The sequence below is a fragment of the Onychostoma macrolepis genome, chromosome 22, assembly GCF_012432095.1.
Source record: "Onychostoma macrolepis isolate SWU-2019 chromosome 22, ASM1243209v1, whole genome shotgun sequence".
Taxonomy (NCBI): domain Eukaryota; kingdom Metazoa; phylum Chordata; class Actinopteri; order Cypriniformes; family Cyprinidae; genus Onychostoma; species Onychostoma macrolepis.
Genome location: NC_081176.1, coordinates 4,693,512 through 4,765,600, shown reverse-complemented (window position 1 = coordinate 4,765,600; position 72,089 = coordinate 4,693,512). Strand labels below are relative to the sequence as shown.

General features: G+C 35.5%; 6 protein-coding genes and 1 pseudogene across 7 annotated transcripts in view; 5 read left to right on the top strand and 2 right to left on the bottom strand.

Moving 5' to 3' along the window:
- Positions 1-3,069, top strand: part of LOC131529852 (natural killer cell receptor 2B4-like) — a 4,309-nt gene extending 1,240 nt beyond the window's left edge. Inside the window, exons 2-5 of the mRNA XM_058759795.1 lie at positions 294-575; positions 711-833; positions 1,570-1,637; positions 2,941-3,069. Coding sequence (XP_058615778.1) covers positions 294-575; positions 711-833; positions 1,570-1,637; positions 2,941-3,057 — 590 coding nt within the window. The 3' untranslated portion in view covers positions 3,058-3,069. The remainder of the gene's footprint in view (positions 1-293; positions 576-710; positions 834-1,569; positions 1,638-2,940) is intronic.
- LOC131529847 (uncharacterized) lies at positions 2,848-13,087 on the bottom strand. Of its 2 annotated transcripts, none has more exons than XM_058759789.1 (6): positions 12,984-13,087; positions 9,111-9,431; positions 8,492-8,836; positions 7,156-7,479; positions 5,942-6,283; positions 2,848-5,681 (listed from the first exon to the last, which is right to left on the bottom strand). In XM_058759789.1, the coding sequence occupies exons 1-6, from the start codon at positions 13,000-13,002 to the stop codon at positions 5,539-5,541; spliced, it is 1,494 nt and encodes a 497-aa protein (XP_058615772.1). In that variant the 5' UTR covers positions 13,003-13,087; the 3' UTR covers positions 2,848-5,538. The 2 variants fall into 2 exon arrangements, with proteins under 2 accessions (XP_058615772.1, XP_058615771.1); XM_058759788.1 differs by lacking the exon at positions 12,984-13,087 and adding an exon at positions 10,098-10,325.
- A 38-nt stretch (positions 13,088-13,125) lies between these two features.
- rnasel2 (ribonuclease like 2) lies at positions 13,126-14,620 on the top strand. Its single transcript, XM_058759811.1, has 2 exons — positions 13,126-13,297; positions 13,505-14,620. Exon 2 carries the CDS (start codon positions 13,508-13,510, stop codon positions 13,952-13,954), a length of 447 nt encoding a protein of 148 aa, XP_058615794.1. The 5' UTR covers positions 13,126-13,297; positions 13,505-13,507; the 3' UTR covers positions 13,955-14,620.
- A 5,153-nt stretch (positions 14,621-19,773) lies between these two features.
- Positions 19,774-22,440, top strand: LOC131529862 (ribonuclease-like 3). The gene is made up of 2 exons (XM_058759809.1): positions 19,774-19,991; positions 20,224-22,440. Exon 2 carries the CDS (start codon positions 20,227-20,229, stop codon positions 20,737-20,739), a length of 513 nt encoding a protein of 170 aa, XP_058615792.1. The 5' UTR covers positions 19,774-19,991; positions 20,224-20,226; the 3' UTR covers positions 20,740-22,440.
- Positions 22,441-45,460: 23,020 nt separating this feature from the next.
- On the top strand, positions 45,461-46,464 carry LOC131529864 (ribonuclease-like 3; annotated as a pseudogene).
- A 418-nt stretch (positions 46,465-46,882) lies between these two features.
- On the bottom strand, positions 46,883-51,931 carry LOC131529853 (uncharacterized). The gene is made up of 5 exons (XM_058759796.1): positions 51,795-51,931; positions 50,940-51,239; positions 49,412-49,741; positions 48,878-49,008; positions 46,883-48,293 (listed from the first exon to the last, which is right to left on the bottom strand). The coding sequence occupies exons 1-5, from the start codon at positions 51,844-51,846 to the stop codon at positions 48,225-48,227; spliced, it is 882 nt and encodes a 293-aa protein (XP_058615779.1). The 5' UTR covers positions 51,847-51,931; the 3' UTR covers positions 46,883-48,224.
- A 1,954-nt stretch (positions 51,932-53,885) lies between these two features.
- LOC131530210 (SLAM family member 9-like) lies at positions 53,886-60,491 on the top strand. Its single transcript, XM_058760365.1, has 6 exons — positions 53,886-53,994; positions 54,452-54,766; positions 56,259-56,549; positions 56,662-56,784; positions 56,897-56,946; positions 60,143-60,491. The coding sequence occupies exons 1-6, from the start codon at positions 53,886-53,888 to the stop codon at positions 60,188-60,190; spliced, it is 936 nt and encodes a 311-aa protein (XP_058616348.1). The 3' UTR covers positions 60,191-60,491.
- Positions 60,492-72,089: the final 11,598 nt, after the last annotated feature.

Here is a 72,089-nt window from a genome sequence, read left to right as displayed (position 1 = left end):
TTTTTACAGTAGGGGTTTTATGTTTCTAAAACTTATCAAAGTGACAAAGTTGTAAAATTATATATAACTTTACACAGAGAAGGTTAGTCAGTGATTTTTCACACTAAAATCATGTTAACATAATGTCTTGTGGCTTTAGTATTAAAACAATGAGTATTTTATGTTTATGGATCTGCCTCATTCACTGCCATTGTAAGCACCTTGCTGTAATCCAGAGTTCTTATGTATTTAATTATGGAAATGAGGAAAAAGTGGACAGCCATTTTTTCTTCTCATTCTCTCATATTTTCCAGCTCATCTACCTGTTCCGAACATTACCAGAGACTGTTTTTCATCATCATCTTCATATTGTTCATTGGTGTGTTCGGTGGTGAATGTGGGTCATGTGACTCTCTCCTGGTACAAAGGACACAGTTTATTGTCCAGCATCAGTGTGTCTGATCTCAGCATCAGTCTCTCTCTACCTCTGGAGGTGGAATATCAGGATAACAACACCTACAGCTGTGTGCTCAACAATCCCATCAGCAACCAGACGAGACACCTCAACATTACACAGCACTGTCAGCCATGTGCAGGTATGCTGATGTTGAAATTAACATTAATTTACTAAGCTGATATCTCACAGTTATGCAGTGATATTGTATGGTAGTGATTTTTGTAGATCAGACGAACAGATTCAGTACAATAACAGCTAATATTGTCCATTACAGATCAGGGCCTACCGTTATCTTATTTAGCGGTGATCTCTATTCCTGTTGCTGTATCTCTGTTGATTGTCACCGCAGTCGTGATCTTCTGGATCTACAAGAAATATAGAAAAACTGATCAAGAAGGCAAGTATTACAAAGAAAACACTACTTTAAAAGTATTCTCTAAATATTTTGATTAATTTATTGCCCTGATTACCATTTAATCACAATTATTGCATAATTCTTGTAGCTAACATCGTCTAGTTACTTTTTATAAAAAGAAATTGAAAAAATAAATAAATAATGTACAGTTATCGGGTTTGGTGATTCCTATGGTTTACACTCATGTCAGAATACATATCTATATCTATATAATGGCACTGGGCAGCTATCTTTACTCGTCTCATTAGCACAAAAACAGATTCTGCATTTCACAAACTGCATCACTGGAAACAGAGGAATGCAAATTTGCATGAATTTAATAATACAACTTTCCCCACACTTTACAAACATAATCTTACCTGTGTAAAGATGCACTGGTGTTCATCTCTATGAATGATGAGCATATTATGTTCCACTAAAAACATTTCATCATGCAAAGAATGCAAATGACTTCACTTGTGTTAAGCATCTGGGTTTGATTTACAAATTATTTGTAAGTAATGTCACTTCACATTTAAGCATAAACATACTTTGCTAGAGATTTGTGAGAGAAAAAAAAGTTAAAATGTCAAATTAAATTTGTAAATATCGTTTTTAAAAACCACAGTGTTAAACATTTAACTAATTGTTTACACTAACACTTCAGCTTTAACAGCCCTAGATCTAGATGAGACTGCGTTTTGTTGTTTTAATCTATCTATTATTGCTGTTGAAACAGTTGAGACTCGTGATGATGAGGTTACTTACACTGAGCCAGTGTTCTACAAAAGAAATGCACATAAATCGGTAAGATCATTTACTCCTGTCGTGTGTCTGTATGATTTCAGCAGTAAATCAGATTTCGATCAGTGTGCGCTTGTGTTCTTGTCTGTAATAATCCATCACTCACACCAGCACAATATCCGATAATTATAAAAGCCTCCTTTTTTATTAGGCCAAATGTTATTTTATAATTTTATAATTAATTAAATATTCCAGTACAATTCAATATATTTGTTGAGTGTTGCCCATAACATTCCTATATCTTGTGAACAAAAAAACATTCAGAGGAAAAATACCAAGTTTCAAGTTTCACTTCCTCTGATGAGTGCTAATCATCCATTTCAACTGACAGATGAAGGCTGTATTACCAATGTCGTCCACTAGGATTAGAAATACTTCTGAGTCTTGTTTTGTATCCGTTTTCACCAAAAAAACTTTACATTTTCAATTCAAAACGGTCATATTTGACAAAAAGGGCATTTCCATCTGCAAGATGAATTATCTGCAATATGTCTCTAAGACGTTTTCTGTCAGATGTTGGCACCGATTTACAAAAGCACACGAAGACTGTTCCCTTTATAATAACTAGTTTTTCATCATTAACATCACTTACTAACATAAAAAAGACAATACAAAATATGCTATTTGAATTTTGTTCGGAGTTTTATAGCCTGTCATTTTATAGAATGGAGTTTCAATTTTGAAACTGAGTGTAAAGAATTGTAAATGAGTGTAAGTAAATGAAGAAGACCTGATAAAAAGTGATCTCTGTTTGCATCACTGAATCGTTATTTACCGTTTTATTAATGTAAAGCTTCTTTGCAACAATCTATATTTTAATATATTGTAAAATGTGATTTATTTCTGATGCAAAGCTGAATTTTCATCAGCCATTTGGTGATTTGCTTCTCAAGAAACGTGTCTTAATGTCATCAATGTTTAAAACAGTTGTGCTGTTTCTTATTTTTTGTGGACAAACTACCATGTAAAAGGACCATGTAACACTGAAGACTGGAATAATTATGCTGAAAATTCAGCTATGATCACAGGAATGTATTACATTTTACAAAATATTCAAGCAGAAAGTTATATTAAATTGTAATAATATGTCACAATATTACAGTTTGGTACTGTTTATCAAATGAATCCAGCATTCAGTATAAGTGACTTCTTTCTAAATAAATACATAAATAAATCTTATTCATATTTTTCACACAAACACACACACTACAAGTGATTTTGAATTTGTCACTTTTTTATTTAAAATATATTGATTTTAAATATGATTTAGATATGATTTTCTTTTTTTTGTTGTTTTGTTTTACAGAATAAGAAAGATACAGAGGAAGAGCATGTGGACTATACACCTGTCACCATGAGAAGAGAGGAAACTCGTACCGAGTCTGAGTCTGTGGATGAGTTTTGGAAGTGGTCGGCTTATTAGAATGACTTCTGAAGGATCATGTGACACTGAAGACCGGCGTAATGCTGATGAAGCTTTTAATTTAATTTTACAATATATTCACATAGAAAACGGTCATTTTAAATTGTAATAATATTTCACAATAATACTGTTTTTACTGTTATTTTTCATCAAATAATCACAGCCTTGATGATCAGAACAGAAATCTTAAAAATAAAAAATAAAAATACTTCAAACATTTGACCAGCAGTGCAAATAATCAGGAAATTCCAGAAAACATATAAAGTAAAAAAGAAAACAAGAAATATAAATGTCTCACACATTGATCATTTACAATATTTAAGCAGCTTACTAAAAAACAAACAAACAACAAAACAAAACGTTTGTAAAATTAAAACATCATTGTCCAGTTAGTTATGATGTAATATTCTAAAATGCTGTATATGTGTAAATGACACTATTTTAGAAACTCACTCTAAAAATTTTAATGAATTTTCTTAAACATTTACATCACAATAATATGCTTTATCATGTACTTATATTGAGGCTATTTACAATGAGTACCAATTTACAATGAGTACATTCAAATTAAACTCAATGAAAATGACAAATGTTGCTTTGGCAGCGAGGTGATTATTTATTTATTAATTTTTTTAGTTAACATTTATTTTATTTCAAATAATGAAGTAATTTTAGTTTTGGTTATATAGTCTACTTTAATAACCCTGGTGCTACCAAAACACTGGACCTGGCAAAGCAGAGTATTCATGCGAAAAACATATTTTCTGGATTTTTAAAATAAAATTTAAGGCTTTTTTAAGACCTGCACAATTAAAATGAATACCGTATGAGCTTATTAAACTGTAAAATGACTGCAACAACAACAACAACAAAAAAATCAGATACAGGTTTTCATAAAGACAAAGAGCTTTCTAAAGTGCTAAACTTTTTAAGAAAAGGGATGAATCAAAAATACCAATTATTATATAAAATTAAAACATAAATATATCTTAAGTGTCTTAATTGTTCAGATTTTTATAATGCATTAGCAGCTTATTGTTGATTCACTGGTTTACATTTACAACTGCGTAAAAGTATGGGTTGATTTTCACACTGTTCTGAACAGAAACAGCAGACGGGCTGATTGAAAATGCAAATTCATTCTCTGACAGCAGGAGGCACTTTTGCAATGGCGGAAATATAGCGACTTCCCTGGGAACGTTACTAAACGATACTAGGCATTATAGATATAAGATAAAATAAAAAGGCTATTAATACTTTTCTGAAGACAATTCAATTCCCCTTGATACATTCACATAAATGCGCTGTGTTTTGACTTTGAATGAATACTGTGCATTTCAAAGAAATCATAGCCTTTTAAAATTTACTCGCATTAAACCATATCACGGTTCCTGTTCCTCAAATTTAGAACCTCTTGAAATCGTAATTAAGATTTTTCTGAAGGTGAAATAAAAAGTGAAAGAGAAAACATTCAATTGAAAACATTCTTGTACCATTTAAGACTTTTTATGCCCTTACAATTTTAAGATCATTGATTTAAGATCAATCATCTCCATCACACAGTGATGATAACGCTTTAACGGTGTACATTTATGTTACACCATGACACTAAAGCGGGGACATAACATCCTGCAGATACAAAAATGAATTCACACCACTGTTAATTTAGACAGAAATTTTACACAGTATATGTTACAATCAGTGTTGGGGAAAGTTACTTTTAAAAGTAATGCATTACAATATTGCGTTACTCCCTAAAAAAGTAACTAATTGCGTTACATTACTTTTGCGTTACTTTATAAATATGAGCAGGGCTTGATTGTTTTTAAAATAAGAATTTCTATTTATAGCAAATATAAAAGCCCTTTCACACCAAAAAGTGTAATGAGGAAAAGTAAATTCACGTCTGTACAGTAGAACGCAGGAGAAGAAGGTTCAACACTCTTCAGCAATAAAAAAAAAACAATGAAGCACAATTGTTAGTTCATCTAAAGTCATTTTTGCTTATTAGTATGGTTAAACTGGATCATCAAAGGTCAGCATCAAAGACATTGGTTAATAAAATGAGATTAGATACATTTGTGTTATTTAACATATTCAATTATTGCAGGTTTGCGTCATATTCTGAGTTTGCATTTCACTGTTTTAATTCATTTTGATGAATACATTTTGAATAAATCTATTTTTTTTTTTTGAGTGGGATGAATTAATGCACATTCACATATAGTCTAGAACTACAGGAACATCATGTTCACACAGTGCACACAACGCCTCTGTACTTCCGATTTCTCCGAACATGGGGACAGGAGACTTGTCAGTCAATAAATGGGAAAACAAAGTGACTGGCGTTACTTTTTTGAAAAAGTAACTCAGATATTTTGGTGTAAATTAAAAAGTAATGCATTACTTTACTAGTTACTTGAAAAAAGTAATCTGATTACGTAACTCGCGTTACTTGTAATGCGTTACCCCCAACACTGGTTACAATACATCATTAACTACATTGTTCTTATGGCCTCTACTGCAGCACCAGCACTTTACACAAACTACAGTTACAACCACCAGCACAACAACAGCAGCAGCAGCACATATTCCTGTTAGAACTCCTAAAGGCAGACTTGAATCTGTAATGATAAAGACAGACAGTCATTATTACAAGAGATCAACTGATAATCAAGGTTACTGTTTTCTTTTTCTAATATTTACATCCCTCTACATAGGTCATCAACTGTATGATATTGATTCAACTGATTAATGGCGCCATCTGGTGTTCTTTTTAAGAACAGCTTCTAAAGCAGCATCACCGCTGAGAGCTCAACATAATGCAGCAGCATTAAGAGGACAACTGACTATTACACGAAACTGAAATGAAAATAACACTCACCAATGACAGTAATGCTGAATCTCTTTATGCGGATGATGCTGATGCTGTGACGACGGCGGATTCTGCGGACGATCTTTAGTTTATAATGTCCAGAGTCTGTGGTTCTGGTGTTTGTGATGGTCAGAGATCCAGTCTGATGATCCAGCTTCAGTCTGTCTCTGAATCTCTCATCACACTGATCATCTGTACAGATCTCACTCTGATCTCCAGTGATTTGAGCGATTCGAAAGTCATTCAAATACCATTTCATTGTGTCCTGTTGGTTAATCTGAACATCAGTGTGTAGAGTGACTGAATCTCCCTCCATCACTGACTCTTCACCTGTATCAACACCAGACACACCTGAAGAAGAAATACACAGTAAATTAAATTTAAAAACAAACATTGATTGTAGCTCTATATTGATGAAAGAAACACCATCATTTCCATGAGAGAACTGTATTTATGCACTTTCTTGGCTTACACTCTGAAAAGCAATATTTCTTCGTTTATTGGTAAATGTTATGAAGAAATTATATGTCTTTATGTTATTTAAAATACAGGAGAATAAGTAATATACATCTAAAGATAATATATTTGAATGTCACTACTAGGGGTATGTGATATGTATCAACAATAATATCGTAATTGTTGTTTAAACTATACGTGATTTGACATTAACAAATATATAACAAAACCAAACAAAAACACCCAGAGAGTGCATGCTTTCATTGTGTAATTTAGTCTATTAAAATACATTTAGAATTCAACCAAAATTCAAGATAAGTGGAAGATAAGTCAAGATCTGATTCAGTTAATATAACACAAAGAGTAACACGCAGTAATTTGCTACCACCTACTGGCGATCTTCAGTTTATATTTAAAATATGTTTTTCCTTAATTTGAATGACTCTTAATAACTCAAGTTATTCCTTAATTTCTAACTTAAAAGTTAAACTCCTTCAAACTAATCACCTCACAGAATATGAAAAATATCAAAAGCTTTGGACAGCTGTCCACGGCAGTCCTAAACCTGCACAATATTTTGCGGAGCGTGCTATTGAACCATCACAATAACACTCTGCAAAATATTGTCTAATTATTGTTATCAACAAAATTCCAGAAAATATTGAGATATCTGTCATTATCGCACACCCCTAGTCACTATATAATAAACAATAATAATGTTGTGATTCAAGCATATTTAACCTGCTATTAAATGTTAAATGACTCACCATAAACAGAAACATGGAATATCTTTTGAATGATTTTTATGCTGCTTATCAGTAGTTTATAATCTCCAGAGTCTGTGGTTCTGGTGTTCATGATGGTCAGAGATCCAGTCTGATGATCCAGCTCCAGTCTGTCTCTGAAAATCTCTTTACACTGAACATCTGTACAGATCTTACTCTGATTTCCAATGATTTGAGCGATTCGAAAGTCATTCAAATACCATTTCATTGTGTACTGTTGGTTAATTTGAACATCAGTGTGTAGAGTGACTGAATCTCCCTCCATCACTGACACTGACACTCCATCTGTCTCAACACCAGACACACCTGAAGAAGAAATACACAGTAAATTAAATTTGAAAACAGACGAAAAGGAACATTCTTGTTCAAAAGCTGAGAGCCTTTCACTCCTGCTTTTTGGCAGTGAAACCATATGCCTTTGGTTTGTATACATTGTACCTGCACTTTATTTATTGAGCATTTTTAGAGGATTTCATACTAACATACTTTTTCATACTTCACCTTTGATTGACCATTGTATTAATAAATCAGCAGAAACACATTGTGATTTTCAATGAAAAAATAAAACAATGCATAAAAATAGATCTTTTGCTGAAAAAAAAATCCTCAGCACTTTGACTTTCACAATGATTTAAAATAATTAAGAAATAAAAGACAAGCACCATCCATGTTCTTAACATTAAATTTATTATAAGCGTGTTTGTTTCATGTATGAAAATTGTATCACTTTGACATACTTGTAAAGGTGATAGATTATCTCAATCTAATTTCAAACTATGTTATATTCTATTATAGTATATCATATATACAACAGTTCTTTCTAGTCCTCGAATCTGATTAGCTGAGGGGTCTTTTCATGCATGAGATATTGACCCAATATCTCCACAGGAACCACTTTTACCATTTGTATCACTCTGCTTCAGTATTTCTCACAGCGAGTGTCAAGGTGGACACCCAAACGCATTGTCATTTTAGAACTACTACTGTCATTGTGTCACCGATTGTAGTTTTAAGAGTTTTTTAGGCGAGAATGTAGCAGTTTGTTAATAAGGATAATGTCTATTTGAAAAATTGTTTTCACAGATGTCTCTAAAGTGAAAGTGAAAGTGAAAGTGACGTAACATACGGCCAAGTATCGTGCTCTGCATTTAACCCATCCAAAGTGCACACACACACACCGTGAACACACACCCGGAGCAGTGGGCCATTTATCGATGGCTTATCAATGGCATAAAACGCAGCCAACAAATGCACTGAGCAGCGCTGTTATCGCAAATCGCCCTCAACAAAGTGCACAGACTGATTAAAGTACACTCACCAGTGACTGTAATGCTGAATCGTCTAATACTGATGATACTGTGATGAGGGTGGATGCGGCTGTTGTTCTGTAGTGTATAAAGTCCAGCGTCTGTGGAGTTGATGTTCATGATGGTCAGAGATCCAGTCTGATTGTCCAGCTTCAGTCTGTCTCTGAATCTCTCATCACACTGAACATCTGTACAGATCTCACTCTGATCTCCAGTGATTTCGGCGATGAGATTGTCATCAAAAAACCATATCATCGAATCGTTTGGATTTTTTTCTAGACCAGGATCTAAAGTGACAGATTTTCCCTCCATCGCTGACTTGGTCTTTGTTTTATCCGTTTTTGCACCAGACACAGCTGAAACAAAAACCAACAGCTGACTGCAGGATCTTTTTTGGAAACTAAACAACTACAGTCCAAAAACAGATGTGTGAATGAGTACACTTGGGACCCTCTTGCCAAGTGATTTACAGTCTCTGATGCCCACACACTTTTAGAGCAAAAAACAATGAACACACACACAAAGTAATTTAGAACAAACTTTTGGTGCTTGGACCCCAAAAAAATAGCAAAGAAACAATGAAAAAATAACAGGCTTATTTAACATGCTTTAAAATGTTACATGACTCACCACGAACACTAACATCGAAGATCTTTTGAATGATTCTTCTGCTGATTGCGTGAAGTTGGAAAACTCCAGCGTCTGTAGTTCTGGTGTTTGTGATGGTCAGATCACCTGTCTGACTGTCCAGCTTCAGTCTGTCTCTGAATCCCTCTTTACACTGATCATCTGTGCAGATCTTACTCTGATTTCCACGGATTTGAGCAATGCGGATGTCATTAAAATACCATGTCATTCTGTCTTGTTGGTTTGTTTTAACATCTGTGTGTAGAGTGACTGAATCTCCCTCCATCAATAACACTTCATATTTATCATCATCATCATCATTACCTGAAAAAGAAATTAACAAATAGCCTAATTATAAATCACTGCTGGAAGAGAGGAATAAGAATATACAAAAGGACAGTGCTGTACTTTTTTTTCTAAATATAATAATGATTATATGTAGAGAAATATGTCTAGACTCATAATGTAATACATGCAAACAAACAAACAGCAGAAGAACACCATAGATTTACACATTCACTCATCAGACAAACATACATGAGCCTCATAGATGATCCCACTAATGACTCATAGGCCTAATATAACACTCGTGAGTCATAACTATAATAACACTAGCTATGTCAGACATCAGTTACTTCAAACAGCAGTGACTAATACATTTATGTCTAGTTAAAGCTGCAGTCATAACTTGTGGCCCTCTAGCGGTTAATAAACATAACTGCATGAGTTTTGCGGAAGAACAGAACCAGAACCAGTCTGAAATAGTCCGAATATAAACACTTATCATAGGTGTACCGTATTGATTCAGAATAAGCCAAAAATACGGTTTGGAAATTAATTCATGATGTAGGCTTACTCACTTATTATGTAACTTTTGTAAGTTATGAACACAAGTTACGGTCTGCGCAGCTTTAATTAGACCTGGCACAAAATGAAACTAAGCCAGTTTAGCTATTATCGTTTACGGAAATATATATTTAAACGACTTACCAGGAACGAATAATATACACAATATGAGCAAACGAAAGACTTTCATTTTCAACACTTTTTAAAAATTAGTGGCGATTTTCTGGATTTTCTGCCCATTTTGGTCCACATATAAGCCAACGCCTCCGAACCAATAATGAAATAGAAAGTTCACGAATTCACACGACGCCAAATATCCGAAGTTTGTGTCAAAAACAAGAAAACACAACTTGGTTGTTTAGCTTTCGATTATTTGATAGGGCGTGGCTTCTCAGTCACCTGCAGTGAAATGAATCTTTTTGAAGCTTCGAATCAATTGAACCAATTGCTTCGCAAAATGATTCACTGTTTCGAAGCGCTCGAAACACCACACGCTACTGACGCCTGCTGGTCGTGTGTAAATGCAACAAAAACTCAGGCTAAAACATGCATAAAAACAGCTTTTAAAACCCCATTGCAAATGTTTCATTGAATAATATATAAATGCAATAAAAATAATAAAATACCTGTATGTAAAATATGGTTAAAAATATTTAAAATGAATTTACAGGGATTGCTTTTTGTTTTACGGACAGCTTGTATATAGAGGCCAGTAGAGACCATTAACTACTTCTCATCCTTTTAATTACACAAATGTCTCTTTTTGAATGTCTACAAACTGATGAAACTGATCCGAGATCAGGTAAAATCTATATAGACGCTGGTTTAATGGTTCGCTGCTGGGGGGCGATCTCAATGAACTCGCATGAGTCACGGGTTCACAGAGATCGCCCCCCAGCGGCGAAATATTGACATTTCGAAACGTTTCATAACAGTTATGATGTAATGAAACCTCGTTTGCTGAAGTCACGTGACTTTGGCAGGTTGATATACGCGCTCCGAACCACTGTTTGGAAACAATTGATTCACAAAAGTTTTGGAGCTTCACAAAACACATCCCTGTGAAACAGCAGTAGGGAAGATTTGCTTTTTTGTCCGGTCCCTCTCTCAGGAATAGAAAGATTAGGCAGCTGTAATATCTTATTAAAGTAATTCCTTTGAAGGTATTCCTTGGAAGAAAGTGAGGTCCTTACCTAACTCATATTTAATTACTAGGTTAAAGAGATATATTTTAAGTTACTACAACAATTTTAACTTTATCTTAAAAAAATCAAATGTTTATAATGAGATGGATCCCCTGAGATGAGTCTCTGTCATCTTTTTTGGGATTGTGTCCATGTAGCTACTTTTTGGAAGTAATTAGGTATATTTGTACGTGCCTCTATATTAGAACATTTTTCTTTGGTTGTCTTATTTAAGGATGTCTTATTTGGTTTTTATTACTCTCGCAAGAATGTACAAGACAAGTTTTTTTTTTTTTTTTTAAATAAATAAATCTATTTATTTTCCTAGCTAAGTTTTTTTTTTTTTTATACATAAATGCAAATTTTTGTCTGTTAAACCTCAATTTAATTTTTTTTGTAAAGACCTGAAATGTTATTTGGATACTATATCCTCTTCCAGCAATGTCAAATCCTTAAAATCTTATACGCTGTGCACAACCAAAATAGCCAAAAACAAACCATTAAACCAGGGGTAATATATAAATTACCCCTGGCTTAATGGTTTGTTTTTGGTTATTTTTCAAGATCTTGGTATATTGTTTATATCAAAACTATATCTAGTTTTGCTATGTTTTATTCACTGATAATAACATAATTAAAAGTTATATTGATTTAGCCAACAGACTGCTACTCTTATTGTTCAGATGCTATTTCCCATGATAGTACTCCGTTACTAATCATACTTATATTGTATTAGGTTTATTACATAGCATGCACGGTGAAAGCGCTTGTATTGGATATAATCTAGCATCCTTGCTGTGCTTTGTATTCTTACATTAAACAAGGATTTGTTATCCTGTGGCTCCCTCTGGTGGACATCATTAGTGTTACAGCCTTCAAGAAAGTGCTGTAAAGTTTTTATATATATATATATATATATATATTGGATAATCATTAGACATTCATTCTTTTCTTCAACATTAAATTATGTGCAATCGCAAAATAGTGTCAGTTTGTGCTGTATCTCTTTCAGATCATGCATCTAAAGCATAAAGCGCCTGATTCAAGTTTTGAAAGCAAGACTGAGACACAGAAAACATTGCATGTTTCCGTTTGAAAGGTCAGAGTCTGCTTTGCAAAAGATCAACGGACTGGCAATGATGTAAGAGTAACTGATTCTATTGTAAATAATGAGTTGAAAGTAAGTGCGGCAATTCAGAGCAGAATGGACCTTTTGACAGCTACTGGAAATGTAAAATATTCAATCATGTTTTGCTGTTTCTTGATTCCAAACTAGTACAACAATATTTCAGACTTGATCAATCACATGTGAGACATTATTGTGGATCCACCAGATGCATATGATTGGGGTAAAGCCATGAGACAATGGTTTTCTAATTGGGCCACGTATTTCAATATGCTGTTAGGTAGCAATGCCATGAGACCAGGTAGGTTATACCTGTGTTGATAATTCTGCTAATCATTTGTTTGGGGCCATGTGTATTGCAGTATTTGGAAGGAATGATTGAGACAAGCTTTGCTGTTCATTATAGACCACAGTATTAAATTATGAATTGAAGATTTTGTATTGCCATTATTTGAAAGGTACTGTTCTTTTAAAAAACCTTAAGCCTTAACGATTTCCATCAAAAGTGAAGCACTGCATCATAATGTTGATATTCCTTTTTTCTTGTCCTTCACTTTTGATTATTCTTGTGCAAACATCCCTTGGGTAATTTCCTGCAGTTATGTGCACAGCACAGACATACCTACAGACAAAATAAGAACTAGACCTTGGACGCTGTATACCCACACAAAAATGAGGAATAAGTGCAAAAACACAGAGATGCTCGCTTGCACATCTTACTTGTTATACTTCTTGACATCCATATAGGGTATTGTTTGACCTCTGAGGACTTTGATTGGATGCCCAGGACATCCTATATGTTGCTGTATGAACATAAATATGACACATCTTCCTTAATAAAGTTGAGATTGTTATGGTAGCTGACTGGCTCTCTGTATCAGCTTGATCATTCTCCAGGGATCCTGCGCTGCGACTGCTCCACACCACAGTTGATGACTGCTAGCATCGAGACTATCTGAACAACTTAATGCAAAGCCTCCAGGCAAAAGAAGGCAACTGTTAGAACAACGTATTCATTTACTTAGAACAACAAGGTAAGAACTTTATAACTTTACTCAGCAAGTATATACAAGAAACTTGTTTTGGTGCAGATGGAAAAAAATGTACAGTCAAAACACTTTAATAGATTGTTGCACAGCTGGGTTAAAGTAAAGTAACTAAGATATATGAAAGTAAAAACAAACTGCTTTTATAAGTCAGATGTCAGTAGAAGGTGTTTTGATGTGTGTGTTGTTCACCAGGTCATGGAGATCCATCCGTCTGCTGTGATTCTGCTGCTGGTCTTGGCTGCTTCTTTCACTGTTTATGGTCAACCAGATGATATAAAGCCCCGTTATCAAAAATTCCTCAATCAACATTTGGGTCCTCATGTGAGCGCGCAAGCTTGTGACAAAGAAATCAGAAAGAGAGACATCACTGCCTCTGGAACTGCAAATGCCTGCAAAGAAGTCAATACATTCATACAAGCAAATAAAAATGATATTAAAGCAGTTTGTGGCAGAGGAGGAACTCCAAAGGGCAATAATCTGTTTAAGAGCAATCAGCCTTTTCCTTTGGTCACGTGTAAATTACAAAGTGGGCAGAGACACCCAAATTGTAAATATAGAGGGAAGAAGTCCACACGTTACATTGTTTTGGGGTGTGATCGAGAATGGCCTGTACATTATGATGAGGGCATAATTAATGTATAGACGATAGGCTGAATAGAGCCTGACAAAACTTTACAATATTTTGCTAATCATTTGTTCACCTCTTCTTTTCTGTCTTTTTCTGTAAAAAAAAAGTGCAGTGGCTTTTAACTTTTTTTTTTTTTTTTTTTCTTCACATGTGCTGTAAATTTGGCAACCACTGCTTGATACAGTCCAATGTCTACCAGTGAAGCACAGCTGTGAACATGAACACAGTGGCAATAGATTTATAACATTGCATTTTTGTTGTGCTTTAAAAAGCCAAATTACAATCTCCAATTATATTTGAGCAATATGTTTCTCAAAAAAAAGTCCACCTGAAGTTCATATAAAATTGACCTGTCTGTCATTATGAGACTCTGTAGGATGGAGAATACTGCCTCACATATTGTGGTGCACCAGTCCGTTTTTACATTCATTAAGCATACTATTAAAAATACATTTACATTTTTTTTCTTTAATTTAACTTTAATTATATATTCTTTACAATCTCTCTGAGATCTTTACTTCTTCATGCACATCTCTGTGTGTAATAGTGCCTGTCATGTGCATGATTCAGCAAGTCTAGCAAAATTTTAGTAGTGAATGTGCAAAAACAGATGAGGATAATAAAGATGAAGATGTTGTCCACCTGTCTCTAATCTTCAAATAAAACTTCTTTACTACTCATCTGTTTGATTGTCTTGTATCTCAACAACACCAAATTGGAGATAAATATCCACAAACTAAAATTTAGAGAATAGAAGAGAAATTAAGATAAAACAGCTGGAAATGGACTGAGATCCAGATCAAAACCATGACTCACATGTGGCCTCAAGACAAAGATCACAAAATCATGACTATTAGTCTCTTATGGCTAACAAATGAGATTCTGTATATATATACAGTGAGGAAAATAAGTATTTGAACACCCTGATATTTTGCAAGTTCTCCCACTTAGAAATCATGGAGGGGTCTGAAATTGTCATCGTAGGTGCATGTCCACTCTGAGAGACATAATCTAAAAAAAAAATCCAGAAATCACAATGTATGATTTTTTAACTATTTATTTGTATGATACAGCTGCAAATAAGTATTTGAACACCTGTCTATCAGCTAGAATTCTGACCCTCAAAGACCTGTTAGTCTGCCTTTAAAATGTCCACCTCCACTCCATTTATTATCCTAAATTAGATGCACCTGTTTGAGGTCGTTAGCTGCATAAAGACACCTGTCCACCCCATACAATCAGTAAGAATCCAACTACTAACATGGCCAAGACCAAAGAGCTGGCCAAAGACACTAGAGACAAAATTGTACACCTCCACAAGGCTGGAAAGGGCTACGGGGAAATTGCCAAGCAGCTTGGTGAAAAAAGGTCCACTGTTGGAGCAATCATTAGAAAATGGAAGAAGCTAAACATGACTGTCAATCTCCCTCGGACTGGGGCTCCATGCAAGATCTCACCTCGTGGGGTCTCAATGATCCTAAGAAAGGTGAGAAATCAGCCCAGAACTAAACGGGAGGAGCTGGTCAATGACCTGAAAAGAGCTGGGACCACCGTTTCCAAGGTTACTGTTGGTAATACACTAAGACGTCATGGTTTGAAATCATGCATGGCATGGAAGGTTCCCCTGCTTAAACCAGCACATGTCCAGGCCCGACTTAAGTTTGCCAATGACCATTTGGATGATCCAGAGGAGTCATGGGAGAAAGTCATGTGCTCAGATGAGACCAAAATAGAACTTTTTGGTCATAATTCCACTAAACATGTTAGGAGGAAGAAGAATGATGAGTACCATCCCAAGAACACCATCCCTACTGTGAAGCATGGGGTGGTAGCATCATGCTTTGGGGTGTTTTTCTGCACATGGGACAGGGCGACTGCACTGTATTAAGGAGAGGATGACCGGGGCCATGTATTGCGAGATTTTGGGGAACAACCTCCTTCCCTCAGTTAGAGCATTGAAGATGGGTCGAGGCTGGGTCTTCCAACATGACAATGACCAAGCACACAGCCAGGATAACCAAGGAGTGGCTCTGTAAGAAGCATATCAAGGTTCTGGCGTGGCCTAGCCAGTCTCCAGACCTAAACCCAATAGAGAATCTTTGGAGGAGCTCAAACTCCGTGTTTCTCAGCGACAGGCCAGAAACCTGACTGATCTAGAGAAGATCTGTGTGGAGGAGTGGGCCAAAATCCCTCCTGCAGTGTGTGCAAACCTGGTGAAAAACTACAGGAAACGTTTGACCTCTGTAATTGCAAACAAAGGCTACTGTACCAAATATTAACATTGATTTTCTCAGGTGTTCAAATACTTATTTGCAGCTGTATCATACAAATAAATAGTTAAAAAATCATACATTGTGATTTCTGGATTTTTTTTTTTAGATTATGTCTCTCACAGTGGACAAGCACCTACGATGACAATTTCAGACCCCTCCATGATTTCTAAGTGGGAGAACTTGCAAAATAGCAGGGTGTTCAAATACTTATTTTCCTCACTGTATATATATATATATATATATATATATATATCCATCTGATATAATTTGTTTTTATTTGAATGTAGTTAATGATTAATTGCCCCTCAATCTGTCCCTGGGGTCAATAAGACCCTAATCAACTTTTACTTGGTTAAAAAAAAATTATAATAATAATGGTTCCCTTCATCCCAGTGGAATAAGATTTTGTGACTTTTCTACATTTTGTATCTATATTTACATTAAAAAATAAAATAAAATAAAATAAAATAAAATAAAATAAAATAAAATAAAATAAAATAAAATAAAATAAAATAAACTGGGCTTGATTCGGTTGTTCTGAAGGTAGTTTTTTTTTTTTTTTTTTTTTTACAAAATCTTGTCTTTGGGGACAATATGACCCCACACTGAAATCAAATGGGAATGAATGGGAAATTAGAATATTTTAATTTGTCAAAACACAAAAACAAGAAATCTAAAAATTTCTGCACAGAAATGAAGTCCTGGTACTAAAGCACAAATGTAATGTATAAAAGACATGCTCACTCACATGTACATGCACACGTACACACACACACACACTCTCTCTCAAACAAGCAGTTGTTTTTATTTTATTTTATTTTTTTATTTTTATTTTATTTTATTTTTTTTATTTTTTGGTGTTTATTGTGGGTTTTATTTACATTTAAGTAAAACAAAATGATTTTGATTTTACTATTTAGATTGAAAATATATGAAAATGTGCCTGCAATCAAGTTTTAGCAACAACTTTCTGCAAAAAGTTTCTGCAAATTTTTGTGGCATTATTGCAAAAGTAGGCACTTCAAAATACTTCAAACAACAAAAACAAATTCTAACCTTTGAGAAAAATACTGTTTTTAATGTATTTTATAATTTTTCAATATATATTTACAAAATGTATATTAGAAAAGTTGTGAGAGGAGCAGTTGGCCACTTCCAGAAAAATGAATGGCTCTCTATGGGCCTCTGCTGGATATATACGGTCATTACACTTTTTTCCCCAAAAAAAACCCAAATGGCAGAATTCTACACCAAACACCCAGATCAACATCCAGAAACAACTTACATAAAATTTAGATCATCATTTAAGTGATTTTTTTCATGAAAATGTAATATTTCACATGCAAGCTAATGGTGTAGGTGAGGAATTAGGAAAATAATTAAATAAATAAAAATATTATTGTTTGTATGATTAAATAATGTATACAGTATATATATATATATATATATATATATAATTACTCTATCAATTTTGACATGAAATGAGGACCATTTGAAGGTTAATAATAAAAATAGCCACATGGAGGCTCAAGGAAAACAAAGCACTGTGGGCATTTGCATTTAAACGGGAAAATATAAGAACACTATCTTATCACAACAGGATATTTTAGATCATTTAAAATCTAGCTCAGGTGTGGTAGAAGCTGCACTTTGAAACAGCATGAATGTTTTCTTTTTTAACCCTCATGTACTCTTCAAAAACAGGTGACTTCCTGTATCGTCCGTGTCAAATTGACCCGTATTGGATTCAATGAATTCCACAAAAATTATGATGAAAAAAAAGTACAATCAATTAACTTTTAATATCAATAATTTTCACACATTACAAAAAATGAATATCTGAATTTAAGATTTATAAAAATGTTTTCAACCACTATTTTTGACTGCCCCTCCCCCACACCTGTGGGATGTATGCAATTATATTTTTTAATGATAATATCTTGTTCTAAACATAAAGTGATATCGACAAACTATATATCCTTTGAAAGGTTTTAAACTCTACTTTTCATATTTATTGACTGTTTAAAAAAAAAAAAAAAAAAGACAGAGCAATAGATAAATTTCGATAGATTCTCTATTTGTGATATGGTGCCTAACACACTCTTATTCTATACGTATGTTTTTATGTGTTTTAGAGATTGAATTCACATAAAATATTAAAGTTGCTGCCTAAACTATTTTTGAATAGGATGTCTACATCATAAATATTTAGAATATTATGAAAATATATGGTCTATATAGAACACTTTAACATGGAAATCAAGAGTTCCTATATATCATCTAGTGGAAAAGTTTGGTACTGCATCCACAAAATCGTATTTAAAAGTTCATTTTTTGAGATATCAACATAAAATATCTCACAAAACTTCTTCAGATGATTGGCTTTGATTTTCTTGAAGATTTGGAGGTAAACATGTTTTGTAAAATTTATATATATATATATATATATATATATATATATATATATTTTTTTTTTTTTTTTTACATTTTTTTTTTTTACTTTTTTTTTTACTATAATCTGTGATGTTTCACCTTTAAAAATATACCAGTCTTAAGTCTGGGCTCCAAAGTATTAAAGTTTTATAACAATTTTAGCTGGAAAAGTCATTTTTATGTCTATGCTCAAAAAGTGGGACTTACAGTTAAAAGGCTAAACAGTTTTGTTTGCACAAACTTTGAAATTAAAAAGTTGTTAAACTCATCAAGACACTGACACTAGGAGGCACTTCCGGACTAGAGTCGAGGAGCTCTGACATACAACAAAGGAATTTGTTCTTATTTTGTGTCTGTACAGTTTTGACTTTTGAATGGCTGCCTATGTGGGTCAGATTGACCCGTGAACATCACAAACGTTTAATTTACATTTCACAACACATCAGCGTGTTGAAACTGTGTATGCATGTTCATGACCCTAAATGAGAAAAAAGTCACAACATTTCAAGATAAACAACATGAGTTAAATAGCATTTCAGATAGACTGGAGAAAAAAAAAAGATAGCTCATATTTACCATTTGTGGCTGACAAAATGGTTTTCTGCATTGAAATAAGTGAGGAAAAGCACATTTTTAGCTTCATAGGATAGTTTAAAAAAAAAAAAAAAAAAAAAAAACTACAATAACAAAATCTAACAAGTAAATGTTATTATTTTGGGTATGTTGAGTTACCATAGAACATTAAACATTTGAAACAATAGTAAAAAAATAAAATAAAATAACAAAATATTACCAATACATATTATTATTTCGGGTCTGTAGAGTTACCTTAGATTAGAACATTAAAATTGGCAGATAAAATTGACCCGGGAACAGTACAAACGTAACAATTGTTTTATTAATCATGTCAAAACACATCAGCATGTTGAAACTTTGCATGCACGTTTATGACCCTAAATGCTCATGACCCTAAATGTTCATGACACTAGGTTAACTGATATTTCCAACAACTCAAAAATCAAATCGGGTCAAATTGACCCGGAACAGTACAAGAGGGTTAATATTTGCAAAATCACCCAATAACAAATAAGGGCGATAAGCTTCCCATAAAAAATCAAGGTAATATTTACTTAGTCCAGTGTTTAAAAGTCAAGTTAGTTTTGCAATAAAAAAACTGCAGCGATACTGATGGACAACAGTGAAATCTGATCTTGCATTTGGAGTAAGTTGCATCAGTATTTTTGTGAGAATTATTCAGAACAGTGATGTTGATTACTGCAAAGCCTCCAGGCTAAAGAAGACAACAACTGTGAGAATAAAATATTAATTTACCCAGAACAACAAGGTAAGAACTTTATAACTTTACTCATCAAGTGTAAGATATACAGAAAAACTGTCTTGGTGCAGATGAAACAAATTACAGACAAAAACACTTGAAATTGTCAGAAAAACATGCACACGGTTAAATTAAACTAAGATGTGCAAGTAAAACAAATGACGGGTCTCATCAGTATTTTCTTATATAATCACAGTCAAATGTCAGTAGAAGGTGTTTTGATGTTTGTGTTGTTCACCAGGTCATGGAGATCCGTCCGTCTGCTGTGATTCTGCTGCTGGTCTTGGCTGCTTCTTTCACTGCTTATGGTCAACCACCACATATACTGCCCCGTTATAAAAAATTCCTCACTCAACATTATGGTCCTAGTGTGAGTGAAAAAGATTGTGACAAAGAAATCAAAAACAGGCAGATTACTGCCTCTGGAACTGCAAATGGCTGCAAAGACGTCAACACCTTCGTAAATGCGAATAAAAATCAAATTAAAGCAGTTTGCAGCGGAGGAGGAACCCCACTGGGCAATAATCTGTTTGTGAGCAACCAGCCTTTTCCTGTGGTCACGTGTAAATTAAAAAGTGGGCAGAGTCACCCAAAATGTAAACATGGTAACGGGAAGAAATCCACACGTCGTATTGTTTTGGGGTGTGCGGAAGGCTGGCCTGTGCATTATGACGAAGGCATAATTATTATCTCTGTCCAAGATCTTGTTGAATTCTTGTTAAAACTTGTCACAAAACTGTTGGGTTATTGTTTTTGATTGCTTATATTGTCCTCATTTGTCGCTTTGCAAAGCATCTGCTAAATGACTAAATGTAAATGTAATTGTAAATCAAAGAATGCAGCGTTTGAATATATCTGCACGTCTTCATGCATGTTTCTGTGTGTGATTATTCTTAACATGCAAGATTCAGCTATGTAAATGAAAATTTTAAGCACGTACAAATGTACAAAATAGATGAGGGAAGAAAGATGCAAATGCTTTTTTTTTTGCCTGTGTAATCTTCAATGAAACTTATCTACTACTATTAAACAATACAGTTCATTGTTAATAACTTTGAAACATATCTATTGTAGCATAATTAAAATAGTGTCATATTACACTTACCCAGTAACTACACGTAACAAGAAGGTAAAAGGATTCACTTTAAGTTACAGCCCGCGGATGTTACACTTACACAGTAACTACACATAACAAGAGGGTAACAAGGGTTTTTAATTTACAAGAAATTATCTGATTTACTTTTCCAAATAATAACAGCAGTTACTTTTTCTTTGATTGACTGGCAGCTCTTGTCACAAAAGCAAAATGAATCAAATTAAATTCAGGGACAAAAAATGGATGAATCAAACAATTCTCAAGGACAAAAACAGTATGAATTGAATGATTCTAAAGAACAGAAACAAAATGAGTTAAATTAATTTCAGGGACAAAAACATAATGAATTAGAATTAGTCGTTAGAGAAGTTTTTGTTGAGAATAATTCTCAGTGTGATATTGAAATGGAAGCCAGTACTAGCACTCAGAAGGAAGTGGAGGAGGTAGGATGTTCTTTGGATGAAGAAAGTGAGATGTTTGTAGATGACAAAAAAATAAAGATGGTTGTCAATTTTCTGTCAAAATGAAAAGGTTTCCTCTTCGTGAGTGTTCTCAGATGCTTGAATGTGATGTTGAGGACTCTGATGAAGTTTCTTTAGCTTCTTCACAGTCTTTGCCCCTTCCAAAAAGTGGCTATTCTATGTTGAGCATTAAACATGTTCTCAAGAAAACTAAAGGAGCTAGGAATTTGAAAATTGAGAAAGTGTTTCCTGATTTACAACTCTTCATTGATTCTGTAAGGAATTTCCAAAGATGTTCTGAAAGTTCAGAAGAGAATGTTTTCACTGATCAAGAGATCTATCGTTTAAAGAAACCTGTTTTGAAAGCTAAAAGACAATTAGAAGATGGTGAATATGTGTAGTATTTTTAATTTGTTTTTCTGTTGTTTTTATTTTTTTTTATTTTATGAGTGAGTTAAAAATAGGCAATTTGAATTTAAATGGAGCAAGGGATGAAAGAAAAAGAGCCTCCTTTTTTTCAGACTGTGCTCCCTTAAAAAATTAAATATTGCTTTTTTACAAGAAACCCATCGTACTGCTGATAATGAAATTGACTGGAAGAGAGAATGGGGTGGTGATGTTTTTTTTTTTAAGTCATAAAACATGTAATAGTTTCAGTCCTCAGATTGTTGAATGTTTAGAGGTTGTTACAGGTCGATTGTTAAAAATTAGAGCAATATATGAAAATGTACAATTTGTATTTATTACTGTATATGCTCCAACTGTTGGTATATAGAGACTGACTTTTTTTAACATTTTAAGTGATGTTATTAGAGATTGTAAAAATAAAGTTTTTTTTATTTATAGGTTTATTTATAGAATTGTACAGAAAATAGACTTGATAGAAATCATGTGGAGCCTCATTCTGCCTCTCGTACTTGTTTGACTCAACTGTTGTTGATTTATGAATTATGTGATGTATGGAGAGGGTTACATGGTAATCAAAGTCAGTATACCTGGACTCATTGTAAAGACAATTTATTGTCTATGTCCAGACTTGATCGTTTTTATTGGTTTTTTGGAGCGAAAAAATGGCCAAAAAAGACTTATTCATAGTTTAAAATCTGACTCTGGGCATGTGTTGTTTGATCATGCTGCCATTCATAAGTATGCTGTTAGCTTTTATAATAATTTGTATAAATGCGAGCATCAAGATGAGCAAGTGTTAGTTTTTATACAGGTCTTCCCCATGTAAAACAAAAAAAAGAGAGTAATGCAGTGTTAGAAGCAGATATTTCCTTGGGTGAACTTCATGTAGCTTTGCAAAGTATGCAGAGCAGAAAAACTCCTGGTTTAGATGGTTTACCTGTTGATTTTTAAAATTTAGTTTGGCCTGTAATTGGAGAGGATCTTTTGGCAGTGCTGAATGATAGCCTAGCTAATAAACTTTTGCCTTTAAGTTGTAGAAGTGCTTACACTGCTGCCAAAAAAAGGTGACTTGCAGCTCATAAACAATTGGAGACCTGTGTCTCTGCTTTGCACCGATTATAAGCTACTTTCCAAAGTATTGGCAAGTAGACTTAGTAAAGTGATGGAACAAGTTGTTTATCCTGATCAGACCTATTGTATCCCTGGCAGGTTGATTTCTGATAATATTGTACTTATTCGAGACTTGTTAGAAATTTCTAATCTTTTTGGTCTTAAAATGGGAATTGTTTCTATTGATCAAGAAAAAGCATTCGACCGGGTTGAACACCAGTATTTATGGGAAACAATGATTGCTTTTGGATTTCTCCTGGTTTTATTAATAAAATCAAGACTGTATTGTAATTGTAATATTCAGTAATGTTTTGAAGATCAATGGTGTTTTGAGCGCTCCTTTTCAGGTCCAGCGAGGAATTAGACAGGGCTGTCCCTTGTCTGGTATGTAATATTCTCTGGCTTTTGAGCCTTTTTTACATAAACTTTAGATTTAGATTGTTTCAGGTGTGATTTTACCAGGGTGTAATATACCTTTAAAGTTATCTGCATATGCAGATGATTTAGTCATCATGGTTGATAATCAGCAAGATATTGATGTTAACAACTATTGTAACGCAATATGGCATAATTTCTTCAGCCAAAGTAAACTGGAGCAAAAGCGAAGCTCTCAGTATAGGTGGAGGGACGGAAAAAAGGTTGCAATTGCCTATGGCATAGGTCACTAACAGGCGGGCCGCGGTCTGGGTCTGGACCCAGAAGCCGTCTCATCTGAACTCGGACTTACATAGCTTCTATTTCAACTGGCGCAGCTTTTGTAGTCTTTACGGTAATGGACTCCGGTCCGAATCCGTGAAGGCTTTTGACATAATGAAATAAATACCAAACGCTAATTTCTAGTAAATCTAATTTATCTCTAGCAGATCAAGGTCAGTTCTAGAGCCGTTTGGGTGCAGTCGTGCGTGCAGTGATGAGAGCAGCGAGCAGCCCGCTGCGTACAGACAGATGGAACTTTCAGTAGGTGAAAAATAATGGCATTTTCAAAAATTAGGAAAGTTGACGGGTCCTTAAAAATCTTAAATGTTACAAGAAAGTCTTAATTGTGATTTCAGGAGGTCTTAAACGTGGGGACTGAAAGACAAGAATTGCGATTAAACTTAAAAAAGGCTATTCATTGAATAAATATGAGCGCTGCACGTTTCAAAGTCATCTGCTTCGCTGCTTTGTGGAGTCTGTCTCTTGGGCTTTGTGTACTGCCATTCCCAAAGCGCCACCTGCTGGAAGAGAATGATTTTCCATTTTCAATCAGCCCGTACGTCTGCTGTTGTCAAAGGCCAATGTGAAAATCAACCCATGTTTTTAGTGTGAACTGGTGGATCAACAAGAAGATAATGTGTTATAAAATGTAAACATTTAAGGCAGTAAAATATATTTATATGTTATTTAATTAATATAATACTTTATTGTTTTTGTGAAAACCTGCATCTGAACTGTAAATCATGGTTTTTACAGTCATTTAATTTTTAATTTATTTGTATTTTTTTTGTGCAGGTCTTAAAAAAGGTCTTTAAAAGTCTTGAATTTAAGCTTAAATATCCTGCAGATACCCTGGCCTGGCAAAAACCATCAATTGTTTTTTATATATAATTGTCCGGACCTCGGCTGGTGGGGAGGGTTCATTACTGGACCTCGAGCCGTTTAGAGGACTAAGGAAGATGGAAGCGGATTTTACTAAAAAATGTCTTATAGAGGTCGAGTTCTTATCATTAATAATCTGATTTCATCCACTTCATGGCATCGCCTATCATGTGTTGATCCTCCTCCAGATTTGCTGTCAAAAATTCAGGCATTCCTTGTTGACTTTTTTTGGGATCGTCTGTATTGGACACCTCAAAGTGTATTATTTTTGCCGAAAGATGAAGGACAAGGCTTAATTCATCGGAGTAGTAGAGGGGCAACTTTCTGTCTTCAGTTTGTGCAGAGGTTTTTGTGTGGTCCCACGGATTTGGTGTGGAGACCGCTGGCATGTACTATTTTGAACAAGCTGGATGGACTTGGCTTGGACAAAACTTTGTTTCTGATGCATTCAAAGCAACTCAACACTTCAGGACTACCAAGTTTCTACCGTGGACTGTTTAAAGTCTGGAATTTGTTTAAAAAAGAGAGGACAGAACATCACAGTTCGCTGTATTGGCTTCATCAAGAACCAGTTATGTATGGAACCCGTTTGAGGGCAACCTGTCAAATAAGTCCCAGTTTACTTAGACAGTTTTGTATGTCTAATGTAGTGACTTTGGGACATGTAATCCAGTTGACAGGTGCAAACATGGACAATGCTCTTTTCCTTGCCTCTCATTTAAAGGTGCACTCTGTTCGTGTAATCGCTTTGTTGCTCAAAAAGTGGAAAGAAGCTTTAACAGATGCTGAATGCATTTTTATTGTAATGGTTTTGTTCAACCCAGTTTTGATGATATTTTTCATTTAGTGAAGGTTATCCCAGCTTTTGAGGACTGTACGGGTTTTTTTCTAAAAACTGATAACTCTAATGCGTTTGTGCATGATACTGATAAGAAATTGTTATATAGATTGATTGTTAAGGTTTTGAACAAAGATAAATTAAATGGAAGAATTGACACTCCATTGAGAGCTCGTTTAGGTTTGATTGATGGTGTTGGACCTGAATGGAGAGCGCTGTATAAACCTGCAATGGAGGGTTTTACATTCAGCTGTAGCTGTTAATGCTTTTATTTCTGTGCTAAACTCTGAAATTTATCACGATTGCCCTTTTTTGTACTTTGCGTGAGACAGTTTTTCACTGTTTAAAGCACTGCTGTCGTCTTTTGCCACTGTTCTCAATGTTGGAGGATCTTTTTACATTTTTTTGGTGTAGTTTTTTCCAAACAGTTGTTTATTTTAGGTTATAGGTATTCCCAGAAAAAGAGAGAGCAATGTCAACTTTTCAATTTCATTTTGGGAATGGCAAAGATGGCTGTGTATATCAGTAGACGAAATAAGGTGGAAGGATCCACAGACGATAATGCTGTTTTTGTCAAAATGTTGAAAATAAATTTGAATTACTACAGTTTGCTGATTTCGGGGATCTTATGGAGAGAACTCATATATAATGACTTGGGTAAAGTTGGTTTTATATTCGCACATTCGGACTTCTGCATTCAAGTACTTTGTTAACCACACTACATTGGACATTCAGCAGACATTCGCAAGTAAGTATGACATTAAAACAATACTTGCCCATTTTGATCGACTGTGAAAAAAAAAAAATTAGTAGGTTGACAATGATGGCGCTGATTTGAATTTGCAAAAAAATAACTTAATTGCACATATAATTAGAACGTTATTGAAATGTGTGAATGTTGTGAATGTGTGAATATAAAACCAACTTTACCCAAGTTATATCGTGTTTGACAAACAAAAAAACAGGAAAAACTAACAAAAACACAAAAACAACTGGGGAGCCAAGCACCGTGGCTGCCATGTGTGGCGCCATCTTGATATTTGCACATTGACATTTAGTTCTGGACTAAATATCAATATGCATTTACTCATCTAACTTGCACAGAAACAGATTCAGCTTTATTCAAAATGAATAAAAACAGTGAAAAGCAAACTCAGACTCAATAATTAAATATGTTAAATAGCACATATATCCTTTATGTATTTGATCCCATATTATTATCCAATGTGCTAGTTTATTGTACAGATGTGGATTTACATTTTCTTCAGCCTGAGGCTTATTCATTTCACTTTTGGTGTGAAAGCTTTTAAATTGACAAACAAACAATACATTAATTAATAAATACAACTTTTTTTATATTAAAAACAACGTGGAAGCCCAGCCCAGATGAGTAACGCAAGTACATAATGCATTACTTTTCATAATAAGTAAGTAACTCGGTTACTTTTTTAGGGAGTAATACAAAATTGTAGCGCATTACTTTTAAAAGTAACTTCCCAGAACTGGTTATGAAGTATAAAGACAACAATTTAAGTTCATGGATATTTATTTTCAAAGTGGTGTTAAGACAATCAAACAGACAAATTTAATGATAGTAGAGAAATTTTATTGAGGATTACACAGGCAGAAAAACCATTTGCATGCCCTCTTCTATTTTTGCACATTCAAAAACAAAGAGGTTACATTTTTATCAACATAGCTGAATCTTGCATTTTAAGCACAATCACACACAGAAACATGCATGAAGACGTGCAGATATATTCAAACGATGCAGTCTTTGATTTACATTCACATTTAGTCATTTAGCAGAAGCTTTGCAAAGCGACAAATGAGGACAATATGAGCAATCAAAAAAATAACCCAACAGTTTTGTGACAAGTTTTGACAGGAATGCAACAAGATCTTGGACAGGGATAACAATTATGCCTTCCTCATAATGCACAGGCCATTCTTCCGCACACCCCAAAACAATTTTACGTGTGGACTTCTTCCCTTTACGATAAAAACAAAATGGGTATTTCCTCCCACTTTTTAATTCACACGTGACCACAGGAAAAGGCTGGTTGCTCACAAACAGATTATTGCCCTGTGGCATTGGGGATCCTCCTCCGGTGCAAACTGTTTTAATATGCTCTGCATTTGCATTTATGAAGGTGTTGACTTCTTTGCAGTCATTCATTGAGGCAGTGATATGCCTTTGTCTGATTTCTTTGTCACAGTCATGCTCACTCACACGAGGACCGCGATGTTGTGTGAGGAATTTTTGATAACGTAACATTATATGTGGTGGTTGACCATAAGCAGTGAAAGAAGCAGCCAAGACCAGCAGCAGAATCATAGCAGACTGATGGATCTCTATGACCTGGTGAACAACATAAATAATCACAGACAAAGTGTTTTGTTGTTTAAGAAAATACTGATGGGACCCTTCATTTGTTTTACTTGCACATCTTAGTTTAATTTAACCATGAGCATGTTTTTCTGACAATTTCATTTGTGTTAAAGTGCTTTTGTCTGTACTTGGTTTCATCTGCACCAAGACAAATTGTCTTGTATATCTTACACTTGCTGAGTAAAGTTATAAAGTTCTTACCTTGTTGTTCTGGGTAAATTAATATTTTATTCTCACAGTTGTCTTTTACATGGAGGCTTTACAGTAATCAACAGCACTGTTCTGAATAAATCTCACAAAAATACTGATGCAACTTGCTCCAAATGCAAGATCAGACTTCACTGTTGTCAATCAGTATCGCTGCTTTTTTATTGCAAAACTACCTTGACTTTTAAGCACTGGACTATGCAAATATGACCTTGACTATTTATGGTGAAGCTCAACGCCCTTATATGTTATTGGGTGATTTTGCAAATATTAACCCTCATGTATTGTTCCGGGTCAATTTGACCCGATTTGATTTTTGAGTTGGTGGAAATATCAGTTACCTTTGGCTCATGAACATTTAGGGTCATGAACATGCATGCAAAGTTTCAACATGCTGATGTGTTTGGACATGTCCACAAAAATGTTTGTACCGTTTGTACTGTTCCCGGGTCAATTTGACCTACCAAATATAATGTTCTAAGGCAACTCAACAGACACCAAAATAATAACATTTAGGCCATTCCACTGAATGGGTGCCATTTGCTTCCAAAACTCTTAATTTTTTATTTTTTTTTTCCTTCTATCTTTTTTAAAGACTAAATCTAGTAATACACATTTAACTATTCAAAATCGTTATTGGTCCATCTCAGGTAACTTTTTTTTTTTTTACACAATTTTTAAGTGGAAGATGGATGCATTTTTCTCAGTCCTGTTACCAAAACTCTAATGTCTTTTAAAAAGCATGTTTAAAAATATGTAAACAAATTCCTTAATTTCCCCCTCAGGCAGGTATTAAAAAAAAAAAAAATGTTGGTTTCATGGTCAAAAAACTGATTTTATCATAAAAATTAATTATTTATCTACACAAGGTGTTTTTTCAAAAGTATTTTTTTCTTTTTAAAGGTGAATCAAACCTCAAGCTTATCAATTTTCTATGATGCAATTTATTAAACAATGGGATAAATTATGGACCAAACTTAATTTAAAAAATAGCGGTTTAATTTAATTAAAAAAAAAAAAAAAAAACCTACTTAGTAGCAGGAACAAAATGGGTACCAGGAATGAGTATCCATTATATTAGTATATGTTTTAATACACATGTGAGGTGTTAATGCCCTCACTGATATAGTGGAAGTGTTGAAAATGATCACACTGCTAAAAAAAAAAAAAAAAGGCCAAATCATGTTTCTTTTTAAATCTAATGGTTTGCAGAGGTGTTTTGTTAGGGTTATGTTTAGAAGTAGAGAATGGTTTATAAGATGCAGGTGATGGGATAGAGAGAGTGAGGACTCAATTGCAGGAAAAAGGGCTTTTTATTAATGATAAATATAAACAAAAGCTACCCCATAGGGGAAAAACAGACTGGCAAGACACAACACAACCAGGGTGACATCAACGACGAACTCACACAGGACTGCAAACACAAGGAGATTATAAAGGGAGCAAGTGAGGAGGGTAACGAGATAACACAGATGAGGCAAATTAACAAATAAACAGGTAACAAGATGGGTGGGGTCAAGACAATTGACATGAGAGCACATGGCACAAAGAAAACTGAAACAAAAGCCATGTGCTCACAAAACAAATCACAAATCACCAGCACCATGTGCAAAACAGGACAGGAACATGCAGCGTTAGTGTCCGAACCCCGACATCAAAACCAAAACTGAGCCTGAACAAGACAGGAGTGCCAGGATCTGAACACCACGCTCCAACAAAAAACGGAGCATGCAGACGAGAGAACACGCAGACGAGAGAGCACGCAGCTCGAGCACACACTCACCAGAAAACAAGATAAGAGGGGAGTGTCAGGGCTCTGTCACAAAACCACGAATACACTAGACTGAAGTGACAGAACCCTGACAATAAGATATAAATAACAATGTATATATTTTAGTGCTGTCAATTGATTAAAAAATTTAATTTAACCCCGCCCCACCCCATATGATTGTAAAGCGCTTTGGGTGTACAGCAATACACAATAAAGCGCTATATAAATGCATCATTCATTATCAATCAGACGACACCAGAATGAACAGAACAAAACAAACACATGAAACATTTCTTTTAAAAAGGAGAATGATGAATATTGAAATGAGACTGTTCACACGCATATGTTACTAGCTTTCTCTGCCAAAAAAAAAAAAAAAAGGTTATACACATTCATTAGACTTCATTGCTTACAATAACACATCAATCATATAAAAGACATAAGACATATTATTTGGGAGTATATTGCTCCAAAACTTTAAATGATTTTGAATGTTTATCTGTTGAAAATCGTCCTGCAAGGTTCTTTTCTTTGTTGGAGATAAAAAGGGTGAGTTGGAAGCTCATGAAGCAGATGGTCGCGAATCATGGGACAGTCACGCATAGATCTCGTGTTTGCAGTCCTGAGGGTGTCAGCTAATTTACTCGTCCTTTTCTTGTTGGATATAACAGTTCCATACATTGCGTCCATGAGGTGCTTCTCCTCGGGCCGTGTTGTAAGAGAAGATCTTTTGTCGTTCTCCTGATTGAGTTAGTTATTATCCCTCTTCTAAGTAGATAACAACTGAGGTGCTGACAGGAACTGACTCAGAATATTGACTGTCACATGATAGTTATGATTAGTTTAGACCTCGTGATGAGTTGATTCAGTGGTGTATCTGTGTCTGTTCGATAGAAATCCTACAGTAACTTGTTCTAAATCATAAAATTGTTGCCTAACACAGTAGGTCACGCGTAATCTTAGAATAGTTACACCTTATAAAATACTAACAGTGTAATTACTTTTAATTTCCAAGTCTTTACCCCCTTATCCATCAAACGTTGCACATTGTTTCCGTTTACTTACACGTACATACAGCTGTAAGTTATACTTATGCGGAAAATTGCAATCTGTGTGTCATACATACCACGTCATTCCAGAATAGGTGCCCTTTAGTTCTAAAATACGTACAGTATAAATACTTTATAATTTTTCAGGTTATTACCCCCTTATTCCCCAAACGTTGAATATTGTTCCCTTATACCTATGAGTAGGTACTGTGGATGTACTGTATAGTTTCAAACAGGTACGCTGTAAATTCTGTTTAATTATGCAGTACATTGCTGGTTGTAATCTAAAGCATTACCGTCTTTGGTGAATCACTATAATTTGCTGAGTATTCTTATTAGCATGTACTCCATGTGGCTAGATTATATGTATTTGCTAATTCTATCCTAAAATCTCAATTCAATATATACTATACTTATATACAGTAACTGAGTTGAAGTAACAGGAGTGAGTAGTGTTATCGGATTTGTTAATATTAGGCTACATCCATATTAATCTAGACACATTTGAAAATGCATCTTTTTCTCAATGTTTTGGCCTTCTATCCACACTGCTTTTGCCCAGAGAAATCCTATGGTTGTTTCTGCATTGTTGTTTTATGTTACATTCCTGCAAATATGACAGAAAATGTACTTGAAATTTCTGTCCTGTGGCAATTATGTATTAGACTCATATATGGAATGGCATTTGATTGTGAGCTGTGCTATGAGAAGACAATATCCAGAGAAAAACTATGGATATATTGTTAAGTTTATTATTTTGTATTGCTTGGTGGGAAAGTGCCCTATCCTACAGAAAAGCATTAAAAACTACTAGATCTGATTACTTTTCGTCTCTTTTAAAATCTGTTTATTCTCAAGGTGTGTTTGGTGATTTAGTGTCAGTGATGGAAGGAGATTCTGTCACTCTGAACATAATGTTATTGAAATACATGAAGACGATGACATATTATGGAAATTTGGACCCGAAAAGTCGCTCATAGCTAAGATTAAAAAAAAGAAGCAAATTTTATCCACATATGATCATTGTCACTTCCACCTATCAGCGTTCACAATCACCAGAATACTAATCATGCACACCTGATTGTCATTCACCAATCACCCACACAGCACTATAAGAACACACAGCCACATTGTCTGGTCTCCCAAGTGGACAAGGACTCAAACCTATGCTGAATTACTTACCTGTTGCTCAAAGTCTGTGTGCGTGTGCACACACATTTGTTTAGGCAACCTTGTGGGGACATTTGGTATGACCAAATATCCTCACAAGGATAGTAAAACCTGAAATTTTTGACATTGTGGGAAAGAATTCATTAAAAATAGTAAATGTTCATCTGAAAATCTAAAAATGCAAAAGGTTTCCTGTAAGGGGTAGGTTTAGGTGTAGGGCAATAGAATATACGGTCTGTACAGTAGAAAAACCATTACGCCCATGGAGAGTCCCCACAAGGATGGCAAACCAGGTGTGTGTGGGTTCCGTCTACTTGCCTGCATTCAGCTCCTGGAAAACCTGCGATCCTTGACGTCTCCGTCAGACCTGGTAATCAAGAACATCACTATCAGTATCATCTCCAGTTCAGTTAAAGATTCTGAATCTGCTATACTCACTAGTTCCTTGATCTCCTGCATACCGTTCAATAAACCCATCTGTTTCATTCTAACTCGCCTGTGTCTCGAGTCTGACTTTCCTTTACAATGATGTTCTTGGGAGATTCAGAGACAGACTGAAGCTGGACAATCAAACTGGATCTCTGACCATCACAAACATCACAACTGAACATGCTGGACTCTATGAAGTAAAGATAAGTGGAGCGAAATTGACATTAAAAACATTCAATGTTTCTGTCTATGGTGAGTAGAGATCATTTGTCCTGCCCTTCACATATTCTTGTTTTGAATTACAAATGTAATGTTATGAATTTGAATTACAAGTTGGGCTCCATCAACGTGTTTGTTACGGGGCTGACGAGACGTGAGACGTACGGATCCATATGCAGACTTTATAGGCAGAGACGTGGTCGTACAGGCAGGGTCAAACAATGGCAAACAGGTATAATATGGACGAGACAAAGAGTAACCAGAGACAAGCGTGGGTCGACGATCAGCGTACAGAATCCAAAGGGGCGAGACAGGTCAGGTAATCCAAAACGTTAGTGATAGTCTAGGCAGGGGAAAACACGATTAAACAAAGGCAAGGCGAGGCAAGGCTAGGAAAACTAACAGGGCTCTGTAGGGCAGCGATAATGCATACAATACTCGGCCCCGAGGGAGAGAAAGTCCAGGATAGAAATAGTGTGTGTGATAGTGATGCTGTGTGATTAGTGCAATGAGTGATTGGTGACAGCTGTGTGCGTGTGATTGGTGAGATGGCTGATGGGAAATGCAGTCCATGTGATGTGTGGTGTGAAAGTCCATGTGGTGACCTCTAGTGGTGAATGACCGGGAGTGCAGACCAGATTCGTGACAGTGTTTGTGGCATGATAGTCATCAGGACTGCTTCAAGGTTGTGTGGTTCAGGGGGGCGTCATCATGGTCTTCCTCATCCTCTCTGTGTTCTCAGGCAAGGACAGACTCGATGTCCCTTTCCCATTTGTGATCGGATTCAGTCTGACAGCAGCAGTAAAGGGACGTAATGGACAGCAGAGACAGTTGAAGGTGTGCATGGTGGTCAGCTGCAGAACTGGCAGTAGGATGTGGGTTCACCGCCTGTAAATACGTAATTGTTATAAAACAAAGCTTTATTCAAACTTATTGTTCTGTGTTGTTGACTTATGTATGTGTTTACTGTGACTTGTTACTTTTATTCATTCTTTTACTCATTTATTCATGTTTCCTGTTGTCTGGAAATAAAATTCTTATTAACTTATGCATTTAATTCATTGCTTGCATGAAAATTGAGATGTATTCACTTTGGCTACATTTATCTAGTGTATATTCATGCATACCTATGGCATATGACAAAACAAATTACATGTTGCTTGTTTTACTAAAACATAATTTTCAGTAAAAAAAAGTGTATATATTGGTCCGTATTTATCATTATTATTGTAGTGTTTGTAATAGCTACTAATGCATTCTGGAGTAATCATCTTTTTTTTTTTTTAGTAGTAATACTTACATTTTTCCAGTATAAAATAAACCCCATTCTCCAAAGGTGAGATATTTGAGCAGCTGTACTACATCTCCTTTACACAGACAACAGTATTAGGTAGGGTTGGCAAGTAACTGATGCTATGAGGTGTTAGTGCACCTCTTCCTTTTATCTTTTTTTTTTACATTTTTAATTTTATTTTTTTTAGCACAACTTATAATTGCATACAAGATCAGGGGAAGATGGTTGTATATTTTACAATAAACAATCATAATGACAAAAAAAAAAAAAAGATAACATAAATATAATGGGTTTGCATACATCAAAGTATGAGATTACATACACAGGAAAAAAAGTACAATGACACGGTTAAATACTTTGAATTATAATATTCATGTGATCAATTGCATTTTTTGTTGTTGTTTTTGATATTTATAAGCCTGAGGGATGAAACAAGACATAAACTCAAAAAGCATCAAAATATTTACATAGTTTTAAACCTGAATTAAACCTGTCGCTCATATCTTTTAAGTTGTTGCGCTTGTTATACGTCATAGGTCACATGACAACGTCAACATGGCGGATCGCATTCATACTCAATGAGATTTGGCTTTAGAGTATGTACTCTTTTAGCGCTCGTTAAGTAAGTACTTATTGAAATTAAGTACCTACTCATTGAGTATGCAGTTTTGAATGCAGCCAGTGTGTCTGATCTCAGCATCAGTCTCTCTCTACCTCTGGAGGTGGAATATCAGGATAAAAACACCTACAGCTGTGTGCTCAACAATCCCATCAGCAACCAGACCACACATCTGGACATCAGCAAACTCTGTCAGCCATGTTCAGGTATGGTGATATCAATATTTGCATTTTAATAAGTGAAATAAGTATTTGATCCCCTATCAATCAGCAAGATTTCTGGCTCCCAGGTGTCTTTTATACGGGTAAGGAGCTGAGATTAAGAGCACTCTCTTAAAGGGACACCTGTCCACAGAAGCAATCAATCAGATTCCAAACTCTCCACCATGGCCAAGACCAAAGAGCTGTCCAAGGATGTCAGGGACAAGATTGTAGACCTACACAAGGCTGGAATGTGCTACAAGACCATCGCCAAAGGTGACAACAGTTGGTGCGATTATTCGCAAATGGAAGAAACACAAAATAACTTTCAATCTCCCTCGGACTGGGCTCCATGCAAGATCTCACCTCATGAAGTTTCAGTGATCATGAGAACGGTGAGGAATCAGCCCAGAACTACACAGGAGGATCTTGTCAATGATCTCAAGGTAGCTGGGACCATAATCACCAAAAAAACAATTGGTAACACATTATGACGTGAAGGACTGAAATCCTGCAGCACCCGCAATGTCCCCCTGCTCAAGAAAGCACATGTACAGTCCGTCTGAAGTTTGCCAATGATTCAGAGGAGAACTGGGTGAAAGTGTTGTGGTCAGATGAGACCAAAATCCAGCTCTTTGGCATCAACTCAACTCGCCGTGTTTGGAGGAGGAGGAATGCTGCCTATGACCCCAAGAACACCATCCCCACCGTCAAACATGGAGGTGGAAACATTATGCTTTGGGGGTATTTTTCTACTAAGGGGACAAGACAGGACCTTTTAGGCAGTATGTCAGACTCAGTCATACACTTTCATTATTACATCTTTTTTTCTTCTTCTTTTTTTTCTATACAATAAAAGTGGTTTCCAGAAGAAGGATAATAGCCCTTTATTAATCACGGGTTAAAACAGTAAAACTTCCATGTTTGCTGTCTTCGGGGAGACTTGATGAGAAAGAAGTGCCTTGCTGTTGTTCCTTAACTCTTTCCCCGCCAGAGTTTTTTTTTTTTTTTTTTAAAGTTGCCACTCACCGCCAGCATTTTTGATGATTTTCACCTAAATTTGACGGCCCTCAGAATATTTTCTGGTATGAATATATGAACATATTATATATCAAAATAAAGAACAGAGCCGCTGCTTTTAAACAAAAAAACTATTTTATTCTATCTTCATGTGTTCATGTTTTATCACCACTTGAATGCACATAGGTTTCATCAGAAATACCACATTTTTGGCAAAAAAAAACTGAGAAAATGCATTTTTATCAAAGTAGTGCATTTTCAAGCAAAATGCATTCAAATGTCATATTCTTTCACCTGTAAATAATTATATGAATAATTGAAATTGCATTCAATAAATAGAACAAAAAAACAGACACACACACACACGTGTATAGCCTATGTTTATACACACACACAGGCTACATACATTTACATCTACATACAGTATATCTACATTTTCTCTGATCCTTCCACTTATGTCGATTGTCTTGTATTCGGACCCAGAACTCATTCAGAACATGTGCTAGGACTTTCTTTACCGTAATATATCTAGAACATGGATTGCCATAAATACTTGTCAATGGCAGGGAAGCGTTGTCTTTTAATTGACGAGATATCTCGTCAATGGTGGGGAAAGAGTTAATCACAACTCTTTTATTTACCACCGATATCAGTTGGAAATGCATTTCCATCAATTCCAGGATGAGTTGACATTTGACCTGGTGTCACAAGGGCTGCTTTCATTGGATTGGCTGCTTTCAAACCTCATTGGATTGGTTAAAATTTAAACCAATCAAACAATCCATTGAGATTTGGAAACCTCTCTGATTGGTAGATCTCATATCTGGTCTCGGCGGGTCAACAACATGACAAAAAAGTTATTGTGCTTTTTGTTTTTGCACAATTAAAACTCAAAATGATCAGGTATATCAGCGAGAAAGCAACCAATGACAAGTAAAGAATGTTTTTTTTGTTTGGTTGGTAATGTATTTGCTGTGCGTTTCTCATCGTGAGACGTATATATGTTGTGTAATGAATTCATCAAATGCAGCATCGTAGGAAGAAAAAGACAGTGGGCCTACGCTTAAAAAAGTAACATTATTTATTGAGTAAATATGCAATTTGTTACATATGTCTATGTATCACTATATGCTTAGCCCATCATGGAAACAGGTGAATAAAGCTGTGTTTATATTTGTTTGGTAATGTAGCTATTTGCACTTGCAAGTGAATAAGATCATAATGCTGAATAGCTACAAGAGGCTGATTATCAGCGACGATGCAATCGCGCATCATTCATTTGGAAAAGCAGATGCATCTTGCCAAGATGTTTTGTCTCTGTTTTTTTGTTGTTGTTGTTTTTTGCACCCTTTTGCATCGCATTGTTTGATTTAGTTATTTAAATGAACATAAAATTGAATATCAAATGCATAGTGGTGTACAGTATCACACACGTGATAAGGAAATCATGACTTTAGTGTCTTAACAAGAAAGTATTAACAGCGCTACTTTTACCCGATAGGGTGCGTGATAAATAAATGCTGCTGTTCTCAGATAAACCACACTGTAAAAAATTTACTGTAAAAATTACAGTAACTTACTGGCAATTTTGGTTGCCAGTAAGACTGTAAAATTTACAAGAGTACTGTAAATCAATAATTACAATTGTACTGTAAAAAATACAGCAAACTCTTGCATGCTGTAAAATTGTTGTGATGGTGTAAACATTTGGTAAACTTATTTCATTTGAGTCCACTAAGAAGGAACATTTCTTAATATAAAACTGCAAACGCTTAATTTGTAATAGTAAAGTTACTAAAAACATGACTTGAACTCAAATCGTTGCAGTTTATCATCAGCTATAGCACACATGCATGTAGTTAAGCACTTAACAAAGAGATCATCACTGTATCAGCAATTCTACAGTTATTGTCTTTAAATAAAGCAGCAGAACATCAGTGTTTGTGGCTCATCATTGACTGAAGCACAGGCTCTACTCTCCACCACAATGGTGATCCACAAAACTAAATTAAACTAACAGATCTCTCTTGTGCAAAATAATACGGTTCAGTTAAATATTTACTCTCCTTATAGATAACACCTGCTGTTAACAAGCAGAATCACTGAATGAAAGAGAAACAAGAACTACAGCTGACTTCAGCCACAGCCTTAGATGAACTCAACTGAAATACAAGACATCATTAAATCTCTCAAGATCTGATTAAACAACTCCACAAACAGCATTACCAGCTTCACACATTACAATTTGACTTTATTTCTGTCATATGTCTATGAAAATAATTTGAGAATTAACAGAAGTTTAGTTGTTTTATTGAAAACGTTTCGTTTGACCTCACCATTGTGGCGGTCAGGGTTTGCTTTAGTTGGACTCTTGACCATCAAGTTTTCAACTTAGTTTTTTTCTGACTGCTGTAACTGTGTTTGTAAAGCACATTTGTTATAGCATGAAAGCCAGGAAAATGTGTGATTACGTGCTTTTGATTGACTATTGATAATGATATAATCATTACCTAGTGGCTTGATTCACTGATCTCATTCAGAGGCTGATCTTTAAAGACATGGTGTGGATTTCTTTATTTGTTAGTTTGGCGTTGTTTACAGCTGCTATATGACCCTGAATGAGATGACAAACTGCTACTAAAAATTTTTAAAAAGTCTTATGCACAAAACTTTTAGTACAACGGCAGCAATTAGACACACACAGACATCAAGAATCAGTGTATGAATCTCAACAACGGTGACAATCAAAAGCTTAATGTGCAATTCATGCTGGGTACCAGCACAGTACAAAACTCACCCATGAATCCCAGCATGCATTGCGGCATGAATAAATTATGCCGCTGAATTGTCCACTTATTGTCTTTAATTCTTACTATGTGCTGTAATTTTTATTTTTTTTGTGTTGAGTTTTAGTAGCATGTTTTGTGATGTTCAGAGCTGATCTGTTTATTTTGGTGATTGTCACCGTTGTTGAGATTCATACGCTGATTCTTGATGTCTGTGTGTGTCTAATTGCTGTCGTAGTACTTTTTCAGTAGCAGTTTGTTGTTTCATTCAAGGTCATATAGCCATCGTAAATAACACAACAAAAAAGATATCCACACCATGTCTTTAAAGATCAGCCTCTGAACGAGCTCAGTGAATCAAGCCACTAGATAATGATTATATCATTATCAATAGTCAATCAAAAGCACGTAACCACACATTTTCCTGGCTTTCATGCTATAACAAATGTGCTCTACAAACACAGTTACAGCAACCAGAAAAAAAGCTAAGATTAAATTTTGATGGTCAAGAGCCCAACTAAAGCAAACCCTGACCGCCACAATGGTGAGGTCAAACGAAACGTTTTCAGTAAAACAACTAAACTTCTGTTAATTCTCAAATGATTTTCATAGACATATGACAGAAATAAAGTCAAATTGTAATGTGTGAAGCTGGTAATGCTGTTTGTGGAGTTGTTTAATCAGATCTTGAGAGATTTAATGATGTCTTGTATTTCAGTTGAGTTCATCTAAGACTGTGGCTGAAGTCAGCTGTTCTTGTTTCTCTTTCATTCAGTGATTCTGCTTGTTAACAGCAGGTGTTATCTATAAGGAATGTAAATATTTATCTGAACCGTATTATTTTGCACAAGAGAGATCTGTTAGTTTAATTTAGTTTTGTGGATCACCGTTGTGGTGGAGAGTAGAGCCTGTGCTTCAGTCAATGATGAGCCACAAACACTGATGTTCTGCTGCTTTATTTAAAGACAGTAACTGTAGAGTTGCTGATACAGTGATGATCTCTTTGTTAAGTGCTTTACTACATGCATGTGTGCTATAGCTGATGACAAACTGCAACGATTTGAGTTAAAGTCATGTTTTTAGTAACTTTACTATTACAAATAGTGTTTGCAGTTTTATATTAAGAAATGTTCCTTCTTAGTAGAATCAAATGAAATAAGTTTACCAAATGTTTACACCATCACAACAATTTTACAGCATGCAAGAGTGTTTGCTGTATTTTTTACAGTACAATTGTAATTATTGATTTACAGTACTCTTGTAAATTTTACAGTCTTACTGGCAACCAAAATTGCCAGTAAGTTACTGTAAATTTTACAGCAATTCTTTACAGTGCACTGATGAGCCAGTATAATGAACTCAATAAAATGTAGCTAAACCTGATCACTGCCTATTTTTACCTGTTTATGATCAAAAAAAACTTAACTAATACTAAGTCAAACTCAAAAAATTAATTTAAAAAATGACAGAGCAATAGATAAATAGCGATAGATTCTCCATTTGTGATGTGGTACCAAACACACTCTTATTCTATACGTATGTTTTTATGTGTTTAAGAGATTGAATTAAAATAAAATATTAAGGTGGCTGCCTAAACTATTTCTGAATAGGATGTCTAGTTCATAAATATTTAGAAAAGTATGAAAATGTATGGTTCAGAACACTTACCCACAATAAATGGAGATCAAGAGTCCCTGTATATCATCTAGTGGAAAGGTTTGGTACTGCATTCAGAAATTCTTACTTAAAAGTAATTTTTTTTTGAGATATCAACCTTCTTTGCCTTTATTTAACCAGGAGAGAACCTCACTGAGATTAAAAATCTCTTTTCCAGGAGTGTCCTGGCCAAGATAGGCGGCCCAGTTATACAAATACATATACAACAAAGAACAATACATCACAACAATAAAATATTACAGCATTAAAAGCATTTGCAAATCATTAAATCATTTTCTATTCCACGCAAAAGTGTTTTAAATTTACAAGGAGACACCAACTGATTTAGCCGGAGTTTCATTTGAAGAGAATTCCAGTCTGACGGTTCAGCATATTCAAATGCAATTTTACCTAAATTAGTTCGTGCTGAAGGTACATGAAGACTGTAAAAAGACTGAGAACGCAATGAATAATTAACAACTACTTTTTGGTGAATCAAACAACAGAGATAGGATGGCAAAAAACCCAGAATAGCTTAGTAAATCAGTAAATACCAATGCATTTTCCTTCGAACAGCAAGTGAAGACCAGGCAACTCTATTATAAAGTATACAATGATGTGTAGAAAATTTACAATCCGTAATCAATCTTAAAGCACCATGATACACAGCTTCCAAAGAGGCAAGAAGATAAGAAGAGGCATTCTGATACACCACATCCCCATAATCAAGAATTGGTAAAAAAGTTCCAGACACAAGCCTCTTCCTTGCATTAAATGAAAAGCAAGACTTATTTCTGAAATAAAATCCTAGCCGCTTCTTCAACTTTAACCGCAAATAATTGATATATGTATTAAAACGTAGTGTATCATCAATTATGATGCCCAGGTACTTATACTCTGACACTAATGCGATCAGTTTCCCTTGCAAAGTTCGGAGAACGACAGGACTATCCGAAGAATTTCTAGAGTTTGATAACCACATAAATTTAGTTTTCTCAACATTTAAGACCAACTTTAAAGTAAAAAACCTTGCTTGAATAATATCAAACACTGATTGTAAGTCACCCAAAGCTTGTTGTTTTGTAGGAGCAGAGCAATAAATGACAGTGTCGTCTGCATAAAAGTGGAACCTTGCATTATCAATGTTAACGTCTAAACAATTTATATATATAATAAATAGTAATGGCCCCAATACAGATCCTTGGGGGACTCCCGTACCCACTTCCAATAAGTCTGATTTAATACCTTCCACTTGCACACACTGAGTTCTTCCCTTTAAATAAGTATTAAACCATGAGACTACATTGTCTGATAGACCAACACTTCTGAGCCTATCTAACAAAATCTTGTGGTTCACTGTATCAAATGCCTTAGCTAAATCGATAAAAAGACATGCACAGTGGTGTTTTCCATCTAAGGACCTCACAAGATCATTTAAAACTTTTAAAACAGCCGTAATAGTGCTGTGTTTTTCACGAAATCCTGATTGGTTGATAGACAAAAGTTTATGAGAGTGTAAATACTGTGTCAATTGTTTACTGATAAGACTTTCCAAAAGTTTTGACAAGATACATAACTTCGAAATAGGTCTATAGTTATCTAATAAAGTAGGGTCACCCCCTTTCAACAGAGGAATAACAAAAGCAGACTTCCAAATCTGTGGAATTTCCTTAGTTGTTAGGGGAAGATTGAACAGATATGTCAATGGATGTGAAATAATGTTAGCCGCTAATTTTAAAAACAATGGTTCAATAAGATCAGGACCTGACGATTTATTCACATTTAGGTTTTGTAGTGCAGAGCAGACATCAGAAGTAGTAATATGATTAAAAACGAACTCTGTTGTGCACAGATGCTGCTCTGCATTAAGAAATTCAGAAGTTACAGTGGTATAATTATTAGTCTGAAACAATGACCCTGATTCAGTAAAGTGGCTATTAAAACAATTGAGCATTTGTAATTTATCCACTATTTTAATACCATCCTTCGTTATGCAATTGGGAAGACCTGAAACAGATCTATTACCAGTCAGAAACTTTATATTTTTCCAGAACTTACTCGCATTTGCTGATTTTTCCGTTTTATCAAGAAAATACTCTGCTTTTGCCTTTCTGATCATAACTGTACATTTGTTACGAAGCTGTTTAAAATACAACCAATCAGGATTTAAGTTGGTTTGTCTGGCCTTAGCCCATGCAGCATCCCGCTCATGAATAAGGTCAGACAGTGCGGCTGAAAACCATGGATTATCCCGGCACTTAACTCTAATTTTTTTAAAGGAGCATGCTTATTAATAATCAGAATGAAATTATCATAAAAATATTTCCAAGTACTTTCAATATCTGGGATTAATGTAATTTTTTCCCAATCAAATTGAGCAATGTCTAATAAAAAACCTTGTATATTAAAGTGTTTCATACAGCGTTTGGTGATAATTTGTGGTTTCTGCTTAAACATTTTTATATCTCTTAAACATTTTTATTGCTACTGCAACAACACAATGATCACTAATATCATTTGCAAATACGGAAGCTAGAGAATATTTATGAGGGGCATTTGTGAGAACAAGATCTAATAATGTAGATTTTTCTGGAAACTTCAAGTTAGGTCTTGTTGGTAAATCTACCAATTTAAAAAGATTATAAGTATCACAAAATGCTTTGAGACCATCAGATACCGGAAGCAACCAATTTAAATTAAAATCACCCATTAATATCAATTCTTTATAATTCAAGGAGGCCAAAGAATTCGTCAAAGAGGTCAAAGTATTACTAGTAGCCGATGGAGGTCTATAAAAACCTACTATAGTGAGTTGACATGTCTTTGACACAGACAAATTAAGAGCTAATAATTCATGCTGTTTAACTATCGATTCTGAAAGTAGCATGTTAGTCTCAAAGCATTCTTTAACGTAAATTACGACCCCCCCACCCCTTTTTGGTCTATCAGCTCTAAAAACATTATAACCAGTGATGTTGATCTCTTTGTCTAAAATAGTTTTGTTGAGCCAAGATTCTGATATTATTATAACATCCGCATTTGTATTTCTTGCCCAGATATGAACCATATCCAATTTAGGTAACAAACTACGAATGTTGACATGGATAAAACCCAAGCCTGACCTAGATTTTAGTTCAGTTGGAGTAGAAAAAGTTGGAGAACATCTATTATATGGACCTGGATTTGGCAGTACATTTCCAGATATTAATAGCATAACAAATATAAAGCTCTTACGTCTAGCAGATTTACTTACTACATCATTTCTTATAATTGGACCCACATGGAGAGAATAATTAATAGTTCGCTTCCTTAGTTAGCGCACACCTTATAAAATCTACATTTATAAAAATCAAAAGATACAACTTAAAACAATATTGTTTGAACGGAACAATGTCTGTAGACAGTCCGCTGCGTATCCAACTGTCGACATGTGCAGATGATAAATTGCACATTAAGGATGAATCGTAAACAGACCTACTGTCTCTGATGTGAACTTGGGTAAGCAACCAGATGAGTAGACCCGCTAAGAGCATGCATGCAGTTATTAGGCACCACATTATCCTCCAAAGTCCCCAGATGTAGAGTTCGGATAAGGCCGTAGAACGAAGCAGAACGAAGCAGTACGTGCCAAGAATTCTCCGGGGTTCTCTCACACGACCGTCAGTAGTCAACTCTTCAAACTTAAGCCGCCGAACCGATGAAAACACCCCAACAGCTAGGCAACAGCAAACGAGACCTTACCAAGGGACTCGAACCAAGAGCTGTAAAAGGTGCAATGCCGCCTTCACTGATGCTCAATCCGTGAACACCTGCAGCAAACATGGATCTCCCTTGACCGCGTAGGCTTCTCCCTTTAGCCCAGGCTTAGATCCAGTGCTTCAGTGCAGTGCAACAGAATAGCCGTTACAAAGTCCGTATTCCAGACAAACAAAGTCAAAATGTTAGACGACCAGCTCCAATCCCAAAGCATTGAGCTACTATCAGGCAGATTCAATGCGGTTCACAAACGCATCCACGCTGAGTAACCAAGGATCGCGTTAAAGTGATTTTAGCATTGAGAATCAAGTTAAAGTGATCAATAACCTTCCAAAACTGAACTTTAAAATAACAACAGTCCATTTAGAAGAAGATAAATAAAATGAAACAACAGTGCACAAACACCAACAGACTAACGAGCCGCCATCTTGGCTTGGCTTGGCTTAACCTAAAATTTGGCACAAAACTTGTTCAGATGATTGGCTTTGATTGTCTTGAAGATTTGGAGGTAAACATGTTTTGTAAAATTTATATTTTATTTAATTATTAATGCGCACACACACACACACACACACACACACAGACATATATATATATATATATATATATATATATGATGTTTCACCTTTAAAAATATACCAATCTTAAATCTGGGCTCCAAAGTGTTCAAGATTTATAACAATTTTAGCTGGAAAAGTCATTTTTATGTCTATGCTCAAAAAGTGGGACTTACAGTTAAAAGTCTAAACAGTTTTGTTTTCACAAACTTTGAAATTAAAAAGTTGTTAAACTCATCAAGACACTGACACTAGGACCCACTTCAGGACTAGAGTCGAGGAGCTCTGACATACAACAAAGGAATGTGTTCTTATTTTGTGTCTGTACACTTGCTTTTGAATGGCTGCCTATCAAATTGAGTGGATCAAATTGACCTGTGAACATCACAAATATATAAAATTTTCTGTATGTACATTTCACAACACATCAGTATGTTGAAACTGTGTATGCATGTGCATGACCATAAAGGAGAAAAAAAGTCACAAAATTTCAAGATAAACAACACTTAAATAGTATTTCAGATAGGCTGAAAAAAATATAGATATTTTAAAAAAAAGACATTTAATTCATTTTTACCATCAATGGCTGACAAAATGGTTTTCTGCATTGAAATAAGTGGGAAAAAGCACATTTTTAGCTTCAAAGGATAGTAAAAAAAAAACAAAAAAAAAAACTAACTAAAATAACAAAATATATCTAATAAATATTAATATTTTGGGTCTGTAGAGTTGCCTTAGAACATTAAAATTGGCAGGTCAAATTGACCCGGGAACAGTATGAACAACATTTTTTTTTTTTTTTATCATTTCAAATAACTTTGCATGCATGTTCATGACCCTAAATGAGAAAAAGTCACAGAAGTTCAAGAAAAATAACATGGTTAGTATTTCAGATAGATTGAAAACCATCTTTTTTTATTAAAAAACATTTTTACCACCAAAATATTTTTCTGTATTGAAATGAGTGGGGAAAAGCTATTTTTCTCAGCTTCATAGGATAGTAAAAAACTAAAATAGCAAAATATAACCAGTAGATGTTATTATTTCAGGTCTGTAGAGTTGCCTTAGTACATTCAAACTGGCAGGTCAAATTGTCCTGGGAACCGTACAAACATAACAAACATTTTTGTGGACATGTCAAAACACATCAGCATATTGAAACTTTGCATGCAAGTCCATGACCCTAAGTTAACTGATATTTCCAACTCAAAAATCAAATCAGGTCAAATGAAGGGTCCCATCAGTATTTTCTTAAATAATCACAGACAAGGTGTGTTGATGTATGTGTTGATCACCAGGTCATGGAGATCCATCAGTCTGCTGTGATTCTGCTGCTGGTCTTGGCTGCTTCTTTCATTGCTTATAGTCAACCTGATGACATAAAGCACCGTTATGAAAAATTCCTCAAACAACATTATGATCCTTGTGTGAGTGAACAAGACTGTGACAAAGAAATCAGAAACAGACTCATCACTGCCGGAACTGCAAATGGCTCCAAAGATGTCAACACCTTCGTAAATGCGAATAAAAAAAAATTAAAAATTAAAGCAGTTTGCAGCGGAGGAGGAACCTCACTGGGCAATAATCTGTTTATGAGCAACCAGCCTTTTCCTGTGGTCACGTGTAAATTAAAAAGTGGGCAGAGTCACCCAAATTGTAAAATTGTAACGGGAAGAAGTCCACACGTTACATTGTTTTGGGGTGTGCGGAAGGCTGGCCTGTGCATTATGATGAAGGCAACTAATAAGATCTTGTTGCATTCTTGTCAAAACTTATCACAAAACTGTTGGGTTATTTTTTTTTTGATTGCTTATATTATCCTCATTTGTCGCTTTGCAAAGCATCTGCTAAATGACTAAATGTAAATGTAAATCAAAGACTGCAGCGTTTGAATATATCTGCACGTCTTCATGCATGTTTCTGAATGTGATTGTGCTTAACATGCAAGATTCAGCTATGTTAATGAAAATGTGCAGAAATAGATGAAGGAAGAAAGATGCAAATTATTTTTTTCTGCCTGTGTAATCTTCAATAAAACGTCTCTACTACCAATCTTGAAAAATAAAAAGTAATGCATTACTTTACTAGTTACTGATTATGTAACTTACAGTACTTATTACTTGTAATGCGTTACCTCCCACACTGCTGGTTACTAGTATATTACACACAATTGCCAACTACAGATCAAAAAATGTATAACAAATAATCACCACATGGCCATCACAAGTAAAACTAAATAACCTGAAAACAACAACAAAAATAAAAAATAAAAACAAGGGCAAAATTTTATGAACTACCCTATTACCCCAAATGCCCATAAAAGTAGTGTTTCATTATCTTATTCAACGGTTATGATAACACACACTTTCAGCCATTATAAGTGAAATCACAAAAAAAAAAAAACATTCAAAGATCAAGTTCATTCCCTTGTTTCATAAGAGAAACAAATCCTTACTGGTTTTACTTTAAGGCACTTTTTGTGTTTGCAGACATGAAGGTAAGGACACAGAAATGAAAATGTCTAACAATATTCTGCCCAGAGTGCAATGTACACAATATTTAATAACAGTGAACTAAAACGCCATTAGTGTTTAGAAAATAATAATAAAAAAACATTAATGTCCACTTCTTACTGATTTATGGTCAAATCTGTGGTACAGGCTTTAGTGAAGAGTTTAGCATATTAGCTTTGACACGTAAATTACTCTCCTGAAAATATTTTCCTGACAGAAAAAATAAATAAATAAATAAAAATCACCATTCATCTCTATTGAGGCCATTTATATATTTACAATGAGCACCAGACAAATCCAAAAATAGGAACAAGGGAGCAAGAGAAGAATCAAAGAACTAATCAGCACCTCTAAATAAAAAAAAAAATAAAAAAATTCAGCACCTTGATAAAATCAAATAACTAATTAGCACCTCTTAATAAAATCAAACCTCATAAAATGTCACAGATGTCTGTTCACAACTTCGGGTAATAAGATTGACTCATTTTTGCTCATTTCAACAATGAAGATACAAATATATCTACCAATTGTATGAAGACTCACTATAATTTAACAGCATTATTTTATCAAGTGTTCACGTATGTGTGTATTCATTTTGCAGAAACTTTCTTCCTGATAAACACCACATCAAATGATTTTCAGTTTTAACGCCAGAGTAAAAACATTTAACGCAGCATACTCTCAGCAAAGTGTTTCACCAACCTAACAAAATAAATCAATTCGTTTCCAGGCTTATTAAGGCTGGTTTTGGTTCCAGCTGGTGGATATATAAAAAGCCATGCTATCCAAAGTTGGTCAACTCGTATCATTTCTGATGAAGGTGGATGACTAAGAGTTAGCATTAGTGTTTAAACTAACAACATAAAGTATTTCCAGTAACACTATTGATACTGTCCTATTAATAGTGCAGGCTGTAAACAGCACGTCTCCGATATAAGACTGTGTGTCAGCAGTAAAATTGTGGTCATATACTGCATTATTATATATATTTTTTCTTTACTTGCTTACTTTTTTGGTCTTGTCTTCCATAACAAATACTCAGACATTCTTAAATCAAGATGCATTTACTTGAGAAGCAAAAATGTAACTTTAGATAAACAGCCTGAGTTTGATTTAATTACGTGTCCTTCTCCTCAAAGCAATGCTGTTCGGATCAGCTGACGAGTTATCATCATCATTCTCCTGTAAGGAAACACAGATTCACAAATGGTGAAAGTAAAGAGGAGGACTGATGTTTCAGTTACACAAACACAAAAATTATATATATAATACGAGAGACTCCTAATTGTGTTTTTGCTGTTGTCCGTACAGAGGTTTCATTTCTTATATATTAATAAGCACAGTGTTTAAAACTGCATCAAACTGTCATTTTCTGTATTACAGTAAAACAAAATGTAAGTATTGTGATTTCAACACCACATCTAAAATGCTTGAACTGTTGTATTGCCATTTTCAAATAAGACACTTGCTCTCTGAAGGAAGTTGCACTGTTTTTATATGAATTATTATTTAATTTATTTGGGAGTTAGTTGTGTTTTTGATTGTTTTGCATCAAAGTTATATATGCTTCTATGGTGTTAAAATAAAGGATAAAAAGATTAGTTTAAAATTGCGTTACACCCTACATTTTATGACTATATAAGAATTATAATTATATAATACTACTACTGAGAAAAAAGAAATGTGTTTATACCACTGTTCTTTTAAAAATGTTATGCACAGTAAATCTCATGTGTCTTGTTAAATTAGCTGTATGTAATACTTACATTCTGCTGTACTGGTGCATGGGTCCTTTTGCAATAGCAAACACCATGTACAACTGTAACCACCAGCAGAACAACACCAGCACCAACAACAGCACCAATGAATCCTACAGCAAATGTAGACAGACCTGAATCTGTAACAGCAAGAGAATAAAATCATTATTACTAAAGAATGAAGGACAATCCAATCATTATTTTACAGGATCAAAATTGATATTTACATCTTTGTACTTTGGTCTTTTTTTGTATGATATTGACTGAACTGAAAGTAAATAAATAAATAAATAAAAATAGCGCCATCTGTTGTTATTAAGTAGTTAAATCAACAGGAAACCGTATTCAACAAGGAACATTGTTCACAAGAAAACTGTGTGATATTATGCATTTTACATGTTAATAGCATCAGTCAAAGTGTTACTGAATCAAAGCTCCTTAATAAAAAAAAAAAGGAAAAAAACAAACAGCTATTGAGTTGATTCAAAAAAAAAAAAAAAACTCAAATGAAAATGCATTGAATGACTTAATTATTATACTCACCAATAACAGTAACACTGAAGCTCCTGATGATGCTAATTGTGCTTCTGCTGATCCTCAGTACATAGACTCCAGAGTCTGTGGTTCTGATGTTCATGATGGTCAGAGATCCAGTCTGATGATCCAGCTCCAGTCTGTCTCTGAATCTCTCATCACACAGATCATCTGTACAGATCTCACTCTGATCTCCAGTGATTACAGCAATGCTAGTGTCATTAAAATACCACATCATCACATCATTTGGCTTTTTTATTTCACCAGGATCTAAAGTAACGGAGTCTCCCTCGTTCACTGACTTTTTATTCAATTTATCTCGTTCAGCAGCAGAGACACCTGAAACACAAACAAAAAGATGATAGAGGACCTTTTTGGGGAAACACGAATGCAATGGCACAAGCCCATTCTTGACTTGATCCAGAAAAAAAAAAAAAAAAAGTTTTCTCCTCTTTAAAACCACCATCCCCCCTTACCATCCCCTTTGGATTATTAATTTTGTGTATTATGTAAAACGTATCATGCACATGAAATGTTAAAATTATCTTTTTATGATCATTTACGATCTAAATAACGGCGATTGGCCAATCAGAACTCGGTACTGTAAGTAGCGCACAAGGAGAAGCAATTTCGTCATTTTTCGCGCAAAATGGTTCAAGCATTTTTAATTTCTTTTAAAAGAAGAAAATTATTTTTCCTTGATTAGAATTTAAAGACATTCTCCTGACATAATGTATGTGTGACTGTGAGGGACTGAGAGACGATAGGAGAGCTTGAGAGTCCAAAAGCATTCACTGCGCGATGAAGCCCATTAGAATAAAGTTAGAATGCCCTTATAATTCCAGCAATGAAACAAAAAAAATACCCATGATTTATCAGTTTTTACGTTTTTATATTCATTGCACAAGCAATGTACTTTTCTGTATATCAGCACATGTGCGTGACTCCGCGAGTACAAATGTGCTATTAGTTTTATACAACAGTGCAGAGAAACACAGTGTTTCATTCTGTGAATGAATCAGTTTTTGAACGAATCGAGTGAGCCAGTGATTCAACGATCCATACAGATGGACTCACTTGTTTCGTTTCTATTGAATCAGCCGTTTTGAACGAATCGTTTGATATGAATGCATTAGTAAGTCATTTATTAAAACAGGAACTTGCTGCCACCTGCTGGCGGTTGTATTGTCAGGTTTATTAATTCATGACAGACCTAAACCAGCCAAGGTGCCAGCACAAAAACACATTCAGCAAAATATTGTTTAATTATCATCAATATTGACCAAAATTCCTCTATTTCAGGCCCCAGAAGGGGGGAAAAGGCGTATAAATAACAGTTCATTTAATAAGGCTAATCTTTCATTAAATAGAAACCTTTTTAAAAATGAGACTAATTTTGTAATCATTGTGTAAAATTAGCCACAAGAACACCCCCCGACCACACCATCCCCCCTGACATTTTTTTTACAATTCGACCACTGTATATATAAAATCAATAAACACATAAACTACATTTAACCATTTATTAATGACTCACCACTGACAGTAACATTGAAAATTTTTTCTTTGTCGCTGCTTCTGATCTGTAGGTCATAAAGTCCAGAGTCTGTGGTTCTGGTGTTCATGATGGTCAGAGATCCAGTCTGATGATCCAGCTCCAGTCTGTCTCTGAATCTCCCAAATCTACAGATTTTATTCTGATCTCTAGTGATTTCAACAATTTGAGTTTTATTGTAATACCACGTAATCTCGTATTGTGTTGTTGTAACATTAGTGTGTAGAGTGACTGAATCTTCCTCCATCACTGACACTTCATCTGCCTCAACACCTGACACAACTGAATAAACAAAAACATAATAGGCAAATATGTACAATAATGCTGTGAAAATCATAAATTTCATATAATAAATTTTGTGATTTTTTTCTGAAATTTTGTGTGAATTTCAGAATGTAACTTATGAAAACAAACAGCAGAAGAACATCATTGATTTACACATTCACTCCTCAAACATACATAAATCACTTGGATGTGCTTCTGTGCACTTGGATGGGTTAAATGCAGAGCACAATTTCGAGTATGGGTCACCATACTTGACAATACGTCACGACTTAACTTAACTAGCTGACTTCAACAACACAGCACAGACTAGTTCAAGAATATTACCCATACAAAAAATTAAATAAAAATACTTCAGAAAAGTATGTTATTTTCCATTGAATTAAGACTCAGATAATATAGTGCCATGTTTTTCTATAGTTTTTAGTCCTGTATGTTGGCACCCTAACCATAATCTCAACACTGATCCCTCAGTCACTATACATCCTACCATATAACCGGTCACAGAAATCAGTACAGCAGCACAAAAGTGATTTGAACAAATAAAGATCTTACCATTGTGAAGAAAATACAAGATCACTGCCAACAAATTAAAGAGAAGCTTCATTTTCACCACTTATCCCTCATGAATGCAAATTATGTTTCATAAAAGCGATCTGTTTTTCTGGATGGTGATGCGGATCGAGGTTTCGCTGGTTATAGTGAAAGTAATTGCGAGTCTCCTTGAAGAAGATTGAGCGATGACGTAGTGAACATTCTGATATGCATATGCAAAAAATTATATTCGCTATGTTCCTTTCGTAAAATATTGCATATATATATCCATGGTCTGTGTGAATACTGGATTCTGATTGGCTGGCAGGTGTTGATTAAATTCATTGAACTGCACAGGTAGTTCCAGGTCAGTTTAATCACGTTCTATATTAATGCTCTTCCTATAAACATTGGTAACCATAGTAACATATAGTTACAGTTAAATAGAAATACAGACGGAAATAACCGTCATTTTTATCGTTCCGGTCAAATATTGCAGCGCAAATATTATTAACATCTTTAATAGACTATGTGAATGCTTGCAAATGACCATAGCATAAACGGGATATCCGCTGTGCGTCGGGTGGTTCTTCGCCTCCACGTCGTGCATTCAAATCGTTTAATACACAGCTAGCCGTTGATTATCCCTTACATATACTTACTATATATATATATAAAAAAAAAAAAAAAATATATATATATATATATATATATATATATATATATATATATATAAAGTGACAGTCCCAATAAGTATGGGCTCCAATGAGGCTTTGAAAACTGTTACAAACCACCTGGCTGAGGGCAGCATAACACAAACAGGGAGACAACATGCAAATTTACCCAAAAAGTAGATATTTAATAAGGGAATACATAAATCAATTAAGCATGCAACATTGAAACAGAAAAAAAGAAAGAGATAACAAGTAATAAAAATACAAGGAATACATAATTAAATGCATAATGAACCCACAAGAACTCCTGGTGTCGGAGAGTCTCACACTGGGAAAGAATGACCTTCTTATAAGTCAATTCCTCACATGTAATCCTCAGCACTTGTCTCCTGACTATACATCCTGCAGACACAGAGAGAAAACATGCAAAAACAAAACAAACAGCAGCTGGATAATACACAAATGAGGGAACAGAAACTAGGCAAAACTGTGCATGCTGGTTGTAATCGACTAAATGCTCAAACATGCTCAGCAGAAACAATATTCAATGATCACATGCCATGCTTCAGATACTTTTCACTGAACTCAGAGGAAACAGCTAATTGTCTAGTGAAAAGGGGAGGGGCATTATGATCAGCAGTCAAAGTCATTGTCCAAAACATGTGAAAAGGTGAACCAGAAAAGCAGGTTATAGTAATTCATAGTAATAGTAAGCAGGCAGAGCCAAAGGGTGTTTAGCCGTTAAGAGACCATGACTGAAGCTAACATAACTGTTTCTGATTAATTAAGTATTTTTTTATTTGATGGTAAAGCTGTTTTTTGAGGGCATTAACTGTTCACCTATAAATTAAACTCACACGCACTGAATTCTCCTCTCACATACAAGCTGTTTGCCAACCAAACCACATCTCTACAGAAAACCAACCACAGCAGCTTGCACTTTGACTCAGAAGATGCGCTGCTAGTGTCACAATGTGACATGTCAGATGGTATGAACTATCCCCCATACAAAATATTTCATAATTGATTTATTGAAGTAAATTATAAAACCAATTTGAATTATTTTAGTATTAGCATGGAATTAAGAAAGGTTTACACAATTTTCACTCATCTAATTGTTCATGTTTAACACAGTTAGAGAACTACTGTTGAAGAATGGTGTGTGTGGTTCAAAAATGGGACATATAATAAAAAATAAATAAATAAATAAATAAATATAACACGGGATTAGAATTACATAAATAGATAAACATGGTGAATACTGAATGAGCTCTTCCATAGACAATGACCCAAATGCAATCCAAAATCCAAAACACTTAGTCAGTGAATAAACATGCATAGACTGTGATTACTGATACTGTACATTAAATATGTCTAAATCCACTTACTTGGTTTACATAATATACACACCATGAATTGAAGAAAGAATTAATAGTCCATGTGGCTTTCAGCTGCTCTACGCTACTCTGCTAAAGGTTATTGCAATGTGGTAACAGCTCGCTCAGACATTGGTTACCAGTACAAGTCTCATTTCAGTATAGTTGAGAGTACATTCATCATTAGTCTTTTTAAAAGAAATGTTTCACATGTTTGTTCTGTTCTGTTTCTGCTGCTGGCATCTGACTGGTAAGTCATAAACTTATATATTGTTTAATAACAGTAATGTTCTTCACATATTATAACAGCCATGAAAAATAATGGAAATTTCTAGTGAATGTAATTTCAACCAGAGCGAATCCTCCATTAAGCCACTTTGAAAATCTCAGGCCTTTTTTTGTTTTTGTTTTTTGTTTTTTTTTTGGTGGTGGTGGTAATAATTATCTTAATATCAAGGATTACAAATGCAAATAATTTCCAGAAATTATTAAACAATACTTTGGTAGTAATGCTGAATGTTCATGTTATGTTAAAGTCACTGTTTAACAATTCACATTTAGTTACATACTACAGCTGATTTCAGGATTTGTAGACCATCAGAAGCATTAAAATCTGTTTGTTCATCAGGTGTGTTTGGTGAGTCAGTGTCAGTGATGGAGGGAGATTCTGTCACTCTAAACACTGATGTTACTGAAATACATGATGATTACATACTGTGGAAATTTGGGGCTGAAAAGTCTCTCATTGCTAAAATACAAAAAAACAAGCAACTGTTGTCCACATTTGAGGGTCCTGATGGGAGTTTCAGAGACAGACTGAAGCTGGATGATAAGACTGGATCTCTGATCATCACAAACATCACAACTCAACATGCTGGACTCTATGAAGTAAAGATAAGTGGAACAAAAATTACATCAAAAACATTCAATGTTTCTATCTATGGTGAGTAGAGATCATTTGTCCAAACACATATTCTTGTTTGGTTAAAGGAATATTCATTACAAGTTGGGCTCCATTAACAGCGTTTGTGGTATGATGGCCCTCACACATGCATGCATGCATGCCATAAATTAATACATTCATTCATTCATTTAAGGTTCACCCAATTGGCCCAACAGAGGAATCCAATCGTGGCTAAAGGTTTCCTGTGTGTTTAGTCTTTTCAGTTCGCAAAATAAAAAAAATAAATAAAAGTGTTAAATTCTAATCTAACTCCATTTTATTATGACCTCAAATTTAGGTTAGAATGCCAATTATTCTAGATCATTCATAGGATAATTGATCTATACATCTGATTATTCTATTTAATTATTTGATCATATTGTACTTGTTCATTTGGGTTCTCATGATGCTCAAAGATATCGCATCGGCCGTTAGCGTACCTCATGGTCACATACTCACCAGTCTTGGTTATTAGACAGAGGTAATTAACTAAGCCTTTAGTCCCACTTAGATCTGTATACACTTGAATAAAGCAACATTATTTCTAGTCAGAGGTCACAGCCACTACTAAGATATAAGCCGACCAACATTATTTTCCCTGATAGTAGCTTTGGTATGGTCATGCCATGGTTTCCCATGCACTTAAGGTAGAGTAATATTACAATAAACAGAAGTTAGGCTCACCCTATTTTGGTTGGTTGAACAACATCCTGTTGACCTAAATGGAAATTCCCTATAAGCCCTTACAATCTAAGTACACTCAAACTAATACAAAGCGTTTGCCGGATCTCTAAAGATACAGTTGGCATGCCCTATGCGCATCTCAACTGGATTTTAGTCCGTTACTAACCTGACACAGGAAATGTGGTAACAAGGATAAAATGTAATCTATACTATAAGTCAGAATAAAATCACATGTAACAACGTATTATCAGTCAAGTAATTTTGTATTATGCCAATTACTCAGCGATATCAAATCAAATCAATGCAAGACATCAAATACAGAATTTGAAATTCTAGACGCGAGAGTTTGCACCTTTTGTGGACAGATTTGCATGACGGACACTGGGAAATGGCACACCCTTTACAGTGAGCAAAATGTCTCTAAACTTGTCAGATCTGTATTACCTTTTAGTCTACTTCTTGTAAGATTAAGATCATTGTACCAGGCACACGGATACAATTTAAATGATGCCAAACATGACTGTGAGTATCACTTGCGTTAATGTAGAACATTATATTATGCTACTGACCATTCTGAGTGAAGGGAAGGAAATGGATGAAAAGGATAGATGAGAAGGGACTTTATGAATAACTTTATGCCACAAATGCTGCCAGTTTAACTGCTGATGAAATAAGAATATTAAAATTGTAATAATCTTATAGTTTGAGATGACTCTCATTGACCATCAACACACTAAACACACTGAGCTAAAAATAACACTGTCGACTAGATTTACTCATATTTCTGGTTATTCTCTCATTTTTTCAGCTCGTCTGCCTGTTCCTGTCATCAGCAGTAACTCTTCACAATGTTCCTCATCATCATCATCATCATATTGTTCATTGTTGTGTTCGGCGGTGAATGTGGATGTGACTCTCTCCTGGTACAAAGGAAACAGTTTATTGTCCAGCATCAGTGTGTCTGATCTCAGCATCAGTCTCTCTCTACCTCTGGATGTGGAATATCAGGATAACAACACCTACAGCTGTGTGCTCCACAATCCTATCAGCAACCAGACTCAACATCTGGACATCAACAAATTTTGTCAGCCTTGTTCAGGTATGGTGATATTGATACTGATTCACCTGTTACACATTATGATTTTATAGTGTTTGTTGTAGATCAGACAAACAAATTCACTTGTGTTAATGACTAATTTCATCTATTACAGAATTGTCCATTACAAATCAGAGCCTACCGTTATTGTACATAGTATTGATTTCTGCTGCTGCTGGATCTCTGCTGATAGTAGCTGCAGTCTGCATCTGCAAAAAATCTGCATCTAAAAAAACAGGTAAGTACAGAAAGCAATCCTTTGCTGAATTGTTTAGCTTTGTAAGGCACAAATTTTGGTATAATATTGAAAGCTTTGTTGTTTAACACATCTGTGACTATTGCTAATGCAGCCGAGACAAGAACTGATTCAGCGTTGTGTAAACCAACAGCACAAAAAATGGTAAGATCATTTATGACTTTGTTGCAAGATGTGTTGCAGTCAGTCAGGTTGATTGAAGCTGGTTCATTACTTTTATGTATGTATGTATTTATTTGTATGGAATATGCTTCAGACAGTCGGTGAGTAGATGTGGGTGATCTGCCTTGGTTATTACATTCAGTAGCAAAAAAAATAAATAAATGCTTTTATGTTACACTTTGCACCTTATTGCAAATACTTGATCGTTCGGCAAAAGGTATAAAATTAATTTTGCACAAATTTATTAGCACGCACAAATGTATTGTATTTTTACCCAAAATACCAGCATATTTTATTATTATATATTATTACTATTCAATAATTAGTTCATCCAAAAAAAAAAAAAAAAGAAAAAGGAATTAGTTTCTTTTAGGCAGTCAGCCTCAGCGTGATCATCACTTTCATTACATTACTTTTTTTTTTTTTTTTCTACAACCCGAATTCTGGAAATGTTGGGACATTTTTAAAATTTGAATAAAATGTAAAACTAAAAGAATTTCAAATCACATGAGCCAATATTTTATTAACAATAGAACATAGATAACATAACAAATGTTTAAACTGAGAAATTTTACAATTTTATGCACAAAATGAGCTCATTTCAAATTTGATGCCTGCTACAGGTCTCAAAATAGTTGGGACGGGGGCATGTTTACCATGGTGTAGCACCTCCTCTTCTTTTCAAAACAGTTTGAAGACGTCTGGGCATCGAGGCTATGAGTTTCTGGAGTTTTGGTGTTGGAATTTGGTCCCATTCTTGCCTGATAAAGGTTTTCAGCTGCTGAAGAGTTCGTGGTCGTCTTTGACTTATTTTTCGTTTAATGATGAGCCAAATGTTCTCTATAGGTGAAAGATCTGGACTGCAGGCAGGCCAATTCAGCACCCGGACTCTTCTCCTACGAACCCATGCTGTTGTAATAGCTGCAGTATGTGGTTTTGCATTGTCCTGCTGGAATACACAAGGCCTTCCCTGAAATAGATGTTGTCTAGAGGGGAGCATATGTTGCTCTAAAACCTTAATATACCTTTCAGCATTCATAGTGTCTTCCAAAACATGCAAGCTGCCCATACCATATGCACTTATGTACCCCCATACCATCAGAGATGCTGGCTTTTGAACTGAACGCTGATAACACGCTGGAAGGTCTCCCTCCTCTTTAGCCCGGAGGACACGGCGTCTGTGATTTCCAACAAGAATGTCAAATTTGGACTCGCCTGACCATATAACACTTTTCCACTTTGAAACAGTCCATTTGAAATAAGCCTTGGGCCACAGGACATGATGGCGCTTCTGGACCATGTTCACATTTGGCTTCCTTTTTGCATGATAGAGATTTATTTGGTATCTGCAGATGACACAGAGGATTGTGTTTACCGACAGTGGTTTCTGGAAGTATTCCTGGGCCCATTTAGTAATGTCAATGACAGAATCATGCCGATGAGTGATGCAGTGTCATCATCTGAGGGCCCAAAGACCACGAGCATCCAACAAAGGTCTTCGGTCTTGTCCCTTACGCACAGAGATTTCTCCAGTTTCTCTGAATCTTTTGATGATGTTATGCACTGTAGATGATGAGATTTTAGATTATGTAGATGAGAATCTTTTTACGCACTCTTTCACAGATTGTAGAGCCTCTGCCCATCTTTACTTCTGAGAGACTCTGCCTCTCTAAGACATCCCTTTTATAGCTAATCATGTTACAGACCTGACGTCAATTAACTTAATTAGTTGCTAGATGTTCTCCCAGCTGAATCTTTTCAAAATGTCTTACTTTTTCAGCCCTTTGTTGCCCCGTGCCAACTTTTTTGAGACCTGTAGCAGGCATCAAATTTGAAATTAGCTCATTTAGTGGATAAAAGTGTAAGATTTCTCAGTTTAAACATTTGTTATGTTCTCTATGTTCTAGTGTGAATAAAATATTGGCTCATGTGATTTGAAAGTCTTTTAGTTTTAATTTTATTAAAATAAAAAAAAAATGTCCCAACATTTCTGTAATTCGGGTTGTATACAATAAAAGTGTTTTCCGGAAGAAAGAGAATAACCCTTTATTAATCGCGGGTTAAAATGGTAAAACTTCCATGTTTGCTGTCTTCAGAGAGACTTGATGAGAAAGTGGAGCCTAGTGGTTCCTTAATTTTATTTACCAACGATATCAGTTGGAAATGTAGAACATGTGCACAGGAACAATAGGATGTGTTGACAAGAGCCGCTTGGGCGCTCAAGCACCCACGAAAAAAAAAAAAAAAACTCGAAAGATTGCTCATTTAAACCAATCAAACAATCGATTGAGATTCAGAAACCTCTCTGATTGGTGGATCTCATGTCTGGTCCCGGCGGGTCAACAACCTGACACAGAGGTGACCACTTGAGTTTTTGTTTTTGCAAGATTAAAACTTAAAATGATAAGGTATATCAGCGAGAAAGCGACTAATGACAACACTTGTGCAAAATAAAGAATATGTGTTTTTGTTTGGTTGGTAATGTATTTGCTGTGTTTCTCTTCGCGAGACACAAATATATTTTGTGCAATGAATTCATCAAACGCAGCATCATAGGAAGAAAAATACAGTAGGTCTACGCTTAAAAAAATAACATTAATTATTGAGTAAATATGCAATTTTGTTGCATATGTCTATGTATCACTATGCTTAACCCATCATGGAAACAGCTGAATAAAGCTGTGTTTATATTAGTTTTGTAATGTAGCTATTTGCACTTGCAAGTGAATAAGATCATAATGCTGAATACTAGCTACAAGAGGCTGATTATCAGCGACGATACGATCGCGCATCATTCATTTGGATAAGCTGATGTTTTCCTCTGATACGGGACACTGACCGCCCGGCAACGCAAATTATGATCTTGATGCAAATGATAGGCGTAACCCATGGGGAAGCAAACAGTGATCCGGCCTGGTTCATGACAGTATCCTGCTAGTAAACATTTGGACTGGAGTAAAAATGATGGAAGGCAACCCCTGATACTGAAATTGTGTTCAGTTCTACTATTTTGTTATAGTACTGTACGTTTTTAAGCTATAGTAAACAAATTAGCTATTTTACAGAAACTTTTAGTTCTCGTAAATGTTGGTCTGCATATTCGCTCTGAGTGAATTTTTTTTTTTTTAATGTTTTTCCTCTTTTCAATCAGATTGACTGTATTGACTGTATTTTGCAGAAATCAAAGAAGGATCCTGTGTATGCAAATGTCGCCAAAAAACGATGATCAAATTCCACATCTACTGGAATAAATGATAGAGCTCATACGGGCCCTGAGCCACACTTCTATTACATTTATTTTTTGCCAAGATGTTTTGTCTCTGTTTTTTTTGGTTTTTCCTCGCTTTTGCATCACATTGTTTGATTTTAAGTTATTTAAATAAACTTTTTTTTTTTTTAATTTAAAAATTGAATATCAAATGCATAGTGGTGCACAGTATCACACACATGTGATAAGGTAATCATGACTTTAGTGTCTTAACAAGAAAGTGGCCTCTGTAATAACAGAGCTACTTTTACCCGATAGGGTGCGCAATAAATAAATGCTGCTGTTCTCATTGAGAAACCACTGATGAACCAATATAATGAATTCAATAAAATGTGTACCTGATCACTGCCTACTTTTGCCTGTTTATGATAAAAACTTAATTAAACACAGATTACTTTCGTTTATTTCCTGCTATAGGACCTGAAGACAAACCTGAAGCTGTACATGGATTTATTATTATTATTATTATTATTATAGATTGATGATGTAGATTGATAATTGATTTGACCAAGATCTTTGACTCATATTTACACCTTTCTAGATTAAAACTAAATGATACAGCTGCGGCTACTGGGCATGCACACATCAACATAGCGTAGGTAATTTTTGTCACACTGTACAACAATAATTACTGTTTTTCCATTATTGTTAGGGGCATGTTTAGGGTTGGAGTAGGTGTAGCTGTGGACATTAATAAAACACAATGTAATAGGTAGAAAGGTTTACTTATTGTTAGCTTCCGGCTTTAGCTGTATCCCTTCTAGCCTTGAGCTTTCCACTGTCACACATACACTGTATCTAGTGGCGCCATCAGGTGGGTTTTGAATTTCAGCAGCTAAAACAGCATCACAGCTCCAAGCAATAGGCGATTGTAAGATTCATGTGACATAATGTGAACATTTTGATTATGTTAAGAGTCAAAGGAAATTGCAGTGAATGACTAAATGATATTCACCAGTGACAGAAACACTGAAGCTGCTAGAGCTGATCTAACTATAATTGTTTTATTGTTTATCTCTGTGTCAAACAGTTTCTCATCTTGATTTTATTTATTAATTTTTTTCATAGATTAAAGAGTTTTAAAAAGCTGATCATAGTAGCAGGACAGGAAGAAACACTTTATCTACAAACTAAACACACATGCAGTGAAAACACACACTCATCTAAAAGATGTTCGTCCTCCAACCGATCAAACCACATTTCTGAAGAACACTGCAGCTTTCAGTTTGACTCAGAAGATGAACCTCAGTATAACTGTGAGATCATACACATGTGAAACATGCATATGCATACTGTATGTGCATGTGCATGTGCATTTGCATTAGGATGGTCAAACTCTGTCGAGGGAGGATTCACATCAGTTATGTTGTGTTTGTTTAGCTCAGTTGTGCCTTCATTGATAGTCTTATTAGATCATACATTTTCACTGAACAGCTGAAAATGTTTCACGTTTGTTTTCTTCTGTTTGTGCTGCTGGTGTCTGATCAGTAAGTTAGAAAGTAAGTTGGTCTTTATGTTCACTAACATTGATAATTGCATGAATACACACAGCAATTTTAAAATCACTGATGGAGTTTTGCTCAATTTGATTATAAAAGGAACAGTTTATAACCAATTCACACAATATTCACACAGCATTCGGAATTAAGCATTTTACTTATAATTACCATTTTTGCTGTTAATGATTTATGTAACGTCATAAATTAATTTTCCTCTAGTCTAGATAACTTTAAAACAAATGGAAGATTATGGATGTGTTGCACAATAAGGACTAATCTTCGATCTAGATTAAACCAAAGTTTATCTAATCAATTCTGTTGCATCAAACTTTGTTTAAAATTAAGAAGACTTATTTAAACCATTATTTTGATCGTGGTTTTACTTTTTTTTTTTTTTACATTTAAGACAGATTTAATTTAACTTAAAGTTAGGACTGTGAAATTACTAAAATAAATGAACTTTTCCACATTCTAATTTATTGAGATGCACCTGTATATAAATAAAACACACAGACACACACACACATATACATATGGGCTACGTTTAAATACACATGTATAGATACATATGTACATGCATACATTTCTCATTCTTATTCTTTTTCTTTTCTTTTTTCTTTTTTTTCTTTTTCCACTAAGTCACTAACCCATTAGGTGAGAGCACAGCAGAGTTAGCATGTGCTGGATGTTTCTGAAGTATCTGGATTGAGATGCACTCGGCTGGCTGTCGACTGTGTTGGTGTTGGGGTGATCTGCTGGTGATCTGTTGGCTGCTTGGGTGCTGCTCCTGCTGATGTTCATGTGAATTATGGGGGTGAAGGAGCTGCAGGCTTGGTGATGTGGTGTGTTCCAGGGTGACACATAGAGCCTGCCGTGGGGTTCCTTTGGTGGAGGGGGCGGTGATTTGAAGGGTGTCTCTGTAGTGGCTCTATGGGTTGTCCACGGGGTCGCTGCAGTGCGCTGGAGCTGCGGCTCAGTGCGATGTCTTTTAGGATCTTGGCAAAGATGGGAACTGCCCTTCTGTGGAGATGGACATGGTCGTAAAGGCTGTTGAGATTCAGGGTGGGGTGTTGAGCCAGGTAAACATTGGGCTTTGGGGCACAGTCTCTAGACACTCTTGCGTTTATATGCCTGATGGTGTCTGGGTGGAAATCAAGAGCGCAACAGCAGGGTGGAGAGGATGATTTTGGAGTTGGGGAAGTTGGAGGATGCTTTCTCTGCTACATTAACGAGAGCTGTAGCTACTCTCTCTTGTTGGGCTCTCAGGTCGTTGGTGCCGGTGTGGATGATAATATGGCTGGGGGAACCCAGCTGCTCTTCACACAAGAGCTTCAGGGCCTTCTGTGTGTTTGGGCACCATATTTTCCTGACGTTTCTTCTCGGGAACAGTTTCTTTTCATCAACAAATTTGCCATTCGAGTCCATTAGCAGTACGATCTGGGGCTGTGTTTGACTGTAGGAATCAGGTGGAAGAGCACTGCGGGGTTGATGACTGTGGCTGTTGAAGGAGTCTGCTCTAAACTTTCCAGTTCTTCTCTTGTCTGTGTCAGTTGCTCCTTCAGAGCTGGCAGTTGTTTTCCATTTTCACTTGTTTTCCTTCTGTCTTCTCTTAGCTCTCTCATTTCTTCTCTCATTACAGACAGTTGTTTGTTGTGCTCCTCCTCTTTCTGATTTTTCAGTTCCTGAATTTCTTCCTTTAGCATTGCTATCTCTTCCTGTAATCCTCTTCTTTCTCTGTTGGATCAGTCTGCTGCACTGTTCCATGCACTTCTCTCAGCTGCACCAGTTCCAGCAATTTTAAAATCACTGATGGAGTTTTGCTCAATTTGATTATAAAAGGAACAGTTTATAACCAATTCACACAATATTCACACAGCATTCGAATTAAGCATTTTACTTATAATTACCATTTTTGCTGTTAATGATTTATGTAACGTCATAAATTAATTTTCCTCTAGTCTAGATAACTTTAAAACAAATGGAAGATTATGGATGTGTTGCACAATAAGGACTAATCTTCGATCTAGATTAAACCAAAGTTTATCTAATCAATTCTGTTGCATCAAACTTTGTTTAAAATTAAGAAGACTTATTTAAACCATTATTTTGATCGTGGTTTTACTTTTTTTTTTTACATTTAAGACAGATTTAATTTAACTTAAAGTTAGGACTGTGAAATTACTAAAATAAATGAACTTTTCCACATTCTAATTTATTGAGATGCACCTGTATATAAATAAAACACACAGACACACACACACATATACATATGGGCTACGTTTAAATACACATGTATAGATACATATGTACATGCATACATTTCTCATTCTTATTCTTTTTCTTTTTTTTCTTTTTTTTCTTTTTCCACTAAGTCACTAACCCATTAGGTGAGAGCACAGCAGAGTTAGCATGTGCTGGATGTTTCTGAAGTATCTGGATTGAGATGCACTCGGCTGGCTGTCGACTGTGTTGGTGTTGGGGTGATCTGCTGGTGATCTGTTGGCTGCTTGGGTGCTGCTCCTGCTGATGTTCATGTGAATTATGGGGGTGAAGGAGCTGCAGGCTTGGTGATGTGGTGTGTTCCAGGGTGACACATAGAGCCTGCCGTGGGGTTCCTTTGGTGGAGGGGGCGGTGATTTGAAGGGTGTCTCTGTAGTGGCTCTATGGGTTGTCCACGGGGTCGCTGCAGTGCGCTGGAGCTGCGGCTCAGTGCGATGTCTTTTAGGATCTTGGCAAAGATGGGAACTGCCCTTCTGTGGAGATGGACATGGTCGTAAAGGCTGTTGAGATTCAGGGTGGGGTGTTGAGCCAGGTAAACATTGGGCTTTGGGGCACAGTCTCTAGACACTCTTGCGTTTATATGCCTGATGGTGTCTGGGTGGAAATCAAGAGCGCAACAGCAGGGTGGAGAGGATGATTTTGGAGTTGGGGAAGTTGGAGGATGCTTTCTCTGCTACATTAACGAGAGCTGTAGCTACTCTCTCTTGTTGGGCTCTCAGGTCGTTGGTGCCGGTGTGGATGATAATATGGCTGGGGGAACCCAGCTGCTCTTCACACAAGAGCTTCAGGGCCTTCTGTGTGTTTGGGCACCATATTTTCCTGACGTTTCTTCTCGGGAACAGTTTCTTTTCATCAACAAATTTGCCATTCGAGTCCATTAGCAGTACGATCTGGGGCTGTGTTTGACTGTAGGAATCAGGTGGAAGAGCACTGCCGGGGTTGATGACTGTGGCTGTTGAAGGAGTCTGCTCTAAACTTTCCAGTTCTTCTCTTGTCTGTGTCAGTTGCTCCTTCAGAGCTGGCAGTTGTTTTCCATTTTCACTTGTTTTCCTTCTGTCTTCTCTTAGCTCTCTCATTTCTTCTCTCATTACAGACAGTTGTTTGTTGTGCTCCTCCTCTTTCTGATTTTTCAGTTCCTGAATTTCTTCCTTTAGCATTGCTATCTCTTCCCTGTAATCCTCTTCTTTCTCTGTTGGATCAGTCTGCTGCACTGTTCCATGCACTTCTCTCAGCTGCACCAGTTCCAGCTCCATCTCTCTGAACTTCTTTCATGTCGCTGATGATGCTGTGTAGAAGGGAGTTCTCCTCACTGCCATCCCTGGATTGCTCATTTGTAGATTGATGGGTGGAGATGGAGGTGTTTTCTGCCTGTTTTAGTGTATTAGGGCTGGTCTTGTTCAGCTGAGCTTTTCCTTTAATTTGGAGGAAGTCCTTTTAAAAAAATTTCAGATTACCCTGAATCATAACAGTCCCATTTTTGTATAGGTTCGCTGTTATCATGACATCTGATTCTGAATCATCCTCTTCTTTGACCTGCAGTTTCCATCCATTGCTGTGTCAGTAGGAAATAGTAGTTTACATTTCAAGCATTCATTTTGCCATTAATTGTAATAATACAGTAAGATTTTCGTTTGCATGAGGAGTCTGACAACAGCCAGTGCTCCACACAGAGATCTGATCTCATCATCTAAATCCAGAAGAACTGTGGCAACGTCTCCAAGATGCTTCAAGAAACCTACTGTAACTGCAAAGCTAAAAGTTTTAGGCACTTTTGTAAAAATTCTGTAAAATGAGAATGCTGTCAAAAATAATGTAATAAATAAATGTTATCAATTAACTTCTATTAACTAAATTAAATCAACATTTAGTGTGACCATCCTTTGCGTTTAAAGCAGCTTTTGCCCTCGGTGCACTTGTGGTTAGTTTTTCAGATAGCTTTGCAGGTATGTTTCTTGAAGCATCTTGGAGACACAGTTCTTCTGGATTCTGTTTGTTCTGTTTCTTCATGTCACTCCAGACAGACTGGATGATGATCAGATCAGATCTCTGTGTGGATCACTGGCTGTTGTCAGACAAAAATATCACTGGATTATTACAATTAATGGCAAAATGAATGTTTGGAAATGTAAACTGATATTTCCTACCGACACACAGCAAAAGATAGAAATAACTGACTTAAAACAATTTTTAGCTGGTGAAAATACTAGTGCTCTAATAATTTTGGACACCGCTGTATATGGAGCCCACAGGAGATAGAAATGCAATTTTTAGTTATTAAATTCCTCCTGGGGGCTCTGAAGAAATGTTTATGAAGAATTCATTGATAATGTAAATTTACATCTGAATAATAAAATTGCTTTAGAATCAATCTTGACAATCTTGTAGATACATCAGTTTTGTATTTCTTCAGTTTTAAAGGAGTTAAATTCCAGAATAAAAAAATGGATTACATGGGGGTGAGTACTGTAATGACGGGTCTGAAGCATGGGGATCCATTTGCAGCTTTTATTGAAAGGCAAAGTCAAACAGGCGAAGATCAGACAACAACGACAGGGGTGACAGAGACAGATCCAAACTCATAAACGATTACCAGGCTTAAGTCGAGGCAGGCGGCAGACAGGAGAAGTAACAAACAGTCCAGAGATCAGATCACAAGGGCAGGTGGCAGAGAATCACAGAGTCAGGAAAACAGTCCAAGGTCATAAACAGGCGATCACTAATAACCAACCTGGTCTCATAAAAATATGTACCTCTGCGCACTTTTTGTGCGACACCGTTTTAAGTACCTTGCTGCACGTTTCGCCGCTGTTTCAAATAGAAATGTCCACTGAGTGGCGCTAAAACACAGGTGAACCCTGGCACGTTTTTATTACGTAGATACTGGTACGTATTGCTGTTTTTTTATTACGTTGCTTCAGATACGTATTGCGGCGGTTCAGAATTCAAATATCCGGGGACTGTCGCTAAAAGTTAATGCTCCATCGTGTTGGAAATATGCCCCACACCAAATCCAGCCCTAAACCTACCCGATAGAGTTAGCAAATGCAAAACTGATATAAAAACTTATTAGCTGATACAACTGTGCCATTTGAACTTCCTTTTACACAGATTTTAACTGCTTTGTTGAACCATAGTTACACGGGATTCAAACCGGTGCTTCTCGTCTCTTAAGTCCGTCTCCGTACTCCGTGAGCTCCCGAACAAACCTGTTAAATACCCATAGATAAGAAGCTGGATGTATGCGATGCTAACGTTCAAAAGCATCAGTTTTCAAATCTCCCAGCATATTAATATTGTTTTGAAGCCATAGCATGATATTCTTCAAGTAATTGTGCGAAAATTATGCTTTATTAAACGCAACTCTGTAAATTTGTGTGAAAGTGTTCATTTATTTTGGAAACTGCAGTGATATGTATTTATTGGTACGTATTTCATGTCACGCTAAAAAGTGCACCCAGGTACGTAAATGCCATGAGACCAGGTAGCTAAGAACAGGAAACCGCTCAGAAGTGTTAGCTGGGGCCAAACAAGACTACACAAAGAGTGAGCGTTGGGTTGCAGTTTATGAAGGGCACAGAGATGGGAAACACCTGTGCAGCAATCAGTCTCAGGTACAGGGCATTGTGGGCGATGCAGTTCAGAACTAATTAGTGCTGGGCATAGATTAATCTAGATTAATCTCATCAACAAATTTGCCATTCGAGTCCATTAGCAGTACGATCTGGGGCTGTGTTTGACTGTAGGAATCAGGTGGAAGAGCACTGCGGGGTTGATGACTGTGGCTGTTGAAGGAGTCTGCTCTAAACTTTCCAGTTCTTCTCTTGTCTGTGTCAGTTGCTCCTTCAGAGCTGGCAGTTGTTTTCCATTTTCACTTGTTTTCCTTCTGTCTTCTCTTAGCTCTCTCATTTCTTCTCTCATTACAGACAGTTGTTTGTTGTGCTCCTCCTCTTTCTGATTTTTCAGTTCCTGAATTTCTTCCTTTAGCATTGCTATCTCTTCCCTGTAATCCTCTTCTTTCTCTGTTGGATCAGTCTGCTGCACTGTTCCATGCTCTTCTCTCAGCTGCACCAGTTCCAGCTCCATCTCTCTGAACTTCTTTCATGTCGCTGATGATGCTGTGTAGAAGGGAGTTCTCCTCACTGCCATCCCTGGATTGCTCATTTGTAGATTGATGGGTGGAGATGGAGGTGTTTTCTGCCTGTTTTAGTGTATTAGGGCTGGTCTTGTTCAGCTGAGCTTTTCCTTTAATTTGGAGGAAGTCCTTTTAAAAAAATTTCAGATTACCCTGAATCATAACAGTCCCATTTTTGTATAGGTTCGCTGTTATCATGACATCTGATTCTGAATCATCCTCTTCTTTGACCTGCAGTTTCCATCCATTGCTGTGTCAGTAGGAAATAGTAGTTTACATTTCCAAGCATTCATTTTGCCATTAATTGTAATAATACAGTAAGATTTTCGTTTGCATGAGGAGTCTGACAACAGCCAGTGCTCCACACAGAGATCTGATCTCATCATCTAAATCCAGAAGAACTGTGGCAACGTCTCCAAGATGCTTCAAGAAACCTACTGTAACTGCAAAGCTAAAAGTTTTAGGCACTTTTGTAAAAATTCTGTAACATGAGAATGCTGTCAAAAATAATGTAATAAATAAATGTTATCAATTAACTTCTATTAACTAAATTAAATCAACATTTAGTGTGACCATCCTTTGCGTTTAAAGCAGCTTTTGCCCTCGGTGCACTTGTGGTTAGTTTTTCAGATAGCTTTGCAGGTATGTTTCTTGAAGCATCTTGGAGACACAGTTCTTCTGGATTTAGTCTGTCTCTGTTTGTTCTGTTTCTTCATGTCACTCCAGACAGACTGGATGATGATCAGATCAGATCTCTGTGTGGATCACTGGCTGCTGTCAGACAAAAATATCACTGGATTATTACAATTAATGGCAAAATGAATGTTTGGAAATGTAAACTGATATTTCCTACCGACACACAGCAAAAGATAGAAATAACTGACTTAAAACAATTTTTAGCTGGTGAAAATACTAGTGTTCTAATAATTTTGGACACCGCTGTATATGGAGCCCACAGGAGATAGAAATGCAATTTTTAGTTATTAAATTCCTCCTGGGGGCTCTGAAGAAATGTTTATGAAGAATTCATTGATAATGTAAATTTACATCTGAATAATAAAATTGCTTTAGAATCAATCTTGACAATCTTGTAGATACATCAGTTTTGTATTTCTTCAGTTTTAAAGGAGTTAAATTCCAGAATAAAAAAATGGATTACATGGGGGTGAGTACTGTAATGACGGGTCTGAAGCATGGGGATCCATTTGCAGCTTTTATTGAAAGGCAAAGTCAAACAGGCGAAGATCAGACAACAACGACAGGGGTGACAGAGACAGATCCAAACTCATAAACAATTACCAGGCTTAAGTCGAGGCAGGCGGCAGACAGGAGAAGTAACAAACAGTCCAGAGATCAGATCACAAGGGCAGGTGGCAGAGAATCACAGAGTCAGGAAAACAGTCCAAGGTCATAAACAGGCGATCACTAATAACCAACCTGGTCTCATAAAAATATGTACCTCTGCGCACTTTTTGTGCGACACCGTTTTAAGTACCTTGCTGCACGTTTCGCCGCTGTTTCAAATAGAAATGTCCACTGAGTGGCGCTAAAACACAGGTGAACCCTGGCACGTTTTTATTACGTAGATACTGGTACGTATTGCTGTTTTTTTATTACGTTGCTTCAGATACGTATTGCGGCGGTTCAGAATTCAAATATCCGGGGACTGTCGCTAAAGGTTAATGCTCCATCGTGTTGGAAATATGCCCCACACCAAATCCAGCCCTAAACCTACCCGATAGTGTTAGCAAATGCAAAACTGATATAAAAACTTATTAGCTGATACAACTGTGCCATTTGAACTTCCTTTTACACAGATTTTAACTGCTTTGTTGAACCATAGTTACACGGGATTCAAACCGGTGCTTCTCGTCTCTTAAGTCCGTCTCCGTACTCCGTGAGCTCCCGAACAAACCTGTTAAATACCCATAGATAAGAAGCTGGATGTATGCGATGCTAACGTTCAAAAGCATCAGTTTTCAAATCTCCCAGCATATTAATATTGTTTTGAAGCCATAGCATGATATTCTTCAAGTAATTGTGCGAAAATTATGCTTTATTAAACGCAACTCTGTAAATTTGTGTGAAAGTGTTCATTTATTTTGGAAACTGCAGTGATATGTATTTATTGGTACGCATTTCATGTCACGCTAAAAAGTGCACCCAGGTACGTAAATGCCATGAGACCAGGTAGCTAAGAACAGGGAAACCGCTCAGAAGTGTTAGCTGGGGCCAAACAAGACTACACAAAGAGTGAGCGTTGGGTTGCAGTTTATGAAGGGCACAGAGATGGGAAACACCTGTGCAGCAATCAGTCTCAGGTACAGGGCATTGTGGGCGATGCAGTTCAGAACTAATTAGTGCTGGGCATAGATTAATCTAGATTAATCTCATCCAAAATAAAAGTTTTCGTTTATATAATATATCTGTGTGTACTGTGAATATTTATTATGTGTATATAAAGACACACACATACAGTATATATTTTGAAAATATTTACATGTATTTACATGTATATATTTATATTAATATAATTTATATGATATATAAATATATTTAATATATAAACATAACACATTTTTCTTAAATATATACATACATGGGTGTGTATTCATATATACATAATAAATATAAACAATACACACACATATATTATGTACACAAAAACTTTTATTTTGGATGAGATTAATCTAGATTAATCTATGCTCAGCACTAGAACTAATACTCTGGTGATGGTGCCCTCCGGTGGTGTTCAGGGAGGGCCACAGAGGCCAAGTTTGTGACAAGTACATTATCAGGAAATATTTATTCTGAAAGTGAACTTGTCCTTTAAGTTGAATATATTTAATTCAACATTTTGATGAAACTGTTCTATGCTCTTCATCAGTACAATATTTTAAATGTAATTGTGCTGTATTTCTTAAACTGAAATGTAAAATTTTAATTTCATATGGCATTTGTACATGCTTTGTATTTTGACTTCCAAATAAACACATTTTCCATATTGAGCATACTTTGACACTTTATTGAAGGTTTTTGATTGTAATGATTTGTAAAATAACAGTGTTTCTCTGTAGAACATTTAGTGCTTTCATTGTAATAATCCAGGAAAAATCAGTAAAATGAGGGTTTTACACTGAAAAAAAAAAAAGTCCTGTAAAAAAACGGTCAAATGACTGGCAGCTACGACTGCCAAACAAAAAACGTAAAATTAAAATATCGTAATTGAAACAAGAAAAATCTTAAAATCTGTAAAATAAGTTTTTTTTTCTGTAAAAAATTTGTGTCAAATTATTATTATTATTATTTTTTTTTTTGCAATTTATTTCTATTAAGATATTTTACTGTAATTTTACGGGGGGGTTTTGGCAGCCGTAGCTGCCAGTCATTTGACCACTGTTTTACGATTTATTTATTTTTTTTACAGTGTAAATAGCATCTATCACTATGTACACTTAGTGCAAATAGCCGCTGCCGAATAAAAAAGCCTAGTTAATTGAATTGCGAGTTTACCTCTTGCAATTCTGACTTTTTTCCTTACAATTAGGAGTTTATATTTCACAATTCTGATTATTTTCACTTTTACTTTTAATTGTGCATTTTCAAGTCCAGATCTGAGAATAAGAAAGTCAGCTCCAAAGTCTGATATATATCTTGCGATTCTTAGAAAAGTAAAATGCACAATTTTTAAAACTTAACTTTTTATTCCATGGATGAAATATGCTTCCATTCTTTTCTATAGCCATGAGATTCATTTTAAATAAATAAATAAATAAGTAAATAAATCAAATATGCTTATTGCAGCCAGAGTGTGTAGTTACAATATCCACCAACAGGTGCTTATGGGACAAAAGAAGATACTCTCTCTCTCTCTCTCTCTCTCTCTCTCTCTCTACCCATGAGCTCTGCCTTCCTGAACGACTGGTTTAAAGGTCTTTAGGCTAGA

Coding starts and splice junctions, on each gene's coding strand:
- LOC131529847 (XM_058759788.1), bottom strand. CDS start 10,143: ATGAAAGTCTTTCGTTTGCTCATATTGTGTATATTATTCGTTCCTG. Junction 9,432..10,097: donor GTGTATATTATTCGTTCCTG/GTAAGTCGTTTA, acceptor TTTCTTTTTCAG/GTAATGATGATGATGATGAT. Junction 5,682..5,941: donor ATTCAGCATTACTGTCATTG/GTGAGTGTTATT, acceptor TTATCATTACAG/ATTCAAGTCTGCCTTTAGGA.
- rnasel2 (XM_058759811.1), top strand. CDS start 13,508: ATGGAGATCCATCCGTCTGCTGTGATTCTGCTGCTGGTCTTGGCTGCT.
- LOC131529862 (XM_058759809.1), top strand. CDS start 20,227: ATGGAGATCCGTCCGTCTGCTGTGATTCTGCTGCTGGTCTTGGCTGCT.
- LOC131529853 (XM_058759796.1), bottom strand. CDS start 51,846: ATGAAGCTTCTCTTTAATTTGTTGGCAGTGATCTTGTATTTTCTTCAC. Junction 51,240..51,794: donor CTTGTATTTTCTTCACAATG/GTAAGATCTTTA, acceptor TTGTTTATTCAG/TTGTGTCAGGTGTTGAGGCA. Junction 49,742..50,939: donor TTTCAATGTTACTGTCAGTG/GTGAGTCATTAA, acceptor TTTGTGTTTCAG/GTGTCTCTGCTGCTGAACGA.
- LOC131530210 (XM_058760365.1), top strand. CDS start 53,886: ATGTGGCTTTCAGCTGCTCTACGCTACTCTGCTAAAGGTTATTGCAAT. Junction 53,995..54,451: donor TCATTTCAGTATAGTTGAGA/GTACATTCATCA, acceptor TTTGTTCATCAG/GTGTGTTTGGTGAGTCAGTG. Junction 56,785..56,896: donor ATCTGCATCTAAAAAAACAG/GTAAGTACAGAA, acceptor TTGCTAATGCAG/CCGAGACAAGAACTGATTCA.